General features: G+C 48.7%; 3 protein-coding genes across 4 annotated transcripts in view; 1 reads left to right on the top strand and 2 right to left on the bottom strand.

The window, feature by feature from the left end:
- Positions 1-5,208, bottom strand: part of f5 (coagulation factor V) — a 49,560-nt gene extending 44,352 nt beyond the window's left edge. The window contains exons 1-2 of the mRNA XM_056289422.1: positions 5,049-5,208; positions 2,284-2,363 (exon numbers count right to left, since the gene is read on the bottom strand). Of these exons, the coding sequence (XP_056145397.1) occupies positions 2,284-2,363; positions 5,049-5,206 (238 nt within the window). The 5' untranslated portion in view covers positions 5,207-5,208. The remainder of the gene's footprint in view (positions 1-2,283; positions 2,364-5,048) is intronic.
- Positions 5,209-26,719: 21,511 nt separating this feature from the next.
- slc35a5 (solute carrier family 35 member A5) lies at positions 26,720-49,553 on the top strand. 2 transcript variants are annotated; one of them, XM_056289737.1, is made up of 11 exons: positions 26,720-26,742; positions 28,683-28,862; positions 29,144-29,310; positions 31,455-31,553; positions 31,630-31,766; positions 33,091-33,158; positions 37,891-38,079; positions 41,455-41,655; positions 41,764-41,891; positions 43,885-44,153; positions 48,591-49,553. In XM_056289737.1, the coding sequence occupies exons 3-11, from the start codon at positions 29,184-29,186 to the stop codon at positions 48,657-48,659; spliced, it is 1,287 nt and encodes a 428-aa protein (XP_056145712.1). In that variant the 5' UTR covers positions 26,720-26,742; positions 28,683-28,862; positions 29,144-29,183; the 3' UTR covers positions 48,660-49,553. The 2 variants fall into 2 exon arrangements, with proteins under 2 accessions (XP_056145712.1, XP_056145711.1); XM_056289736.1 differs by having other exon boundaries at positions 41,401-41,655.
- Positions 49,554-57,477: 7,924 nt separating this feature from the next.
- Positions 57,478-72,089, bottom strand: part of ccdc80 (coiled-coil domain containing 80) — a 30,429-nt gene continuing 15,817 nt past the window's right edge. Inside the window, 5 exon segments of the mRNA XM_056289451.1 lie at positions 57,478-58,356; positions 61,064-61,147; positions 67,292-67,395; positions 68,170-68,321; positions 69,955-70,091. Coding sequence (XP_056145426.1) covers positions 58,034-58,356; positions 61,064-61,147; positions 67,292-67,395; positions 68,170-68,321; positions 69,955-70,091 — 800 coding nt within the window. The 3' untranslated portion in view covers positions 57,478-58,033.

Here is a 72,089-nt window from a genome sequence, read left to right as displayed (position 1 = left end):
GTTGTAGAGCAGTTGTAGAGCAGTTGTAGAGCAGTTGTAAAGTTTTTGTAAAGCATTTGTAAAGCAGTTGTAAAGCAGTTATAAAGCATTTGTAGAGCAGTTGTAAAGCAGTTGTAAAGCAGTTATAAAGCATTTGTAGAGCAGTTGTAAAGCAGTTGTAAAGCATTTGTAGAGCAGTTATAAAGCATTTGTAGAGCAGTTGTAAAGCAGTTATAAAGCATTTGTAGAGCAGTTGTAAAGCAGTTGTAAAGCATTTGTAGAGCAGTTATAAAGCATTTGTAGAGCAGTTGTAAAGCAGTTATAAAGCATTTGTAGAGCAGTTGTAAAGCAGTTGTAAAGCAGTTGTAAAGCATTTGTAAAGCAGTTGTAAAGCAGTTATAAAGCATTTGTAGAGCAGTTGTAAAGCAGTTGTAGAGCAGTTGTAAAGTATTTGTAAAGCAGTTGTAAAGTGTTTGTAAAGCAGTTGTAAAGTGTTTGTAAAGCAGTTGTAAAGCAGCTGTAAAGCATTTGTAAAGTATTTATACAGCAGTTGTTAGGCATTTGTAAAGTATTTGTAAAGCAGCTGTTAAGTGTTTGTAAAGTATTTGTAAAAGTTGTAAAGCAGTTGTAAAGCAGTGGTAAAGCATTTGTAAGGCAAGACGTGCACCAATGGTTAGTGTGTTAATAGATGTTTTATAAATACGTATTAATACTGCAATTCATGTACATCTAAATAGTTTGTTAATCATGTACTTTTTAAAGGCTCTTATGGTCCTTCCTCTAGACTTTTGTGAGTCTCAAGGTGCTGCTGGCCTTTCAAACTCACGTGTAAATGCTTTGTAAGGCATAGATAGACCTCACTTTAGATGAGCTCATACAAAATACTTAACCAGCAACTAGTAACTACCTGAACTAATCATGAATTGCAGTATTAATAAGTATTTATAAAACATCTATTAACACACTAACCATTGGTGCATGTATTGCTTTACAAGTGCTTTACAAATACTTTGCAAATACTTACAAATGCTTTACAAATGATGAATTAGGAGTTACTAATAATTAACTAATGCTTCATTTGTGTAGTTATACAGTGTGGTTATACAGTGTGGTTATACAGTGTAGTTATGCAGTGTGGTTATGCAGTGTAGTTATACAGTGTGGTTATACAGTGTAGTTATACCGTGTGGTTATACAGTGTGGTTATACCATGTGGTTATACAGTGTGGTTATGCAGTGTAGTTATAAAGTGTGGTTATACGGTGTGGTTATACCATGTGGTTATACAGTGTGGTTATACAGTGTGGTTATACAGTGTGGTTATACGGTATGGTTATACAGTGTGGTTATGCAGTGTAGTTATACAGTGTGGTTATACAGTGTGGTTATACAGTGTAGTTATACAGTGTGGTTATACAGTGTAGTTATACAGTGTGGTTATACCATGTGGTTATACAGTGTGGTTATGCAGTGTAGTTATAAAGTGTGGTTACACAGTGTAGTTATACAGTGTGGTTGTGCAGTGTAGTTATACAGTGTGGTTATACCATGTGGTTATACAGTGTGGTTATGCAGTGTAGTTATAAAGTGTGGTTATACAGTGTAGTTATAAAGTGTGGTTATACAGTGTGGTTATGCAGTGTAGTTATACAGTGTGGTTATACAGTGTGGTTATACAGTGTAGTTATACAGTGTGGTTATACAGTGTGGTTATGCAGTGTAGTTATACAGTGTGGTTATACAGTGTGGTTATACAGTGTAGTTATACGGTGTGGTTATACAGTGTAATGATACAGTGTAGTTATACAGTGTGGTTATACAGTGTAGTTATACAGTGTAGTTATACGGTGTGGTTATACAGTGTAGTGATACAGTGTAGTTATACAGTGTGGTTATACAGTATAGTTATACAGTGTGGTTATACAGTGTGGTTATACCATGTGGTTATACAGTGTGGTTATGTAGTGTAGTTATACAGTGTGGTTATACAGTGTAGTTATACAGTGTAGTTATACAGTGTGGTTATACAGTGTAGTTATACAGTGTAGTGATACAGTGTAGTTATACAGTGTAGTTATACAGTGTGGTTATACAGTGTGGTTATACAGTGTGGTGATACAGTGTGGTTATACAGTGTGGTAAGCAGTGTAGTTATACAGTGTAGTTATACAGTGTGGTTATACAGTGTGGTTATACAGTGTAGTTATACAGTGTAGTGATACAGTGTTACCAAAGGCAGCACGGGCGTGTCCCTCTTTTCTTGTCTGTCTGGCTGGCTGGAGACATTGAGAGGAGGGTATTTACCTAGCCAGGATGGATGAGGCTTAGGCTGCGTGAAGTTTTTCTCATATTCCCTAAAGACCACTTTCCTGTAGGTGGGACCCCTGCAGACCAACGGTGGAAAACACAGACGGGGGACGAGAACACACAAAACACACAAAACACGGGTATTACCAACATGGTGTGTCTACAGTGTAGATGAGCACGTGTTCAGAGAGTCGACACAGTGTTGAACAACTCGTTGTTGTGTCTTCCTGTGAAGGCTGAAGAACCACAGACCGCCCCAGACAATAACGCCAAAGACTGCACGCAGGGCAACCACGTCACACATCAGAGTACCGCGGAAAACACAGTATCTCCCAACATCGTTGTGGATCGGCCTGTCGTATGTAAAGAGTACAACACGGACTCATGACGTCATCAAATCCTTTTAACCAGTCACCACATACACTCTCACACATAACCCGTCATCACATACACTCTCACACACTCTGGTGTTATCAGGAAGCCTGCGTCCTGCCTTATCTCCTCCTGCACGGCACTGTGTACATACTGGCACCACACACACACACACACACACACACCACGCACACACCACACACACACACACACACACACCACACACACACACAGCGTGCACACACCATGCACACCACGCACACACCACGTACACATCACACACACACCGTGCATACATCATGTAAACATCACTTGTTTGTTTGTAAGTAGTGCACATGGCATTACATTATAATTTTTGTTATTATAATGTAGTACATATGGTATTACATTAATAATTGTATTATTATAATGTAGTACATATGGTATTACATTAATAATTGTATTATTATAATGTAGTACATATGGTATTACATTAATAATTGCATTATTATAATGTAGTACATATGGTATTACATTAATAATTGTATTATTATAAAGTAGTACATATGGTATTACATTAATAATTGTATTATTATAATGTAGTACATATGGTATTACATTAATAATTGTATTATTATAATGTCGTACATATGGTATTACATTAATAATTGTATTATTATAAAGTAGTACATATGGTATTACATTAATAATTGTATTATTATAAAGTAGTACATATGGTATTACATTAATAATTGTATTATAATGTAGTACATATGGCATGACATTAATAATTGTATTATTATTATCTGGTACATATGGCATTACATTAATAATTGTATTATTATAATGTAGTACATATGGCATGACATTAATAATTGTAGTATTATAATGTAGTACATATGGCATTACATTAATAATTGTATTATTATAATGTAGTACATATGGCATTACATTAATAATTGTATTATTATAAAGTAGTACATATGGTATTACATTAATAATTGTATTATTATAAAGTAGTACATATGGTATTACATTAATAATTGTATTATAATGTAGTACATATGGCATGACATTAATAATTGTATTATTATAATGTAGTACATATGGCATTACATTAATAATTGTATTATTATAGTGTAGTACATATGGCATGACATTAATAATTGTGTTATTATAATGTAGTACATATGGCATTACATTAATAATTGTGTTATTATAATGTAGTACATATGGTATTACATTAATAATTGTATTATTATAATGTAGTACATATGGTATTACATTGTTATTTGTATTATTATTATGTAGTACATATGGTATTACATTGTTATTTGTATTATTATTATGTAGTACATATGGTATTACATTGTTATTTGTATTATTATTATGTAGTACATATGGTATAACATTGTTATTTATATTACTATTATCTAGTACATATGGTATTACATTGTTATTTGTATTATTATTATCTATTACATATGGTATTACATTGTTATTTGTATTATTATTATGTAGTACATATGGTATTACATTGTTATTTGTATTATTATTATCTAGTACATATGGTATTACATTGTTATTTGTATTATTATCATACAGTACATATGTATTACATTGTTATTTGTATTATTATTATGTAGTACATATGGTGTTACATTGTTATTTGTATTATTATTATCTAGTACATATGGTATTACATTGTTATTTGTATTATTCTTGTGTAGTACATATGGTATTACATTGTTATTTGTATTATTATTCTTGTGTAGTACATATGGTATTACATTGTTACTTGTATTATTGTTCTTGTGTAGTACATATGGTATTACATTGTTACTTGTATTATTATTCTTGTGTAGTACATATGGTATTACATTGTTACTTGTATTATTATTCTTGTGTAGTACATATGGTATTACATTGCTACTTGTATTATTATTCTTGTGTAGTACATATGGTATTACATTGTTACTTGTATTATTATTCCTGTGTAGTACATATGGTATTACATTGTTACTGTTCTTGTGTAGTACATATGGTATTACATTGTTACTTGTATTATTATTCCTGTGTAGTACATATGGTAGTACCTCAGGGCCTCACTTACTTGTACACGTCCAGTCGATTCCGTTTTAACTGTTTTATCAGCCTTGGGGTTTATTTGTAAGTGCCCTCGTGTGAGGTACTGGACCGGTTCTGTTCTTGCCTGCTGCTACGACGGCATCAGTGCCCCGTTTGGATCAATGGAGGGTGTATAAAGAAGATGAAATAACACGGACGGTGCTGCTTTATCTGAACTGTAGTAAATCCAGCCGCAGGAAGTGGAAGTTCACCCCTATCGCTCACGGAGAAAGACGGCACAACAAGTATCGACGCGTCGTGTTAAATCAGAAACGCTCTCTTACTCTGATCCGTTTCCGGAGTAGTGCCAGTCGATCTGGACAGCGGCTATGTAGTAGTGCCTCTCCTGGGGGGTCTCCTGGTTGGCTTTGCCATGAAGAGCCAGGAGCAGCAGCAGGGCGAGCAGGAGACACGGAGGTCCAGCGCAGGAGCAGAGCCTCATGTCTTCTCAGGTGCTCCAGGTGAGAACGGTCTGGTCTGGTCTGGTCTGGTCTGATCAGGTCTGCAGCCCAAACCACTGTGATGCGACAGCAGACTTGCTCTGCGCTATATCTACTGACACACACACGCACACGCACACGCACACGCACACACGCACGCACAGAGAGAGAGAGAGAGGAATGTTTAAACATTATGTCCCAGGGCAATGAACTGTGCGCGAGCAGTCCCTGCTGTTTTAATTGAAAGCTCGTGTGCTGCTCCGCCGTGACTCACCCGCTGCTGTCCTCACGTTCCCGTCACGTCTGTCCGACCACAGTGGTGATGCCCGCACATGTCCCGTTTCTGCAGATTCACGTCCACATGCAACTACTAGGACACCTGGATTCACGGTGTTTACTGGCATATGTTCTTGATAGTCCTTAATACGCAGGTCTAAACTTTACAGTGGTGGATCTAGAGAGTTTTTCCTGGGGTGGCAAAGGGGTGGCAAGACTGTGTGCCAGAGGTGGCAGCTGCCATCCCTCGCCACCCTGTAGATCCGCGCCTGTGAGGGGGAGGGGGGATTCTAAATCGGCGACTTCTGTTTGAGATGGCAACAGGGGTGGCAAGACTGTGTCCCAGAGGTGGCACCCTGGGACACCCTGTAGATCCGCCCCTGGTCTAAACTATTCAGTGACAGGTCGTCACAACAGAAGATTTTAAACCGTCAAGACAACCGTAACCGAGCACACTTCCGCCCGCTGCGGGGTTCCATCCGGCTTGTGCTGCACCACGAGGCCACATCGGCCAACCGCTCCACTAAAGGGGGCCGGCCCCCCTGGCGATCGGCCAGTGAGTGCTTTTTTTTGTAGGTTAGGGCAATCGCCCTCTCCCGGAAGCCCCCCCGCGCGCGCGCGCGCGCGCGCGCGCGCTTCGTTATTCCCGCGCTCCGAAAAGACTTCTCAGGATCTGCACGTTTCCGGATCCCACCGCTGCCACCAGTGTAGCCGAGCACACTTCCGCCCGCTGCGGGATTCGATCCGAGTTGTACTGCAGCACGAGGCGACGTCGCTAATCGCTCGACTACAGGGGGCCGACCCCCTGGCGATCGGCCAGAGTCTTTTTTGTAGGTTCTCGAATGGGAAATGAAAATGACCAGTTTTACTCATAAGGACCTTTTGTTTTTTTGAGACCGGAGCAATTAGCTAGTGTTATGATAGTGATTATAATGGTTTCATGAACGTGTCTCTTGACAGAGGCCTTTGTAGAGATCGGGGTGATCTCCGCGGAGTCAGTACAGTGGAATGGATGAACCCCAGACAAACAGCTTCATACGTCAGCTGTGGTTTTATTGGGGACAGATGTTGTTGTGATACAGGGCAGGGTTTCAGCACCAAAAAGGGGATTATTACAAAACTTGGTGACGACGGTTCACACGAGCGTCTACCCATTACCACAATAAAACCGGAACTCCCTCACAACAGAATTATTACGTCACAAAATGGACGCCTAGGCAGCGATCATTACATACCCCCCCCCCATCAAGGGCCGTCCTCGGACCTCACTAGACAGGAGAGGGACTCAAATGCCCCGGCTAAATTTAGTGTTTTGATAAAAATGAAGGACTTCCCCAGCACAAAGCTCAAAACCAGTATCCCCATGTCCAACACTCTGCAGGCGTTTTCCTCTTTGTTATACCAAAGAGAAATTCTTATAACCAAATCTTCAAAGAAAACAGAGCACAGTGAAAATGCTGAAATTGCTCACACGTTAAACTACTTAGTCGACTAAGCGCCAGGCTAAACAAAAAACAAAAACAAAACAACAACGAACCACTAGTGGTTAGATGAAACCACTTGTGTGAAAACAGGTCCTAAATAAGAATGAAACAAAGGACTGAACCCCAAAAAACAAAAAAAGAAAAGGCCCTCAACTCACAAATCAAACTTCTGAGCAAAATGAGGATGAGACCAGTGGTTAGAGGCCCAATTAGAGGTCACTCTAGGTATGTGTCTTGGCCTAAAAGAGTATCTGGGGCGTCCGGGTAGCATAGTAGTCTATTCCGTTGTGTACCAACACGGGATCGCTAGGTCGAATCCCCGTGTTACCTCCGGCTTGGTCGGGCGTCCCTACAAGACACAGCTGGCAGTGTCTGTGGGTGGGAAGCCGGATCTGGGTATTTGTCCTGGTCGCTGCACTAGCACCTCCTCTGATCAGTCGGGGCGCTCCCCGGATTGGCAGAGAGGGGGTAATTGGCCAGATACAATTGGGGAGAAAAGGGGAAAAATTGGAAAGAAAAAAAAAGAGTGAGCGTGAGTCAGTGAGGTCAGCGGCCTACGTTCCTCCACATCTGTCTCCACTGGTGAGACACCAAGGCTCGCCGACTGTTCCAGCACTGCCAGGAGCTCATCACTTTCCCAATCCGGAGGGCTAATGGCTTCCCCTTTGCCAGAGAGGATGTCAAACCCATATTCCTCCTCCTCATAATTTCTCCAGCCATCCGACTCACCACGGTCAGTCTCTGCTGCTGTCAGAGAAGGATTTTGTGAAGATTGTGCATCACCTCCCCAAGTGAAGAAGGGTAGGAAGTTGGACACATGATGAACCCCAGCGTTGGAATTGTCTGAGACCCTAGACAACTAATTCAAGTCCGACATCACTTGATCAACCCCGTAGGGACCCTTGTACAAGAGGGCCAATTTGGCAGTGAAATCGGCGGATGCATCAGAGTGTGGATGAGTTCTCAGCCGAACCAAGTCTCCAATCTCGAATGTCACCTGTCTCCTTTTCTTTTCGTGGTGACATTTCTGTGTTTCATGACTGGCTGTCAAAGACTGGCGCACATGATCATATGCATCCTGCAGAGCAGCAGACAGCTCAGACTAGTAGACTTCCACAGTCTCTGGAGCAGCTTCCAGCTCAGGTTGCATCCACAGGTCCAGTGGTGTGTTGAGATTCTGCCGTACAGGAGGAAGGCAGGTGAATCCCCCATGTTCTGATGAGGAGCCGTTCTCAGTGCAAAGGAGATAAGTGAAAGGTGACGGTCCCACTCCCTGTGTTTAGATCCAACATAAGTTCTGGCTGTGGTCTTTGTTGTCCGATTCACTCTCTCAGTTTGGTTGGATTGCTGGTGGCAGACTGTAGTCAGCCTGTGGGCAGTCCTCAATGCCGCCATGAATGACCCGAACATGTCGCTGATGAACTGCACACTCCTATCGGACAGCAGGTGTTTTGGTGCGCCATGTCTGGTGAAGACCTCAGAAAGGAACTTATCGACAGCCACATGAGCAGACGCTTCCCGCACTGGGTAGATCTCAACCCACTTAGTGAAATAGTCTATAAAGACTGGAATTTATTCATCGCCCCGTGAAGACCTTGGCAGGGGCCCCACAAAGTCGGTGCCAATGAACTCCCAAGGGAAAGAAGCCACCACTGGTTGTAGGAATCCTCCAGACTTATGGTTTGACAGCTTGCTGAACTGACATGTCGTACAAATCAGCACATATCTCTTAACATCACCTCTCATGCCAGGCCAGTACACCAATTTTTGGAGGCGGCCCTGGGTCTTTGTGATCCCAAGATGACCTGTCATAGGGTGGTCATGAAAGTATTCCTGCAGAGTGCCGTGGAGTGAGGTGGGCACATACAGACAGAGATCCTTATAGGGATGTAGGCGACATGAGGATCTCTTGTCTCTGAAGTAGAAAGGGCCAACCTGAAGGCAGAATGCAGGCGAATCAACACTTTCCAGCATACTATGTAGTGAACTGATAGTCGTGTCAGTGGCCTGTAGTGTACACAACTGCTCCTTATGAGTCAGCACCAACAGGGGTTGGTTCCTGAGGTTCAGCGATCCTACTGTAGCATAGCTGGGGAGTAAGTCAACCACCTCAGCGGGTGAGACTGAGTTGTGGGGCAGTGCATCAGGGACAGAGTTTGCTGCTCCGGGTTTGTGGACAACTTCGAAATCAAAGTCTTGCAGTTGAAGGCATCACCGGGCTAGCCAATCTGATGGGGTCGGCCCTGACATCAGCCATCACAAAGTGTTATGGTCTGTCACTGCTCTCACATTGGTCCCCTCAATGTAGGGCTGGAAATGTTCCAGGGCACAAATCACACCAAGGCACTCCTTTTCTGATGTGGAATATGGCCTTTCCGGCTTGGATAGGGTGTGGCTCGCATATGCCAGTGCTCTCTCATGGCCACTTTCATCAGTCTGGATCAAAGCTTCCCCCAAACCAACATTGCATTGCAAACGGTTTCTCAAAGTTGGAGAGAACCGGAGAACCAAGCCCAGGTACTGGAGGGAGGGTTTGCAGAGATGATGCTTTGAAAACTTCAAAGACAACCAGGCATCCGCCAGGTGAGTGAAGACTTTGTTGAGGCCCTCCAGGTGTTGTGAGAAGGTAGGCAGACCACACAACATTTGTAGGTCAGACCAGCAAGGACTGCATTCATCAGTCTCGGAAATGTCGCAGGGGTGTTCGAGAGACTGAATGGCATCACCTAAAATTGATATAAGCCCATGTGACAGACGAAGGCAGTTTTAGGGCAAAACTGAGGGGTCATGGCTGCTTGCCAGTATCCTCATGCGAGGTCCAGAGTTGAGATGTATTTCCCCCAAGCTAGAAAGTCCAGCGACTCATCCACTTTAGGGAGAGGGTATGAATCTTTGACAGTGGCCTTGTTCACTTTTCTATAGTCCACGAAAAAGTGTGGTTCGGTGTTTTCATGACTGCCTGTCTACGATGACAACAGGAGATGCCCACGGCCCATTAGCAGGCTCAATAACACTGTCAGCCAGCATCTTGGAGACCTGCTCTCCAATTATTTGCCTTTTCTCCGGGGAAGTGCGGTAGGGTGGTAAGCACACTGGTTTAGCTGGGCCCGTATCCATGGTGTGTTCGACCAGAGAGGTGTGGCCCAGTCTACCATCAAACTGGTGAGAGAACTCTTCAAGACATTGTGAGAGCTGTTTTCTGATTCTCAGATAGGGCAGCATCCACCATTTTATCGCAAATGACCACCATTAGTTCATCATGGCTCAGGAATGCAATATAACCATGTAAGTCTCTCACCTCCTCATCAGTTAGCTCTGGAGCTGACATACTGTTTTCACCTTGCCATACTCTCCCCATGGCTGGGTGCATATGTACATCGGCTGGTATCATGAAGTCAGCCAGTCGATGGCTGGACAGCTGTCCCAGCAGTTCAATCTGAAGCCAGACCAGGCCTGACGGTGAGCAGCATTTTGAGACAGCTAGCTCTACAGGGTTAAAGTACCAAGGTCTCACCCTGTCTTCCAATATTCCACACTCCACCAGTGTTGAGGGGTGCACTGCTGAATATTGGCTCCCGAATCCATTACGGCTACCAGAGGGATGTCTTCAACCAGAACCTGTGTTTTGATAGGCTGACCCAGACTTGCAGGTTTGTGCTGCACAAGTTTGACTGAGGGGCTACTGTCAGAAAGGTTTCTGCCTGGGCGTCCAGGTAGTGTAGCGGTCTATTCCATTGCCTAGCAACAAGGGATCACCGGGGCGAATCCCCGTCTTACCTCTGGCTTGGTCGGGTGTCCCTATAGACGGGTGGGAAGTCGGATGTGGGTATTTGTCCTGGTCGCTGCACTAGCGCCTCCTTTGGTCGGGGCAATTGGCCAGATACAATTGGGGAGAAAAAGGGGGAAAATTGAAAAAAAAGAAAGCAAGAAAGGTTTCTGCCGCTGTTAAGGTTACACCTCTTTGTATTGCTGTGAGAGTATTTTTGGTACCTGCGTGGCCAGGCCCCTGGGTCCAATTGGGTTGTCATCCTGTCATCAACCACATCATAGGCAGGAGTCCTCTCAGGCTCAGGAACAGTGAGGGCCGTTTGATTTGGCTCTGTCTTTAACCCACCCTTCTCTTGTCTACAATTCACGCAATTACGAGTGGTCACCCCCAAGATCAGGCATTTAAAACAGTACAGCCTTTGGTGTGACGAGACTTGGGGGTTGGGTTCGGGCTTTACCGAAGACATTGGGCCTAAAGCTGATTGCAACTCATTCGTTTTGAGTAGCAGGTCAGAAAGTGACTATAGAGGAGACCCATAGAGGGCAAGTCTGTATTGGTTTGATACATGCTGTCATATAATCTCAATCTGTTCAGACACAGGTGGTGGGTGTTTCAAACATTTGAACTCCCTCACCAGGTCTGGCACAAAAGTTGGAAGGGGTTCGTCAAGCCTCTGAACACTGCCTAGAATACCTCTCCTTATAATTTCCTGGTTATCCAAAGAAAGGAAGGCCTTGCTGAAAAGATCAGAGAACTGAGTCCAGGACGACAGGTGGTTGCATAGCTATGAACGACTTCTTGGTTCCTTTACCAAAAATCTTGACATCTCCACAAATAGCTGGGCATCAGACAGGCCACAAGCTTCCTTATAAAGGGCCACTGCTTGAAGCCAATCTTCTGGTTGTATGCCGTCATTGCCATCAAATCTATCTGGGAGCAGCTGAGACTGGTGCACAGATGAGTTCAAAGCCCCTGAAGTAAACTCTGTTTACACACATTTTTAGTGGGTTTGAAATACCTTTCCTTTCCAATGGGTCCAGTATGACGGTCGTGTCTTCTTGCTGTGCGTCGGTCAGATTTACGTTGTGTTTGTAGACATGTCGACATTCAACCCCCATGACTCTTCTCAGAGTTGCCGCCTGGACCTTCTTGTCCTTGTCCACCAGCCCTGTCGCTAAAGCATAATCTTCATACGTATTCTGCTGGGAAGATTTCCCAATTCGCTCTCAGGTTGCTAACGAGCTTCATGGGAGCTGGCGGGGGGTATGGTCGCGGCCATGGCTATTTACTGCTGTTACTGCGGTACGGCTAGCTAGCATTAGCAAAACAGAAAACTTGCAAAACTCGCTTCACGGCTCAATGTCCCTTCAGCCACCAAATCGCCGAATCAAAGGTCCACTTCTGACACCATGTTTGAGCTAGTAGTGTGTAAAAACGAGGCATACTCTAAGTTAACAGTTAAGGGACTTTAGTGTCGAACTGTAAATATCAGCAATACAGAGATGAATTGACGCACGCAGGAGACTGCGTGCCTTACGTAACATTGTCTACAGCTAACACCCACTGGGTGGTGCTATAATACCACCCGTAACACACTTCTCATCGACATTCCCCGTTAGTTTCAAACTCTCCGGTGGTTTCAAATCCGTATCGCCTTGCTCAGTTTACTCCTGGTATCATGTTATGTTCGGCTTTAGAAGGATGATGCTTGTTTTATTCCACTCTTAACTCATTTATTAAACAACTTATTCAGTTACACCCATGTGCATTCTTAGTGTGTCTTCTTCATCTAATCCTATCCAGTTCTCTCAGGTAAGTAATAACAGCTAGTGCCACCTAGTGGGCAGAACGTGTAACAACCTCCAATCATCACACAATTGAAATATAAAATTTAAAATGTTCTATTTATGAATATTGCGCTTACCTTTCTTGTTTCCATAAAACGCGCTACTGAGGTGGCAGCCGTATGAAGATATTCACAGGCACGTTCGCAAAGTCGCACCCCCCCACACACACACGTGAGGTTATTTTAAAGCCGCAGTTGTCCTCTTTAAGGGACAAGAGGACTTAATAGAGTGGCATGTATAGTACGAGAGATACGAGCAAAAACGCTATGTCCACTACAGTGGACAAAAATGAATTGCTGGGTCCCAGGAGGAGTTGTGTGTATTTATGGATTTTATACGTTAGCCCTTGGCTAAGGGGTCGGACCCGTTAGTCGAGCGGTTAGTGATGTCGCTTGCGGTGCGGGAGCCCCAGGTTCGCGTCCCGGCTGTGGCGATTCGCGGGGACTCGAATCTCGAAGGAAGAGGGCAATGTAATGATCACGGATGAATAGGCTCGGTAGCCCTTGGCTAACGGGTCGGACCGGGAGCCCCAGGATCGCGTCCTGGCTGTGGCGATTCGCGGGAACGCGAATCCCGAAGGAAGGGGGCAATGTAACGATCACGGAAGCGCGTGCACCCAGAGGTGTGACGGAGCTGATATGCTGAAGCGCGGGGACCCTGAGCTCTCGATGAGATGAAACAAAGTCTAACAACTGATGCGGTGAAGACTTACTTTGACCCACACAGACTACCTGAACTGGTAGTTGACGCAAGTCCAGTAGGTCTTGGGGCTGTGTTAGCACAAAGGAATGGCCCAAATGAACCAGCTAGAGTGATAAGCTATGCAAGTAGAGTGCTGTCCCGCATTGAAAAAAAATGCTCACAAACAGAACGGGAAGCACTTGCGATTGTGTGGGGCTGTGAACATTTTCCCATATGCTTTTACGGAGGACCCTTTACACTTATCAGTGGTCACAAACCGTTGGAATGGATTTTCAACAACCCCAAATCCAAGCCACCTGCTCGTATAGAACGCTGGGGTCTACGTCTACAGCCTTACAACAACACAGTTCGCTACAAGTCTGGTAAGGACAACTCGGCAGACTATATGTCACGCCACTCTGCACGAGTATCACATATCTCTCATGACATTTCAGACGATGAAAGACAAGTGGAAGAATATGTCAACTTTGTTACAGCAAATGCTGTCCCTAAGGCAATAACACAGCGAAATTCAAGAGGTGACCAAAACTGACCCCACTCTGTGCGTAATCATTCGACTCATCAAAGAAGGCTAATGGGAGTCACTGTCCGAAAAACAACATGTTGCTGACGGAGTGGATTTTGCTGCTCTAATGTCATTCAAGAAAATCAAAGATGAACTAACTGTGACCGCTACAGGTGACACTGATTTACGAGGCACGAAGATCGTTGACCCTCATTCGTTACAAATCAGGGCCTTGTCACTGGCACACGAAGGCCATCGGGGTGGCCAAAACTAAGGAGTTGATCAGAGAGAGAGTCTGGTTCTCTGGCATTGACAGACAAGTAGAAACCATGATAGCTGGCTGCATCCCATGCCAGGCTGTTGTGCCTAATCACACGCAGGAACCTCTCCGCATGTCTGAGCTAGCATCGTCACCATGGGAAAAAGTTGGTGTGGACTTGTGTGGTCCATTCCCTTCTGGTGATTACCTTTGTGGTGTATTGGATCGAGCACTCGGTGCTCGATTGTGTTGGACTGTCACCACTACTGAGTTCTGTAATACACTGGTCGAGCCTAGTAGTGTGTGATGTCTCCGTCAGTAAAGATCAGACTTGTGCCGCATCCTCGTCTCCGTGTACTTATATATACTAGTGATTAAGTTAGTAACCCACGAATAGTAACACTACAATAGTGTACATAAGAGAAGTCACAACATGGTGTCAGAAGACGGAGTTACGGTATAATTCGAGGGCGGTACTTCAACGAGTTCGCTGGTAGCTGGGGCAGCTAGCTAACACGTGCTAGCCTGCGCACAAATATGGAGCAGTTCAAGCCGCCACCACCGCTGATCCTTACCGGGAATGTCGCAGAAAACTGGAGAAGATGGGAGCAGCGTTCCCAGCTGTACATGACCGCTTCAGGTGCGTTGGATAAGGAAGAGACGGTTAAAATAGCCATGCTGCTTCACACCATCGGCGAGGAGGCGCTGGAAGTGTATAACACACTCACCGTCATCCCAGAAGGAGACGACGAATCGATGGAGGACGTTCTGAAAGCCTCCAAGGACTACTGCAGCCCTCGGAAGAACGTCGTGTTCGAACGCCATCAATTCTGGTCGCACACGATGTCAGCAGGAATACCGGTGGACAGATTCATCACAGAGCTGCGCCAGAAGAGCAAAGACTGTGAGTTTGGCAGACATGAAGATGACATGATAAGGGATAAATTAGTGTTCAGCATAAATGATGCCCGTTTGAAAGAAAGACTGTTACGTGATAATGAGCTTACTTTGCGCAGGGCCGTAGAGATATGTAGATCAGCCGAGCTCGCTAAGTCACAAATACAAGCGATGCAGACGTCACATGTTGTGCAAGACGCCTCAGGGGAGGCATTGAAGAAAGCAACAGGGCAAACGCGCACGGGCAGCTGGAACAAGAACAAAACGAGCAGCAAGAGGCATGTAGTAACAACTCTCTGCCACAAGTGTGGAAATAAACATGAGCCCCGTCAATGCCCAGCTTATGGTGCAGTGTGCCACAAATGTGGTAAGAACAATCATTTTTCCAAGGTGTGTAAATCAAGCACTGAAAAAAGCGGCAATTACAAGACAAAGACAGTGCATAATCTAGAAAGTGAAATTGATTCCTTATATATAGGCATGATTGGAAAATACAAAAACAAAGCAGCCCACCAAGCTAAAGGCACTGTATGGCGTGAAACAGCCACGGTCAGAGGCGTAGCAATTAACTTCAAGTTGGACACAGGCGCCTATGCAAATGTACTTCCTATGCGCGTATGCCGGCAGCTACCAGGTCCCGTTCAGTTACGGCCCACAAAGACTGTGCTGATTGCTTTTGGTGGTGCACGACTACCCTCAGATGGTGTTGCATCTCTAGATTGCCGCACATCTAAGCATACGGCTATATTGGACTTCCATGTGTCTAGCCGAGCTGGCAAGCCAATCCTGGGTGGAGATGCGTGTGAAGAGCTGCAGCTGGTGAGAAGAGTCGAGGCGCTTGCAGTGGAGTCCCCACAACCAGCAAAACCTCCGGCCACCAAAGAGGAGCTGCTACAGAGGTATGCGGAGGTCTTCACAGGATTAGGCGAATTTCCTGGAGTTCATCACATACACATTGACCCCAGCGTCACGCCTGTGATTCACGCGTGCAGGAACGTACCACTCTCCATCATGGACTCACTAAGAGAGACACTCACAGACTTGCAGAACAGGAAAGTCATAACTCCTGTCAATGAACCTACAGAATGGGTGAACAGTCTTGTTGCCACAAAGAAAAACAATGGTGCCCTAAGGGTATTTTTGGATCCTTGCAACCTGAATGAGGCAGTCAAGCGTCAACACTACTCCATTCCTACACCGGAAGACGTGCGCAGCAGGCTAACAGGAAAATCCATCTTCTTCATCCTAGATGAAAAGGGTGGATACTGGCAGATCAAGCTAGATGAGCCGTCGTCTAAGCTATGCACCTTCAACACGCCGTGGGGCCGGTTCCGCTTCCTCAGACTCCCATTCGGGATCAAATCGGCCAGCGAAGTGTTTCAACAAAAGAACTGTGAGACCTTCGGCGATATCCCAGCTGTGTACATTATAGCAGACGACATGATCATCGCAGCGTCATCAGAGCGGGAACACGATGAAATCCTGCAGAAAGTAATGGAGAGAGCCAAGACCGCACATGTGAAATTTAACAGGGACAAGATCCAGTTTAAAGTTGATACTGTAAAGTACATCGGACACGTCATCACGGCAGCAGGACAGAGAGCTGACGACACAAAGATCAAAGCGATTGTCGACATGCCAACCCCGGAAGACAAACAAAGTCTCCAACGTCTGCTGGGAATGACAAAATTCCTCGCGCAATGCATACCAAACGAAGCCTCACTCACGGCACCCCTCAGACAGCTGCTCAAGAAGGATGTAGCGTGGCAATGGTGCCCGCACCACAGCTCAGCGCTAAAGGCACTAAAGACCACCCTCACACAAGCCCCTGTGCTGAGATACTACGATCACAAGCAGCCTCTCACTCTACAAGCAGACTCCTCAAAGGATGGACTGGGAGCCTGTCTGATGCAGGACGACCGCCCAGTGTGCTATGCCTCACGAGCGCTCACCGACACAGAAAAGAGGTACGCACAGATAGAGAAAGAGTTGCTCGCTATAGTGTTTGCTGCTAAGAGATTCCACCAGTATGTCTACGGCAGACCAGTAACTGTCCAGTCCGATCATAAGCCTCTGGAGGTCATCATGCGCAAGCCGCTGAGCAAAGCACCTGCGCGGCTACAAGGTATGCTTTTACAACTGCAGAGGTATGATCTGAGTGTAACATACACACCAGGCAAGCACATGTACATTGCAGACACACTCTCACGCGCTACAGCTAGCAGAGAAGGTGACCATATTGATGAAAACCCTTGTGATGGGAGAGTTGTGTATGCCTTGGATGCCACAGATGCCTTGAGCGAGGAAACACTCAGCCGATTAAAGAAAGCAACGGCAGCAGATAGCGTGCTGCAAGCTGTGTGTGAGAAACACAAGAAAGGCTGGCCCATGAAAAAGAAAAGTTTGGACAGAAAACTACACGCCTGCCGGGCAGTAAAGGACATTATAAGCATGGAAGATGACATTGTCTTGGTCGGAGACAAAATCATCATACCCCAGAGCTTCAGGAGCACGATTTTGGAGAAGCTGCATCTTGCACACCAAGGAGTGCAGCGCACAAAAGCCAGAGCAAGAAAGTCTCTCTAGTGGCCTGGCATGGCACGAGATATAGAGGCAATGGTGGAAAAGTGTGTGCAATGCCAGCAGCTACAGCCCAAACAGCAGGCTGAGCCACTTATGCCGCATCAGGTCCCAGAACTGCCATGGATGAAAGTCGGAGCCGACATCTTCGAGCTACACGGTCAGTCATACCTGTTGTTAGTTGATTACCTAACCAAATATCCTGAAGTGCTCAACATATCTGACAAAACAGCATACACAGTAATCCAGAAGATGAAGTCTGTGTTTGCCAGACACGGGATTCCTAGGGAGATAGTGAGTGACCATGTCCCATTTGCCAGCTATGAGAGGAAGTCATTTGCAGCTTCATGGGAGTTCAAGCTCACACACTCCAGCCCAGGTTTTCCCTCTTCAAATGGCATGGCTGAGAGAGCCATAAAGACAGTGAAACATGCGCTGAAGAAGGCAATGCAGACCGGCACTGACCCACATCTGGTGCTGCTGTCACTGAGGAACACACCGGTGACAGGACTGGACGTATCACCTGCACAAATGTTGATGGGGAGAGTTCTACGAAGCACACTTCCGTGCTCCAGTGCTGTGCTGACACAATCAGTCCCACAGCACATTCACAGCAAGATCCGGAACCTGCAGTTCCGCCAAAAACAACGTTACGACCAGCGTGCAAAGCCCCTGCCAGTGTTGACCCCAGGAGACACCGTACACATGCCGTTGTCATCCGACAGCGAGATGAACCACGGCCCTACACTGTGCAGACACCGGCTGGGAGGATGCAGAGAAGGAACAGGCGACATCTGAGGAAGATACATCCGAGCCTATTCAGAGACACGGACAGTGAGGAACATTTTGACCCAGAGGTACAACTCTCACCCTCACAAGCGCCTGTGCCAGTCGACTCACCACCACATGACCTGCCACCACACGACCCTCCTCCGGTGACTACAGGCAGTACACCCACATGCTACACAAAGTGCGGCAGAGCAGTTAGGCGCCCTGCCAGATACAATGACTAACCTCAGGGTTCTTTTGTGTGATCATTCAAGTGTTTATTAAGAAAAAAAAAAAGAAGGTGAAACAAAGAGTACAAGGTGTGTTTAACCTGAAATGTTGCAAGATTGCTGAATGTTCAAAATGTTTACATGCTAACCACCAGAATGTGAAAAGGAAATGGTTTATGTTGTTTAATGAGAGTCATCTGTCATTTAAAAAAACATGCTGTATTAATCATTGAAGTATGCAAGTAGAAAAGACTTGTTCAGTGTTGATGCCATAGTGTTAATGGTTCGGTAAAGGGTCTACTGTTGAAGCAACTGATGAGTAGGCCACATCTCAGTTGGAATGTGGTGTATTGGATCGAGCACTCGGTGCTCGATTGTGTTGGACTGTCACCACTACTGAGTTCTGTAATACACTGGTCGAGCCTAGTAGTGTGTGATGTCTGCGTCAGTAAAGATCAGACTTGTGCCGCATCCTCGTCTCCGTGTACTTATATATATTAGTGATTAAGTTAGTAACCCACGAATAGTAACACTACAATAGTGTACATAGGAGAAGTCACAACAACCTTTTGGTGGTCATCGATGAATACTCCAGGTATCCAGAGGTAGAGATTCTGCAGTCCACATCACCCAGAACCACGATCCCTAAACTTGACAAAATATTCTCTACACTGGGAATTTCACTGGAGGTCAAAACTGACAACGGCCCACCCTTCCAAAGCTCGGAATATGCAGACTTCGCTACATACTGTTGTGCTTACACCGCCCCGAGCTGCCTCCCCGGCACGTTCAAGCCACTCCCCCGGCTCGGACGTGCCGGAAACATCCGAGCGCTCGGCTCGCGCTCTGAGGAGACGAGCGCTGCACTGCACCAGGTGTTTGCCATCATCCATCAGGCACACCTGTGGCAATCAGGCAGCCCTCTACAAGAAGCCTCCCAGAACGTCTCTCAGTGCTTCGACGTACTGAACCCTGCGGTAAAGTTCTGATAAGCCCTCCAGCGGCGTTCCTTGCTTTCTGTTTATTCCCCAGTGTCTTATCTTCGTGTCTCTGTTTCCTCCCAAGACTCTCCCTCCGCGATTTCCGCGTCTCCCTCGTCCCCAGCGACCTTCACGTTTCTCCCCGGACCTCTCCTGCGATCTCCCCCTTGTCCCTCTATCTGGACCCCTCCTTTCGGACTCGACTTCCCGGATCTCGGACCTGGACTTTCTCGGACAACCCCTCTTGGATCACGGACTGGACTTTCTCGCCAGGTGCACGCACATTTCTTCAACACCTCCTGGTCATTTTCATACCGCACCACACATTGGCTAAAAACACTCACACATAGTTATACACGCAAACCACGGGACACCACACATAGTTTATTCACACATCCCACTAACAGAACACCTTTTTTCACCATACATTTCCCTCCCACAATAAAACCCCCCTTTGTAGACGTAGAAGTCCTCTCGTGTCTGTCTGTCTTGGGTTTCGCCACACGGGTCAGGTTCTGGTGCGCGGGCACAACAGAACGTCGAAGCCATTATGGACCCAGGCAAACCCAAGGAGCGGACGGTCCCTGTGACGCCCCAGAGCTCCGTCCCCCTAGAGGCAGTAGTAAGAAGTCACAGTTGCCAACTTGCCTCTCTCTGCTCAGAGCTCACTACTGCCTTCACCCATGTCACCGGAGAGATCAGCGATCTTCAGTCCGGCTCCCAGGCCGCGAGGAGCGCGTTAGATGCCCTCACCGCGCAGATCGCTGCACTCTCCACAGCGGTCTCCAGGATGAGCGACAACCCTGCCCTGGCCTCGGTCTCTGCCCCCAGCTCGGCCTCCGGTTTCCCCGTTCCTGGTCCCGACGTTCCCCCTCCGAGTCAACCCCCACTGGACCCCCGGTGCGAGCCTAACCTCCCCTGCCCCAAGGCCTTCGGTGGGGAGTTCGAGCTGCGCAGGGGTTTCCTTGGTCAGTGTGAGCTCCTGTTCAAACACCAGCCAGCCAGGTATAGGACAAGAGACCAAGGCAGCCCTTGTCATGTCCCTCCTCACCGGCAAAGCCCTCGGCTGGGCCATACCGGCGGTAGGCCATACCGAGCAGCTCGCCTCGGACTATGGTGCCTTCCGCCGCGAGTTCAATCTGGTGTTCGACCACCCAGCTGACGGGCAGGACGCTGCCGGCCGCCTCCATTCCATCCCACAGGGGGCCAGGTCGGTGGCAGATTATTCCCTGGAGGTGAGGATACTCGCGGCAGACAGTGGGTGGGATGACACTGCGCTCAAGAGCGCGTACAGGAGGGGGCTGAGCGAGCCCATCAAAGATCTTATCGTTCGGGACCGCCCTGCCTCCTTCAACGAGCTCGTCGCCCTCCAGATGGACGAACTGCTGCGGGTGCGGCGCCAGGAACGCGCCCTGCGCGCTGGCCCCTCCCATAGACCAACCCCCTGTCCGTCCTACCGGTGCCTTCCCTGGGTCAGCGTCCCGTGGGCTCTCTCCACCCTCACACTCCCCCTCGCAACCCTGGGTGGCTTCTGGATCCAGGCCGGAGGAGGAGCCCATGCAGTTGGGTCGGTCACGGCTCCCGCTGGAGGTTAGGGAGCAGAGGATGCATGGCCACCTCTGCCTCTACTGCGGGAGGTCGGGCCACTACATCAAGGCCTGCCCGACTCGCCCAAAAGACCCGGCTCACTAGTGAGCCTGACGACCCTTCCTCAGCCCCAGCCCAAGAAGGAGCACAACCACCTTTTTCCGGTCACTCACCTGGGGTAACCGCTCACTGTCTGTTGGTGCACTCCTGGATTCGGGGGCGGACGAGTGTTTGATGGACACCTCGCTGGCCCGGCAGGCCGGCATTCCACTCGTCCCCCTAGACACAGCCCTAGATGGACGTTCACTTGGTAAAATCGCACGCAGCACTGCTTCCCTCACTCTTTCGGGTAATCACGTGGAAGCTATCCGTTTCTTGGTTTTGCGCGCCCCTGGTGTTAGGAAGACCGTGGTTGGAACGGCACGATCCCTACATCTCTTGGTCTACTGGGCGGATTTTGGGTTGGAGCGTTGCGTGTCATGCCAACTGCCTTCGCTCCGCCCACTCCCCGTCCAGCGGCCTCAGACCCGTGCCTCCTCCCACGGATCTCACTGGTGTTCCTCCCATTTATCACGATTTAGCCCCTGTATTTAGTAAAGACAGTGCACTTTCCCTCCCCCCTCACCGTCCCTATGATTGTGCCATAGATCTCTTTCCCGGGGCCGCCCTTCCCACCGGTCGGTTGTATAACCTCTCCGTCCCAGAGAAGGAGGCTATGCGCAATTATATCAGAGTCCCTGGCCTCAGGAATCATAAGGCCCTCGTCTCCCCCGGTGGCAGCGGGCTTCTTTTTTGTGGCAAAGAAGGAGGGCAGCCTGAGGCCTTGCATAGATTATCGAATGTTAAATAACATCACGGTGAAAAATAAATACCCACTCCCCCTTATGAGTTCCACGTTCGAGCCACTCACTCACGCCACGGTGTTCACGAAGCTGGACCTGCGCAGCGCGTACCACCTGGTGCGCATCCGGGAAGGGGATGAATGGAAGACGGCCTTCAACACCCACCTAGGGCATTTCGAGTACCTCGTTATGCCCTTCGGCCTCACCAACGCCCCGGCCGTCTTCCAGGCGTTGGTCAACGACGTGCTCCAGGACATGCTGAACACGTTCGCGGTGGTGTACCTGGATGACATACTCGTGTTCTCCAGGACTGAGGAGGAACACCACCAGCATGTCGGCCTGGTCCTCCAACGGCTGCTGGAGAACAGGCTCTTCGTGAAAGCCGAGAAGTGCGTGTTCTACTCCGCCTCCGTGGAGTTCCTTGGCCACATCGTGGAGAAGGGGCTCGTCCGCACTGACCCCAGGAAGACCCGAGCGGTGGAGGAGTGGGCGCGGTCCACCAACAGGACGCAACTCCAGCGCTTCCTGGGGTTTGCAAACTTCTACCGGCGCTTCATCAGGGGGTTCAGCCGTGTGGCCGCCCCCCTCACTGCACTCACCTCCAACCTCCGCCCCTTCTCCTGGACCTCGGAGGCGGAAGCCGCCTTCTTGGCCCTGAAGAGGCTGTTCACAACGGCTCCGGTGCTCGCCCACCCGGACCCGTGCAGACAGTTCATCGTGGAGGTGGACGCATCGGACATGGGCATCGGAGCCGTCCTCTCCCAGCGGTCGGAGGAGGACCAGAAGATCCACCCGTGCGCCTTCTCCCGGCGTTTCAGTCCTGCGGAGAAGAATTATGACATCGGCAACAGGGAGTTGCTGGCCGTCCACGCCGCCCTAGAGGAGTGGAGACACTGGCTGGAGGGAGCAGGGCAGCCGTTCATCGTATGGTCCGATCACAAAAACCTGACCTACGTACGGACGGCTAAGAGGCTCAACCCCAGGCAGGCGCGCTGGGCTCTCTTCTTCAGCCGGTTCGACTTCACCCTCACCTACCGCCCGGGCACCAAGAACGTCAGGGCAGACGCCCCAGACACCATCCTTCCCCCGGCCCGGGTGGTGGGTGCCGTCACCTGGGCCATCGAATCAGTGGTGAGAAGGGCCCAGCGCGCCCATCCCGACCCAGGCAATGGACCCCGGAACCGGCTATTTGTGCCTCCCTTTGTCCGGCCCCAGGTGCTGGAGTGGGGCCACTCCAGCCATCTTGCCTGCCACCCCGGTGTCTACCGAACGGCGGCCTTCATCCGCAGGGGTTTCTGGTGGCCCACCATGGAGGCAGACACCAGAGAGTTCGTGGCAGCCTGCGCCCGCAGCAAGGCTCTCCATCGCCCTCCAGCAGGTCTCCTGCGCCCCCTTCCTGTCCCCGGCCGACCTTGGTCCCACATTGCCTTGGACTTCGTAACTGGCCTCCCCGTGTCCCAAGGCAATGACGCCATTCTGACCATTGTCGACCGGTTTTCCAAGGCCCTCCATTTTGTTGCCCTCACCAAACTCCCCTCTGCAGCCGAGACGGCGGACCTTCTCGTCTCCCACGTCGTCCGACCTCATGGGATTCCCCTGGACATTGTCTCTGACCGTGGTCCCCAGTTCACTTCGAAGGTATGGCAGGCCTTCTGTAAGGGGATTGGGGCCACGGTCAGCCTCTCCTCCGGGTATCACCCCCAGACCAATGGGCAGGCAGAGCGGGCCAATCAAGCCCTGGAGGCGGCTTTGCGTTGCGTTACCACCAGCAACCCCGCCTCCTGGAGCAAGTACCTGCCCTGGGTGGAGTACTCGCTCAACTCCATGGAGAGTTCGGCTACCGGTTTGTCCCCCTTCGAGTGTTCCCTGGGCTATTACCCCCTCTGTTCCCCCATCAGGAGTTGGAGGTGGCGGTCCCGTCCACGAGGGCCCATCTCCGCCGATGTCGGCGCGTTTGGAAGACCGCTTGGGCCGCTGTGTTGCGAGCTACAGAGCGGGCCCGGCGCAGCGCCAACCGGCGGAGAGTGCCGGCCCCAGCTTATCGGTATGGCTCCTGGCCCGGGACCTGCCCCTCCCTACCCTCAACCGGAAGCTGGCTCCCCGCTACGTCGGTCCCTACACCATCGACCGCATCGTCAACCCTTCGGCGGTGCGTCTCCATCTCCCTACCTCACTCAAGATCCATCCCGTCTTCCATGTCTCGCGCCTCAAACCGGTACCCCCCAGGGTCCTCGACGGTGGTGACATGGTCTGGGATGTCGACCGGCTGCTCGCCGGGGGCGTGGGTACCAATACCTGGTGGACTGGGTTGGCTATGGGCCCGAGGACCGCAGCTGGGTTCCCCGGTCCTACCTGGCCGACCCTGCACTCCTGGAGGAGTTCTATCGGGCCCAACCCAACGCCATCGGACGGTCGCCCGGTGTCTCCCGTAGGAGGGGGGGTCCTGTTGTGGTTACACCGCCCCGAGCTGCCTCCCCGGCACGTTCAAGCCACTCCCCCAGCTCGGACGTGCCGGAAACATCCGAGCGCTCGGCTCGCGCTCTGAGACGAGCGCTGCACTGCACCAGGTGTTTGCCATCATCCATCAGGCACACCTGTGGCAATCAGGCAGCCTTCTACAAGAAGCCCCCCAGAACGTCTCTCAGTGCTTCGACGTACTGAACCCTGCGGTACAGTTCTGACAAGCCCTCCAGCGTTCCTTGCTTTCTGTTTATTCCCCAGTGTCTTATCTTCGTGTCTCTGTTTCCTCCCAAGACTCTCTCTCCGCGATTTCCGCGTCTCCCTCGTCCCCAGCGACCTTCACGTTTCTCCCCGGACCTCTCCTGCGATCTCCCCCCTTGTCCCTCTATCTGGACCCCTCCTTTCGGACTCGACTTCCCGGATCTCGGACTGGACTTTCTCGGACAACCCCTCTTGGATCACGGACTGGACTTTCTCGCCAGGTGCACGCACATTTCTTCAACACCTCCTGGTCATTTACATACCGCACCACACATTGGCTAAAAACACTCACACATAGTTATACACGCAAACCACGGGACACCACACATAGTTTATTCACACATCCCACTAACAGAACGCCTTTTTTCACCATACATTTCCCTCCCACAATAAAACCTCCCTTTGTGGCTTTTGAAGTCATCTCGTGTCTGTCTTGGGTTTCGCCACACGGGTCTGGTTCTGGTGCGCGGGCACAACACATACTTGGGTTTCAGGCATAGCAAGATAACTCCGATGAGGCCTCAGGCCAATGCTGAGGCTGAACGCTTTATGCGTACCCTTGAAAAGACCATATGTGCTGCCCACGTTGATGGTCGCCCATGGAAACAGACTCTGTACGCGTTCTGCTACTGTGCCACGTCTCACTGCTCAACTGGTATGGCGCCTGCAGATGTGCTGTTCGGTAGGCCCCTCGGAATCAAGCTGCCTGAATCTCCTCTTCCCTTCCAGTCTCAGGCTGATGCAAAGCTGCGACAAGCAGATGCAGTGGCAAAGAACAGGATGAAACACAATGCTGACAGGATGCACCATGCTGCTCCTTTGGCTGTGAGAGTAGGCGACAGGGTCCTGTGTCATCAAAAGAAGGAAGGGAAGCTATGCCATGCTTACAATCCCCGCCCATACAGGGTCATCGCCATCAAAGGCTCCATCCATGGTGACAGCCAAACACAATGACCATGTCATCGCCAGAAACTCATCCCACCTCAAGATCCTCCCGGTGGCTGAAAACCTCCACTCTCAGCAATGTGGTGTGAAAGGCATGGACTGGACCGAAATCCACCCTAAACAAATCCCAGAGCCCTTAGCCCCTAACCCCCCTGGGCCACAATCCCCTGTTCAGAGATACCCAGTCAGGGTAAACAGAAGACCCCCGTCATACCTCACTGACTTCACAGTGAACTGACTAAAAGGTACAATGCAAGAGGAAGTTTGAGTTGGGCTGGTTAATAGTTATTGTTAAAAAAGAAGACGAGATGTAAGGAAAGGAGGGTTGTAAAGTGCATGCTTTGTAACATGTTTGGTAATGTTTCCGGTGTTGGTTTTTGATGTTTATTCTGGTCACAAGGGGGCGCTCTAGGGGGCGCCGTAGGTTCAGCGCTAAGCCCGGAAGTAGGAGAGTAACGCGTAAGGGAGGCGTGTTCGTATGCCATGGCTTCCGGATACACGTCTCACCGAAGAGTCCGAAACGCAGCTTCATGGTGTTTGAGATATAATTTTAAAACTTTCCACCGGGGAGGGCTGCCGTCGCCAGCCGCTCCTTTTCGCCTGGCAGTGGGGAGTTTCGCCAGGGGGACGTTTCATGCGTGTTGTATGTTCAATTAAAAAAACAAAACAAAAAAACTTGGCGAGCGGTAAGAAAACTGCTGTGACGGCAATATAAGGCTTAGTTTAAAACACGGGTCGTCATAGTTTTTCCTAGGATGGCGAAGGCATCACTACTAGTACACTACTACTAGTACAAGTAGTAGTACTAGTATTAGTAGTAGTACTACCACCACCTCGTCACTCTGCCTCTAATTGGCTTAGCCTGATATTAAACTAACCCTAACGAATCTCACTCCTCTTGCCTAAACCGAACCAACGAGGGCGAGGAGAACGGGCCAGTCAGCCATCCAAGGAAACAACATCCCCCTCCCCCTCCCCTCCCCCCCGCAGTGTCGGCGCGGCTCGATGACGACACAGGATATGCGAGACGCCTGGCTGGCAGGCAGGCTGGCAGTGCGCCGGAGCGCAGGACGGCGTACGTGTTGCGGAGCCGGCGGTGCGGAGGCGTCCGACGCAACGACGTGACGGACAACAGAACAGTAAGACGTAAGATGGGTTTAATGAGTCCGCCTTGTAGTTCCGGACCGAACCCGGCGCTGAACGTCGGCCTTGTAGCTCCGGACCGAACCCGGCGCTGAACGTCGGCTCGCCTGCGCTTTGACGGACGGGCGTGACGGCGCGGCGCGGCGCGGCTCGGTTCTGCTCTTTCCTGGGCTTAAGCTCGGGGTGTGAACTGGACCGAGCCCGGCCGCCGCTGGGTATCAGTGGAAGTCCTGTTCCGTACAGCAGGAGCGTTGGAGACGTGTTGGTGTTGGGCTGTCTGGGTCTTCCGGTGGCTCGGACTTGATGCGCTGCCCCGCTGTGTGCACCTGCCGTATGGTGGGTCCGGCCCCTGGCTAGCTGGCTAGCTAGCAGCCCGTCCACAGCACACGCCCTGCAGTACGACGTGCGCTTTACATGAAGGCAAGGTGCACACACTAACCCCCCCCCCCCCCGAACCAGCTCTAACCGAACCCAGCGCCAAGCTCTGTACACCGACTCAGCGTGGTACGGTTCCTACGGATGGATTTCAATCGAGCTGGTGGTCCATCAGGGACCGTTACGGGCCACTAGGCTGTGTGACCTCTGGCCAGCTCTTGAAAATGCTTTATTAAAGCTGCCGAGTTGTTCTCAAGTTTGAAACTGCTGCTGCAAGGACTTGTGCTCTGACACAGGTTCGATAGCATGGTCACAAGGACTTGTGCCCTGACACAGGTTCGATAGCATGGTCACATGGACTTGTGCCCGGACACAGGTTCGATATCATGGTCACATGGACTTGTGCCCTGACACAGGTTCGATATCATGCTCACAAGGACGTGTGCCCTGACACAGGTTCGATATCACGGTCACAAGGACTTGTGCCCTGACACAGGTTCGATAGCATGGTCACATGGACTTGTGCCCGGACACAGGTTCGATATCATGGTCACATGGACTTGTGCCCTGACACAGGTTCGATATCATGGTCACAAGGACGTGTGCCCTGACACAGGTTCGATATCACGGTCACATGGACTTGTGCCCTGACACAGGTTCGATATCACGGTCACATGGACTTGTGCCCTGACACAGGTTCGATAGCATGGTCACATGGACTTGTGCCCGGACACAGGTTCGATATCATGGTTACATGGACTTGTGCCCTGACACAGGTTCGATATCATGGTTACATGGACTTGTGCCCTGACACAGGTTTGATATCATGGTTACATGGACTTGTGCCCTGACACAGGTTCGATAGCATGATTACATGGACTTGTGCCCTGACACAGGTTCGATATCATGGTCACATGGACTTGTGCCCTGACACAGGTTCGATATCATGGTCACACGGACTTGTGCCCTGACACAGGTTCGATATCATGGTTACATGGACTTGTGCCCTGACACAGGTTCGATAGCATGGTCACATGGACTTGTGCCCGGACACAGGTTCGATAGCATGGTTACATGGACTTGTGCCCTGACACAGGTTCGACACTGTGGTCAGCCGTGGTGCAGTTCTAGCAAAGCTGCAGGTAGCCTGTCATGATGCCTCCGCAGCCTTGCTCATCTGCCGAGGTGCCCAAGTGCAAGTCGTGTGTTGGTGACGAGCAAAGCTCCCACTTTTCATGCTGTGTTGAGGAATTCCGTGTACACATGTACGTGTGTGTCGGTTTTAATCACTGTGGACTTGTGAACTGCTGTTTCTAGCTATGTTTTCGTGTTGTTGTGCTGTGTTGTGTATATATATATAGTGTTAAATATGGACCTACGGACCCACCTATGTGTCTGAATAAAGTAAGTTGTGAAATTGATGATCTATTAGTTAGATGAATTGTGAGGCAGCGTGATTTGTCTGCAGGGTGGTTTACCCAGGGTGGGGTTGAAGGTTCAGCTCAACAGATCCATCTGAGGAGAAGCATGTCAGACACGTTGCTGAAGTATCCCTCTTGTCTCCTCAGAGAAAGAAGTCCATCTGGAAACACAGCTCCTGTGTGAGGTTTTAGTTTGACTCGTTCCGTTACTGTTCCTTGTGTGGGACAACGCCAGTGAACCAGAAGGACAGGAAGGAGACTGGGAGAGGACAGGACCACGGATACTGAATGACCCACCAGCCCACGGCTCTGGATGTGCACCAGCAGGTAAACCTGGCACTTTTGTGTTGCGGTGCTTCAATATGAGGGAGAAGAAGAAATAGAGACGTGATTGGTTATTGATAACCGGCTGCTTTTTATAGTGAAGGTTTAGTGAATGATGCATTTATGTGGAAAGACAGTTTTTATCCTTTATGCTATCTGAATATTTAAATCTGGTTTAAAAGAACAAGCTGTTTAGAGGTGACATGCAGCCCCCCCCCCCTCACTGTCCTCAGCACGGCAGTGGGAAAACAGAGGAGTGTGTGTTTCCCTGTGTGTATCGGCAGGTTTCGACGTGAGAGGACCGGGTGAGCGTCAGTGCCGACCATGGTCTGCTGCCGTCCAAACCCCCGGCCCTGTCTGCGGTCGTCGGTCTACACGCTGGCCCTCGGTCTGGGCTTTGTGGTGCTGGGGACCAGCCGCATACTGCTGCTGAAATTCTCTGCAAATGCAGGTGAAAGACCGACAAAGTGTCTTCAGAGTCACAATCTTGTGTACACTTTGTGTCTGAATTAAACCTCCAAATTAAAGCAACTTGATTTAATTTTAAACCCCAAATCTGTTTAACGCGAAGAAACAAGCTGTCATTCATCACAAACTGGGTGACTATCCACAGTGCAGAAAGACTGCATTTAATCAGTGGACACCCCTCGTTTTAATAGGGTCACATGACCAACACATGTGTTAGGGTCACACATGACTCGGATATGTCTTGGGGTCACACATGACCAGGTCAACTATGACCCTAAGACATGTCTTCGGGTCAAACATGACCCTAAGATTGTCTTAGGGTCACACATGACCAGGTCAACTATGACCCTAAGACATGTCTTCGGGTCAAACATGTCCCTAAGATTGTCTTAGGGTCACACATGACCCTAAGACAATCTTAGTACCCTAGTGGTGTTCAGCTTTCATGGAAATATGAACACAAACGACGTTTCACTGTTTCTAAGGTTGGGGTCCCTGTAGGAAAAGTCATCACATGTTTCTAATGTTGGGGTCCCTGTAGGAAGAGTCATCACATGTTTCTAATGTTGGGGTGCCTGTAGGAAAAGTCATCACATGTTTCTAATGTTGGGGTCCCTGTAGGAAGAGTCATCACATGTTTCTAATGTTGGGGTCCCTGTAGGAAGAGTCATCACATGTTTCTAATGTTGGGGTGCCTGTAGGAAAAGTCATCACATGTTTCTAATGTCGGGGTCCCTGTAGGAAGAGTCATCACATGTTTCTAATGTTGGGGTCCCTGTAGGAAGATTCATCACATGTTTCTAATGTTGGGGTCCCTGTAGGAAGAGTCATCACATGTTTCTAATGTTGGGGTCCCTGTAGGAAGAGTCATCACATGTTTCTAATGTTGGGGTCCCTGTAGGAAGAGTCATCACATGTTTCTAATGTTGGGGTCCCTGTAGGAAAAGTCATCACATGTTTCTAATGTTGGGGTCCCTGTAGGAAGAGTCATCACATGTTTCTAATGTTGGGGTCCCTGTAGGAAAAGTCATCACATGTTTCTAATGTTGGGGTCCCTGTAGGAAAAGTCATCACATGTTTCTAATGTAGGGGTGCCTGTAGGAAGAGTCATCACATGCTTCTAATGTTGGGGTCCCTGTAGGAAGAGTCATCACATGTTTCTAATGTTGGGGTCCCTGTAGGAAGAGTCATCACATGTTTCTAATGTTGGGGTGCCTGTAGGAAAAGTCATCACATGTTTCTAATGTTGGGGTCCCTGTAGGAAGAGTCATCACATGTTTCTAATGTTGGGGTCCCTGTAGGAAGAGTCATCACATGTTTCTAATGTTGGGGTCCCTGTAGGAAGAGTCATCACATGTTTCTAATGTTGGGGTCCCTGTAGGAAGAGTCATCACATGTTTCTAATGTCGGGGTCCCTGTAGGAAGAGTCATCACATGTTTCTAATGTTGGGGTCCCTGTAGGAAAAGTCATCACATGTTTCTAATGTAGGGGTGCCTGTAGGAAGAGTCATCACATGCTTCTAATGTTGGGGTCCCTGTAGGAAGAGTCATCACATGTTTCTAATGTTGGGGTCCCTGTAGGAAAAGTCATCACATGTTTCTAATGTAGGGGTGCCTGTAGGAAGAGTCATCACATGCTTCTAATGTTGGGGTCCCTGTAGGAAGAGTCATCACATGTTTCTAATGTTGGGGTCCCTGTAGGAAGAGTCATCACATGTTTCTAATGTTGGGGTCCCTGTAGGAAGAGTCATCACATGTTTCTAATGTCGGGGTCCCTGTAGGAAGAGTCATCACATGTTTCTAATGTTGGGCTCCCTGTAGGAAGAGTCATCACATGTTTCTAAGGTTGGGGTCCCTGTAGGAAGAGTCATCACATGTTTCTAAGGTTGGGGTCCCTGTAGGAAGAGTCATCACATTTCAGGTTGAAGAAAGATCATGCAGAGTCTTTTCTCCGCTGTTAAAACACTTGTGGATCGTTTGACCCGGAAGACAACGGAGGGGTTGAGACATGTGGTGGATAAACCCCTCTGGCTTGTCTGTGTGTCTGTTTATAAAGTCCCGACTTCTTTATGAAGTCTTGTAAAGTTTGCTGACCGCAGGTTTTTTCTGTGTCTGCTTTCACTGTAGAGAACAAGTACGACTTCCTCCCCGCTTCTGTCAATCTGCTGGCCGAGGCCCTCAAACTGCTCTTCTGTCTGCTCATGTCGCTCAGGGTCGTAGTGCGAGGTGAGCGCCGCTGAAGAAAGACGTATGTGTGTGTGTGTGTGTGTGTGTTACTCATTCCGAGTCATTGGTTTTTCAGAGGGTCGCTCACGTAAGGAACTGGGCTGCTCCTCCTCCGCTCCTCCGTCTCTTGGGTTCCTGAAGTGGTCCGTCCCAGCTTTCCTCTACTTCCTGGATAACCTCATCATCTTCTATGTCATCAGCTACATGCAGCCTGTGAGCCTCTCCCACCCACACAGCTGCCGCCTCAGTACCCGCCACGAGTCTAGACTGAAACCCCTTCGCCTAACGCAGGCTTTTAACGCCATAGTAAAGCTGCAGTTCTGCAGCTTGCCATTGTCACGAAAACTTGGGTTGGCATAGTACAGGAGGACCTGTTGTCTTAAATACACCAGAAGTATAACGTATCCAAAAGGGTGTTGGTCTGTGACTCTTCAGGACTTCAGCTCTAAGCTCCCATGAGATCCATTCAAGTTTCAGCTTGAAGTGTCTTTTCTAAATGAAGTGTTTGTTGTCTGTACGATGCCTTCAGCCCTCAGTCATGTCTTCTGTCCTTGTCTCAGGGCTTCAGAAGGTCCTCCAGTACAAGGACATATACATACATGCATATATATATCTATATATATATAGATATATATATAGGGGGGAAAAACCTTAATATATATCAGTACAAGCTTGTTTTGTGCGTCACGCACTCATCAGCTGCCAAAGCACAAAGCAACAAAGATCACATTGGTTTATTTTAATCACATTGATTTAATCACACTGGCAGCTGATGAGTGCGTGATGCACAAAACAAGCTTGTACTGCTGTGTATTAAAAGTTTTTCCTGCACCTAAATATTCTGCTCCTCATTTGTTGAGTACTTTTAGCTACACCATTGACAGTTTCTGAAAAAAAAACTATATAAATCTGATTTTATTTATATATATATATATATCTGATTATATAACCTTAGCACAAAAAGTAAGGACATGTGTGTTTGGTGGATTATCTCTTTGGTGTAACGATGCTTCTTGGCAGTAAATCTCCTATCAGGCAGCTGATGGTCAGCACCTGGGGTAGCAGAAGCTCAACACAAGAGTCAACAGCAGCAGCAAGATAAGCTGTTTGGCATTGGCAGAGAAGATCTGGCAAACTTTTCATGGGCGCAACCCACATACTCAGCTCTGCTGCTCATCCCACAAACGCATGTTCCTTACACATGTGGCGCCATTTAAAAGGGGAGTAAACAGGCTTTCCAACGGTATCAGATTTACTGCCAAGAAGCATTGTTACAACAAAGACATCCTCTACCAAACACACATTTCCTTACTTTTGGTGCTAAGGATATATATATGTATATAAAACGGATAACTTGTTTGATCTCGTATTGGCTTTGACAGTTGGCGTCATGCGAAAGTCGCCCTGCTGGTGTCTTCACCACCTAATCCTTTCACCAGAGGCTGGAAAACACAGTGTGTTAGTGAACCTTTGGCACACCGGCCTTGAGAAGACCCCTCACTCACGTGACCCCCTCACCCCCTCCTCTCCTCCGCAGGCCATGGCCGTGCTGTTCTCCAACTTCGTCATCCTGACCACGGCTCTGCTCTTCAGGCTGGTTTTAAAGTAAGTGACTCAGCAGCTCCTTTGTGGTCTGGTCTGGTCTGGTCTGTACAAACTGTACAGCTCTGTATAGTTTGTACTGTTTGTACCTGTGCAGGGCTCTAGCAAAGTGATTTTCTTACTTCCGGGTGTCAGAACGTATGGAAGTTACCAGAAACAAAGGGATTAGTAGTACAGAGAGAAACGGTAGGGTTGTGTGATATATCGTCACTGTGACGTGCACGTGCGAAGTAGTTGCACCACAGGACGTGCAGTGTGAAGTAAGGCAAATGAACTCGGACACCTCGTGCTACAACTTGTTTTTTCCCTCAGTATTTTCCTACTGAATTTCAACATAGCTTTCACATACACGTACATGTGCATACTTCTGACAAGGACGGTGACCCAAGTAGACGCCGTGAAAGATCGAAAATAAGATGAGTTCAATAACCACAGCTTGGCAGGAAGGAATAAAAAGAACTAATTAAAATATACATATACTAAATGATGAATAAAAAGCTTCTCAGTAACTTAGATTAATGTTTGACAAAACTTCTCACGTCTCGGCGATTTGTCAGCACATCGCTGACTCCGTGTTTAAGAACGGATATGAAGGGGCTCCCAAGGCCCTCAGATATCCTGTACGTATCCCTCACATATGGTATCTTTTTACAAACCCCAATTCCAATGAAGTTGGGACGTTGTGTAAAACGTAAATAAAAACAGAATACAACGACTTGCAAATCCGTTTCGACCGATATTCAACTGAATACACTACAAAGACAAGATGTTTAATGTTCAAACTGATAAACTTTATTGTTTTTTTGCAAATATTCACTCATGTTGAATGTGATGCCTGCAGCACGTTCCAAAGAAGCTGGGACAGGGGCGTGTTCACCACTGTGTTACATCACCTTTCCTTTTAACAACACTCAATAAGCGTTTGGGAACTGAGGACACTACTTGTTGAAGCTTTGTAGGTGGAATTCTTTCCCATTCTTGCTTGATGTACGACTATAGTTGCTCAACAGTCCGGGGTCTCCGTTGTCGTATTTTGCGCTTCATAATGCACCACACATGTTCAATGGGAGACAGGTCTGGACTGCAGGCAGGCCAGTCCAGTACCCGCACTCTTTTACTACGAAGCCCCGCTGGTGTAACACCTGCAGAATGTGGCTTGGCATTGTCCTGCTGAAATAAGCAGGGACGTCCCTGAAAAAGACGTCGCTTGGATGGCAGCATATGTTGCTCCAAAACCTGTATGGACCTTTCAGCATTAATGGTGCCTTCACAGATGTGCAAGTTACCCATGATGCCATGGGCACTAACACCACCCCCATACCATCACAGATGCTGGCTTTTGGACTTTGCTCTGATAACAGTCTGGATGGTCCTTGTCCTCTTTAGAACATTAAATATCTTGTCCTTGCAGTGTATTCAATTGAACGTAGGTGGAAAAGGATTTGCAATTCATTGTATTCTGTTTTTATTCACGTTTTACACAACGTCCCACCTTCATTGGAATTGGGGTTTGTATAACCACTTCTTTCAGCCATCTGCCTATAGTTGGCGCTCTAATGTTCTTCCACTGTAGAGCAGCAAGACATTTTTCTTGTAAGATACACATGTCTGAATATATATATTCCTGTCTTTTCAGTCAGACACCTCGGGGATGTAAATGTAATGTAAACGTGGTCGCTGGTCGTGGTATGTTGATATCCAGGATTATTTTCTGTCGTACAACTGATGCCGCGCGGTCAGGGTAGGCAGGGGAGGCAGTGCCTACCCTGTGATGATTTACTCAAAATAACCACACAACAGATTCATAACAACATATCAACATCTCAGTCTAGTTACAAGTATGCTGTGTTATAAGGTATTTTAATGGTATTTTATGTCCTGGTCCTTTTTAAGTCCTTAAACCTCTAAGAGTGAAACGCCACGTAGTGCACAAGCTCGCCTGCTTTTCCAGTGGGAAGGGTAGGCGCCGCTTTTTTCATGATGGCCTTTAACGTGGTGAATTTCGGAGTTTGCACGTGCGTGTTGCGTAGCTTACGGTGAAATCGATGGACGAGGGAAGGCCCCGCTTATGGCGGGAGTGCGAGCCAATTGGAGCCATCAAGGTCATGTGACGTCCCATCCCATCACAGTACGGAGAGATTGGTGAATGGACTTCGTCTTCAAGTGAAGGTAAGCTGTTGATTTTGCCCTTTTATGCTCGTAGTGGTGTTAAATTAAAGTAACGTGTAAACGTGCTTTTCATGTAGTGTGGCTGTGTTCCACAAGTTAACATATAAATATGATTTTTAATTTGATTTTAACCTCTGAATTTTGACTTTTTTACAGAACGCTGCCCTGCATCAGACAACCGTCGCTGAAACGCCTCCCCTATCAGCTGCACACACTCCTTACTTCACATCCTTATTATTAATGCAATTTTGGAGATATGTTTTAATTCAAGCTTCATTGTTCATTTTTACAAATCTATACAAATGTAGAGTTCGCAAAGGTATGCAACTGTTTGTGTAGCTGAACTGAAGTGCTTAGTAATGGATTTTACAAATCTATACAACATTTGCATTGATATTTATTGTTCATTTTTAGGTCTCTAGTTTGCATTGATATTTATTGTTCACTTTTACAAACCTATACAAAATGTAGAGTCCACGAAGGCATGCCACTGTTCTTACATTCATGTGCTTTTGCAGTTGTGTAACTGAACTGTGTTTTTAAGTGTTTAGCTGCAGTGGATGCTTGCATGCATGCTTTGCAGCCAGTATCATTTATTATGCTTTTGTCACTCTGTGTTTTCTAAGATACTGGCTAAATGTGAAACTGAGTACTGTGAATGACATGAGTACATGGGTCATATATGGCTTCCCAAGTCACACTCGTTTTTTTGTTTTTTTTTATTATTAGTTGTAGTTTTACCGTGTTTTTTTTTTCTTTCCATGCCACATTTTCTTTTCTTTGACAATTCATCTCCCACTAATACATCAGAAACAGTCCTGGAAGTTGTCAACCATTTTGAAGTTTACAGATTTGTGCAAGTCATCTCAGTTTGTCTTCCATTTCTACAAATCAGTGCAATTACTCATAAATCATATTTACTGTTCACTTTCACTATACCATGTTTGTGATTATGTTGATTCACTTTTTAAAATGTGTACAAGTTGTCATATGATGTTGTTGAACTGGACGGGGCTCTAACTGCACAGGGGAAGCAGTAATGATGGGATACATGCTATTATATGTTCACCTTCTCATCATTTGTCTCCTAATATGCTGATGACACTGTATCTTATAAGTTTGCTTCTACATGGTTTTGGGTAACAGCATGCCCTAAGTGACTAACTGCTATTTTCACATGTATTGCCCAAAAATGAGTGTTTTTAATTGATCTATAGGTGACCTCAATACATATGCTCAAACCGTTCTGTCACCTCAGCACCCATTATTCTGTCTAATAGTATACAGTGATCAAAGGTGTCAAAGGCTGTACTGAGGTAGCAAGTAAAATATCGTGTACCACTCTGGTTAGAGCAGTTTCAGTGGAGTGACAGGCCCTGAAAGCCGTTTGAAAGGGTTCATTTAGATGTTTTTCTTCTATATGGGTCGAACATTGTTGATACATAACTCTAGTACTTTTAGAAAAGAATGGAAGGTTAGAGACTGGTCGATAGTTATTAAGAGACCCTGGATCGAGGTGCGGTTTTTTTAAGTAGAGGTTTGACCACGGCTGTCTTAAAACTGCTGGGAACAAAGCCAGTAAGTAGTAAGTGATAAATTAACAATGTCCAGCATTGTAGGTCCCAGGAAAGGCCAGAGGTCTTTAGAAAGTTTTTCTGGTAAAGGGTCAGGTAGGCAAGTAGTTGGTTTAGAAGCTGCCACGAACTTAATCAAAGTATCAAGATAGTCTCAAAACCTGTAATAGCAGGGACTATCAGTGACTCATTGTATAGGTATGAATTTGGTAAGACAGCATCTGCAGGAGTAGCTGGAGTTGAACTAATTTTGTTTCTGATCTCATCAATCTTGATCTTGATCTTATTGCAGAAAAAGTCTAGAAACTCATGAAGTGAATGGTGAACAGCTTATAGGCGGCTGCTTTTTAGTAAATGTAGCTACAGCTCCGAAGAGAAATCTGCGATGTGTTTATTGATATTGATTAAGCGAGAGATGCACTGTTTTCACAGCAGATGAAGCACACTTGTATTTCAGTAAACATGCCAAGATAGGTAAAAGACTTCCCAATTTGATTTTCGCCGTTTACATTCGAGTCTTCTGCAGGCCTGCTTAAGAGTGCATGTGTCATCGTTACACTAGGGTGTAGGCCTCTTTAGTCACCTAGCTCTGGTAGTGAGAGCTGCAGCTGAATCAAGGAGACTGGAGAGGGCCACATTTAAGTCACTAGGACAAGGTCTGGAATGAGTCTGGAATTTTAAGATTGCAAATGGAAAAGAATCCTGTTTGTATGATTTGTGTCTGCATCTATCTGGTATGGATAATACAATTGATGACATCTGTCAAACTGTTGTATCCGATCCTCTTTTTTTGGCAGACAGAATTGCATAGTGAAAGCAAGGCTTATAGAGAACCAATTTAAACGCCGATGGTGTTATTATTCTCTAGCCAATACACTGTGCAATAAACATTTACTTCATAATGATAAAGCAAAAAAGTTGTCTACTTATGCTTTAGTAAAGCTTAACTTGACTTTGTCTACCTCGTCTGTGTTTCTGCTCCTTTCCTGCAGGAGGCGTCTGTCCTGGGTCCAGTGGGCGGCGCTTGTCATCCTCTTCCTGTCCATCATCTCTCTGACAACAGGTTCAGGAGACAGCAAGCAGTCTGTTGCCCTGCCGGGACTCCACAGCCACCCGTTTCTCATCCCAACCAACTCCTGCCAGCTCTACACACAGCTGATGGAGCAGATGAACAATAGCAGGTACAGCACTCAGAATGACTGAATTAATAAATGGATGATGAACTGGATAACTGAACGACTCAAAGGGTCTGTGTGCAATGTTTCTGCTTCCTGAAGCATAATATGACTAGTAAATACCAGAATATGATGAGTAGATATCATGACAGTTGTATGGGTCATATCCATGTACTGTATGTTGAAGCAAGGTTATTTTCTATTTATGTAATTTTTATGAATTTTATTGTGGACCCCAAGAAGACGAGATGGTTGCTACTACATTAGCCAATGGGGATCTTTAACATAAACAATATGATATGACTTGTATATGTAACTAGTATATAAATGATAATTAAAGAAAATCTTCGTGTCAATCTCAGGTCCTCCACCAGAGGCCTAGGAGTTAGAGGGTTGTGCGGAGTATTTTACCTGTTCCTAGGATTGCACTCTTCTGGACAGAAACCTCAGATGTTGCTTCTGGAACCTGCTGGAGCCACTCTCCAGGTTTGGTGGTCACAGTCCCTCGTGCTCCTATTACCACAGGGACCACTTTGGACTTCACCTGCCACATCCATTCCAGTTCTTCCTTCAGCCCCTTGCTACTTCTATTTCCACTGAGCTACCAGTTGCTTCTTTGTCAGTGTGGATGTTGGTCTCCCCATCCATATGTTCCCACATATGTTGCTTGTAACCCCTCTCTTTGGGTCTGCAGTTGTAATAGCACTCCATCAATTTCATGTTCTCAGTCCATGTCAATGAATGTCTTGTTCCAGTTGCCCATTCGGCATCAGTTTGCCCTGGTTCTCCCAACACCTGACGCAGACCTTGTTAATCTGGGTGGCGTCTGAGCCCATATGGCTGTAGCTACATTTCTGTCGCTCATGTTCTAAGGTAGGCTTGTATAGCATTAGGAGTCTAAGCCTGAGGACTCTTACTACTAGAGCAGTGTTACTCTTTATGCGGCTCGTGAGCCGCATGCAGCTCGTGAGACTTTGTTTTGTGCCTCATATAGAGCCACTGATAACAATAAGAACATAGCTATAACTTACTCCTTATAGGTTCCGTTTGTGTCCTGTTTTAGCACATTGAAATGAATTATCCAGCAGATAGCAGCATACTGAAGATACGTCAAAGAACGCAGGCTACGTAACAGCGTGGGATCATGGGTAGTCATATAGCCAATGTGTGTAGCTTTGTATTTGTGAAATGTTTTTCAAGCTCTGTGGCTCTTTGAGGAATGGTCTTACTCATAAGTGGCTCTCCTAAGAAAATTAGTGAGTACCGCTGTACTAGAGGCTCGCGCTGGCTGGGATTCAAACCCCGGTCTCCTGCTCTAAAGACAGTGTTGTGACAGTTTGATGGGCTAGTCGCAGTGACAAGTTCTTTTGCAGAGAATGGACATCCTGCATCCATCTGAACGACTCTCCAGAAATTTCACCATTGGTACTCTGGTAAACAGCCAAGGCCGTTTTGAGTAGTAGAAAGAACAGGAATGTCAAAATAAGCTCAATTGGCCACAGTATTTACCACCATATTTAATGCTCCTCTAAGCCAACGTACAGTCCCACATTGTTTCAAACTCTCCACCATCATTCCTGCGCCAAAGTCCTCAAAGATCACCTCCCTCAATGACTTAAGATCAGTTGCCCTAACATCTGTGGCCATGAAACCATTTGAGGACATCATTCTTTCTGTTATACTTGAAATTTCTGCACCTCCCCAATGATGGACTCGTATCAATTTTCCTATCAAGCCAAACAGTCTGTTGAGGATGCAGTTAACATAGCACTCCACCATGCCCTGCAACACCTGGACTCACCAAACACCTACACATGCATCCTGTTCACATACTTTAGTTCCACCTTTAACTCTATCAACTCGCTCAAACTCTTTACCATACTCTTTGACATGAACATTGACCCAGCCATATGCCACTGGATTCGGAGCTTCCCGTGGAACAGACCAGAGAGTGAAGGTGATAACCTAACCTCATATCTTCTTACCCTCAGTACAGGAGCTCCTCAGTTCTCTCCTCATGGCTGTTTTCACTTTACATACCCACTCAACATCCATGGACAGTTTTATGAAAATAATAAAATACGCAGATGACACAACCATTGTAGGCCTTGTCTCTAACAATGATGAAACCCAGTACCGCACTGAAGTGGTCCAAGGTGTCACTTGGTGCGCAAACAATCACCTTCTGCTTAATACAGCCAAAACCCAGGAACTCATTATTGACTTCTGATGCATGCCGAATCCCACAAAAGAGCTACTGTAGCTCAAATTGCTGAAAAAGTTAATGCTGGTTATGATAGACGGGTGTCAGAACACACAGGAGCTACGTAGCCGCAGACTGGTCAGAGTGCCCATGCTGACCCCTGTTCACCGCCAAAAGCACCTACAATGGGCACGTGAGCCTCAGAACCGGACCATGGAGCAATGGAAGAAGGTGGCCTGAGCTGATAAAGCACTTTTTCTTTTACATCATGTGGACGGCTGGGTGAGTGTGTGTCGTTTGCCGGGGGAAGAGATGGCAGCAGGATGCACTATGGGAAGTAGGCATGCCGGCAGATGCAGTGTGATGTTCTGGGCAATGTTCTGCTGGGAAACGTTGGGTCCTGGCATTCATGTGGATGTTACTTTTACACATACCGCCTACCTAAACATCGTTGCAGTCCAAGAACACCCCTTCATGGTAACGGTATTCCCTGATGGCAGGGGCCTCTTTCAGCAGGATAATGCCCCCTGCCACACTGCACACATTGTTCTGGAATGGTTTGAGGAACATGACAAAGAGTTCAAGGTGTTGCCTTGGCCTCCAAAGTCTGATCGAGCATCTGTGGGATGTGCTTGAAAAACAACCCCGATCCATAGAGGCCCCGCTTCGCAACTTACAGGACTTAAAGGAACTGCTACTAACATCTTTGTGCCAGATACCAGAGGACACCTTCACAGGTCAGAGCTGTTTGGCAGCATGAGCAGGGCATACACAGTATTAGGCAGGTAATTTTAATGTTTTGGCTAATCGGTATAATATATACGTAAATATATATATGCACTATATACGATACTATATAACATAGTAAATATATAACTAGTAAATGTCATAACGCTAGTAGATATTATGATTAGTAAGTATCAATATGACTAGAAAGTGTCAGTAGGTGTTACAGAGTGGTATGGATTAAAACAAAGTAGATGAGTCACTGCCCCCACCCCCGTATAAACTATACAGCCATCACAGCAAACTGATTTCTACTCAAGCAGTTTGAAAATTTCCGCAGTCTTGCTGTTTGTTGTCTTGTGCTTGTACTTACTGTTATTCACATTGCTGGATGATAGAGATCTGGATTTAAAGACCACCATCCTGTCATGTCCTGTACTGCTTCACCTCAGCTACGGCGACTCCTGGATGTTGGCTATGCCCGGACAGGCCTGGAGAGACAAGCTGGTGGGGAGGCTTCGCACTCTGGGCTTCGGCCACATCCTTCTGGTCCTGCAGTGCTTCATCTCGTCCATGGCCAACATCTACAACGAGAAGATCTTCAAGGAAGGAGACCAGCTCACTGAGAGCATCTTCATCCAAAACAGCAAACTGTGAGAGACTGCTCCAAAATGGCGGCAGAAAATTCTTGCCGTCCAAACATCTTTCAGAGCAGACATGAGACGGAGTGAGAGTGTTTTCTAACTTTTGTTTTAATGCAGGTATACATTCGGTCTGGTGTTCAACGCCCTGACCTTGGCGCTGGGCAGGGAAGCACGTGGCATCACCCTGCACTGTGGTCTCTTCCATGGACATAACATCTACTCCATAGGCCTCGTGTTTGTCACTGGTGAGCACAATCACTGAATGATTTCCTCATGCAGACACAGTATACAGCTCACACCGTGCTATCACTTCCGTCTTGTCCAGTTTTTACACGTCACGCCGTGTGATGGGATGAGTGAAAACCTGGTCAGATTTTACAGTTGACATAAATTCTGCGTCTGTCTCGAGGAAACGTCATCTGATAAAGAGACGGTGTGAAGCAGACATGTCACATGTCCTGAAAAACCTGGACATTTGCCAGTTTTCCAGTCGTGAAAAACCTGGACGTGGATGAAATTGACAAAATTTCCTGGAATTATTATCGAGGTCACAGAAACTTGTAAAGTTAGGTTTTAAAATGATGCTTTCACATGCTGACATGCGACATCATTGTGTGACGTTTGGGCGGTATCTTCGATCACGCAGTCTATTTAGAGACCATTGAGACTTCCACTGATAGTTAAATACTGAATAATATGATCTTCTGTCAGCATCGCCTGGCGTCGATATCCAAGATTAAGCCATAGAAAGTGTCTGGGAAAAGTCCTGGAAAATGATTCCATTCCAACTATGGGAACCCTGGTGTGTATTCCTAACAAAACACGGAGCTTTTGGTGTGATGCTTTAGACACTAAACTTCACCTGTTGCATAAAGCTCAGCTAGTAGTGACTAAGGTTAGAATGACCTGGATAGGGCGTGCGGGTGGTGTGGCGATCTGTTGCCTAGCAACACGGGGATCGCCAGATCGAGTCTCTGTGTTACCTCCGGCTTGGTCGGGCGTCCCTACAGACACAATTGGCCGTCTGCGGGTGGGAAGCCGGATGTGGGTATGTGTCCTGGATGCTGCACTAGTGCCTCCTCTGGTCAGTAGGGGCGCCTGTTCAGGGGAGGGGGAGGGGGAACTGGGGGGAATAGCGTGATCCTCCCACGCGCTACGTCCCCCTGGCGAAACTCCTCACTGTCAGGTGAAAAGAAGCGGCTGGTGACTCCACATGTATGGGAGGAGGCACGTGGTAGTCTGCAGCCCTCCCCGGATCGGCAGAGGGGGTGGAGCAGCGACCGGGATGGATCGGAAGAGGAGAAAAAGGGGGGAAACCCCCCCCCCAAAAAAAAAGAAGACTTAGATAGCCTGTCATGCAGTTAAAATGAGACACTGGACAGAAGAAGAAAAAGAAAGGTAGACAGAATGACGGCTAAACCTAGCTGTTCAAGGACGATACCGTTTCACATTCAGAGGATGGTGGAAAACATGTTGAATAGTTTTACACACTTTTAGTTCTTGATTGTTGTAGACTTCTAATGGCTTGCTTCTGTCTCCTAACACCTGCTCTCATCTTAAACCACTCTCCAAAAGCAGAGATTTGCAGTCTTATGTACAGAACTGAACCAAAACACTCTGCTCTTGACCCATAAGCCTGCTGGTTTCCGTAGCAAGGGAGGTGTTAGCTAAAGGTTAGCCAGTGGGCTAATGTGGCTAGCTGTTCTGCTTTACAGTAGGTCAGGCTTAACGTGTATGCAAGTGCCATTCTTACTTAGGCAAGTCTAACTTCAGAATCTAAGACCAGTCTAAGGCTTAGACTGGTCTTAGATTAGGCGCCTGTTCGGGGGGGGGCTTGGGGGGAGTAGCATGATCCTTCCACGTGCTACGTCCCCCTGGTGAGACGCCTCACTGTCGGGTGAAAAGAAGCGGCTGGTGACTCCACATGTATGGGAGGAGGCATGTGGTAGTCTGCAGCCCTCCCCGGATCAGCAGAGGGGGTGGAGCAGAGACCGGGACGGATCGGAAGAGTGGGATGATTGGCCAAGTACAATTGGGGAGAAAAGGGGGAAAAAGGCCAAAACAGAAAAAAAGGGATTTTACCCACAATTTAAGGCGTTTTAGTGCGTTAAAGAAACGTGACAGATGGGCGGAGGTGGCACCCACCGTATGAAAATACACCGCACAAGTTGAGCCGTGTCCTCGTCCGATCCGCATCGTTGATAAAAACCAAGCCTTGTTTCTCTGTCTTGGTTCCAGCTGCTCTGGGTCTGTCTGTTGCCTTCATACTCAAGTTCCGGGACAACATGTTTCACGTCCTGACGGGTCAGATCACCACGGTGTTGGTCACCGCCCTGTCCCTTCTCCTCTTCAACTTCCGCCCATCCCTGGACTTCTTCCTGCAGGCGCCCGTGGTGCTCCTGGCCATCTTCGTGTACAACGCCAGTCGACCCAAAGACCCGGAGTACAGCCTGCAGCGGGAGAAGCTCCGCGTCATCAACGGGGAGGTGTTTGAGAGGTCCAGAGGGGTACGTAACTCAGCGGGGACTGTTGAGACACGCCACACCATCAACCTGATTTCAAACGGTAACACTGACAGAGGGATCCTGTGGGCACGGCCGCGGGTTTTCCCCACTGACACATACAGCTTTCATCCGTCAGACTGACAGCCACGTCATGAGCTTCATCCGTCTCATTACAACCCGCTCATGTAGGATGTTACCATAAATTATGGTGGTGGCGCAGTGGTTAGCGCGCTCGCCTCACAGCAAGAAGGTCCTGGGTTCGAGCCCCGGGGTAGTCCAACCTCGGGGGTCGTCCCGGGTCGTCCCCTGTGTGGAGTTTGCATGTTCTCCCCGTGTCTGTGTGGGTTTCCTCCGGAGGCTCCGGTTTCCTCCCACAGTCCAAAGACATGTACACTACCGTTCAAAAGTTTGGGATCACCCAAACAATTTCGTGTTTTCCATGAAAAGTCACACTTATTCACCACCATATGTTGTGAAATGAATAGAAAATAGAGTCAAGACATTGACAAGGTTAGAAATAATGATTTGTATTTGAAATAAGATTTTTTTTACATCAAACTTTGCTTTCGTCAAAGAATCCTCCATTTGCAGCAATTACAGCATTGCAGACCTTTGGCATTCTAGCTGTTAATTTGTTGAGGTAATCTGGAGAAATTGCACCCCACGCTTCCAGAAGCAGCTCCCACAAGTTGGATTGGTTGGATGGGCACTTCTTTGAGCAGATTGAGTTTCTGGAGCATCACATTTGTGGGGTCAATTAAACGCTCAAAATGGCCAGAAAAAGAGAACTTTCATCTGAAACTCGACAGTCTATTCTTGTTCTTAGAAATGAAGGCTATTCCATGCGAGAAATTGCTAAGAAATTGAAGATTTCCTACACCGGTGTGTACTACTCCCTTCAGAGGACAGCACAAACAGGCTCTAACAGGTACTATTCAATGAAGATGCCAGTTGGGGACCTGTGAGGCGTCTGTTTCTCAAACTAGAGACTCTAATGTACTTATCTTCTTGCTCAGTTGTGCAACGCGGCCTCCCACTTCTTTTTCTACTCTGGTTAGAGCCTGTTTGTGCTGTCCTCTGAAGGGAGTAGTACACACCGGTGTAGGAAATCTTCAATTTCTTAGCAATTTCTCGCATGGAATAGCCTTCATTTCTAAGAACAAGAATAGACTGTCGAGTTTCAGATGAAAGTTCTCTTTTTCTGGCCATTTTGAGCGTTTAATTGACCCCATAAATGTGATGCTCCAGAAACTCAATCTGCTCAAAGAAGTGCCCATCCAACCAATCCAACTTGTGGGAGCTGCTTCTGGAAGCGTGGGGTGCAATTTCTCCAGATTACCTCAACAAATTAACAGCTAGAATGCCAAAGGTCTGCAATGCTGTAATTGCTGCAAATGGAGGATTCTTTGACGAAAGCAAAGTTTGATGTAAAAAAAATCTTATTTCAAATACAAATCATTATTTCTAACCTTGTCAATGTCTTGACTCTATTTTCTATTCATTTCACAACATATGGTGGTGAATAAGTGTGACTTTTCATGGAAAACACAAAATTGTTTGGGTGATCCCAAACTTTTGAACGGTAGTGTAGGTCAGGTGGATCGGCCGTACTACATTGTCCCTAGGTAGGAATGTGTGTGTGTGTGTGTGTGTGTGTGGGCCCTATGACGGCCTGGCGGCCTGTCCAGGGTGTGTCCCCGCCTGCCGCCCAGTCTGCTTGGATAGGCTCCAACATCCCCGCAGCCCTGAAGGCAGGATAAGCGGTTCGGATGATGGATGGATGGATGGATGGATGGATGGATGGATGGATAATTTCAGCATTCTGGATTTTCCATATAAGCGCTACACAGCTGACACTTGATCTCATCCTCTGCACAGACTGAAAGAAGCGCTCTCATTCCTCAGTGGATCCATGTTCCAGACATTTTTAAATATGCTCTCACTGCTGCTGGTGTAGGGATGAATCACCGTCTTCAGACGGAAGTCTGTCATGGACAAGTCACATACATTCCTCATGACGGGTTCCCTCGCTCCTGCACCAGCAGCTTTACATTCCCATCTGATGACTTTTGATCAGGCAGTCGTCTCGCGTTAAAGGTTCTGGGAATGTTGCTCGGTCTGCAGGTGGCAAACTGCCAGAGCAACTTTGATGGCATCTCAGGTGCGGCTCGTGTTCACACATGAACCCGACACGTAGCACCGAGGGAAGGTTGGCGAGTCACACAGCGTTTCTGAATGAGGTTTTACTGACTCCTCACACACAACCTTCCTGTCTCTCTCTCTCTCACTCTCTGTCTGTCTCTCACACACACACACAACCTTCCTGTCTCTCTCTCTCTCACTCTCTCTGTCTGTCTCTCACACACACACACACTCACACACAAACACACACACACACACACACACTGAACTGTGCGTAAGAGCTGGCCCTCATGTCTGTGTAATGTGAGGTGTGTTCACTGTAGACAGTGGTGACTGGTGTAATGTGATGTGTGGTCACTGTAGACAGTGGTGACTGGTGTAATGTGATGTATGGTCACTGTAGACAGTGGTGACTGGTGTTCAGACGCACTGCTTGCCGCTCCTCTTCACCTCTCCAGGTCAGTGTAGGGTGGCTGTGGGATGAACTGGACTCTAATAATAATAATAATAATAATAATAATGATAATTTTATTTATATATATTTATATTTATATTTATATAGCACTTTTCTAAAACTGTTACAAAGTGCGTCCACAAAAACCGATAAAACCAGATATGGCAAAGATAAGAGTAAGACCAAATAAGAGTAAAAATAAAAACAAATGTCAAACTTCTGTAAAAGCTTTCATGAAAACAAAATTTTTAAGATGAGATTTAAAAGAAGCTAGAGACTTGGTTTGCCTTAGTTCAACAGGAAGAGAGGTCCATAGTGTGGAGGCTCTAACAGCAAAAGCCCAATCACCCTTTGTGACAACCCGAGACCTGGGATTAACCAGCAGGGCTCCATCTGCAGACCTTAATGGTTGAGAGGGTGCATACCAGGTCAATACATCACACATGTATATAGGAGCAAGACCGTTTAAAGCCTTAAACGTGAGCAGTAAAATTTTAAAATAAATTCAAAATCTAACAGGGAGCCAGTGTAGGGAGGTAAGCACAGGAGTGATACGGTCATGCCTCTTTGTCCTGGTAATGAGCCGAGCAGTGGTGTTTTGTACCAACTCCAGACGGTGGGGGGAGCCCTGGCTGATACCAGAATAAAGTGCATTACAGTAGTCGAGCCGAGAATACATAAAAGCATTTACAACTTTTTGCAGATTGGTAATTCACAAAAATGACCTAGTTTTGGAGTTTAGCTTGAACTGGAGAAAACATGACTTGAGCAGAAGAAAGCATGACTTGAGCTGGAGAAAACATGACTTGAGCTGGAGAAAGCATGACTTGAGCTGGAGAACGCATGACTTGAGCTGGAGAAAACATGACTTGAGCTGGAGAAAACATGACTTGAGCTGGAGAAAACATGACTTGAGCTGGGGAAAACATGACTTGAGCTGGGGAAAACATGACTTGAGCTGGAGAAAACGTGACTTGTGCTGGAGAAAACGTGACTTGAGCTGGAGAAAACATGACTTGAGCAGGGGAAAGCATGATTTGAGCTGGAGAAAACATGACTTGAGCTGGAGAAAGCATGACTTGAGCTGGAGAAAGCATGACTTGAGCTGGAGAAAACATGACTTGAGCTGGAGAAAACATGACTTGAGCTGGAGAAAGCATGACTTGAGATGGAGAAAGCATGACTTGAGATGGAGAAAGCATGACTTGAGATGGAGAAAGCATGACTTGAGCTGGAGAAAACATGACTTGAGATGGAGAAAGCATGACTTGAGCTGGAGAAAACATGACTTGAGCTGGAGAAAGCATGACTTGAGATGGAGAAAGCATGACTTGAGATGGAGAAAGCATGACTTGAGATGGAGAAAGCATGACTTGAGCTGGAGAAAACATGACTTGAGCTGGAGAAAGCATGACTTGAGCTGGAGAAAGCGTGACTTGAGCTGGAGAAGACATGACTTGAGATGGAGAAAGCATGACTTGAGCTGGAGAAAACGTGACTTGAGCTAGAGAAAACATGACTTGAGCTGGGGAAAGCATGACTTGAGCTGGAGAAAGCACGCCTGGACAACATGTTTGAGTTGGTTATCTACAGGGAACACTGTCCCTGATCCAACAGGGCGTGTGGTTTTTGAAGGGGTTGTGGGATGGTTGTATATGAAGTGCTCTGCAGTATTAAGACTCCCACCGATTAACAGCTGCTGTTGTGAAAAGTTCATTCTCTCCCCTCTGTTTTCAAACCAGTCAGTCTCTACAGACACAGTCTGTTCATGCATACATTAAAGTTTTGGGAAAGCGCTGTATAAAATGCAACGTGACTGATTGATTGGTTGATGTGTGTTGTAGGATGGCGAGGAGCTGGAGAGGTTAACCAAACCCAACACAGACAGCGAATCAGAAGAGGAGTCTTTTTAGAGCTGAGCGACTTCATGATGAGGAAGCAACTTGTGATGGGAGTTTTAATTCCTCTTCTGGTCCAGGTATATGTCTGCTGTGAAATGGACTTTTATCCCCCTGGACATCTCGGTGTGACTCGGACTGTTTCTCACTCCATGACATTCCTCGGGATGGATCACAGTAATGAAGTGCAGCTTTTGGGGTTGTTGTGGCTCTGAGCTGAGCTCTATGCAACTGTTATGTCATGATGACACAAACTAAGATTGTACATGATTCTGAAATATGCCTGTCTGTTTGAGGAGGCTGTAGTGAATGTGTCGCAGTGACCGTGAATGTGTCGCAGTGACGGATCAGTGTGCGATGAAGTAACTGTCGTTCTGTGTAGAAAGGTGAAAGCACAAGGGTCTTTTTATTAATAGGATTTATTTATTGAGGTTTGATACCGCACACAGAAAAATTATTTTCTGTGGCTACGTGATTGCAGGGAGGCAGTCCGAAGGATTTGTTATTACCACCTTCAGAACGTCGCCGGTTCCATGATTGTATGATTTGTCTGATGTCGGTGTTGACCAGATGGACGTCCTCAGTTAAAGCACAACTCACAATGCAGCAGTCTGATGTCCTGGACGACTGTCAAATCTTTGCCATTTACGTCCCCCTCTGTCCTCTACTGTTATTTCAGGTCAGCACCTGTGAGTGCAGAAATGAATTTCTGGACTAAACGCTACAGAATGCATTCTGGTAGCATTCATTGCATGAATGGTAGGACAATGATCCGTGAATTTTATGTCAGGTAACATTCCACTGTGTTACCTAGAAGAAGGAACGTTGTCTGTGCAACACACCCTAAAATTGGTGGTTTATTTGAATTCCAACAAGGTTAAATAATACATATTTCCAGATATATACACATACACACACACATATATATATATGTATATATATATGTATCAACACGGATACAGGAAAAAATATTTTAATGCATAGCAGGAGCAGCTGATGAGTGCGAGACGCACGAAACAGGCCTGTACTGCTATGCATTAAAATCTTTTTTCCTGTATCCGTGTTGATATTCCGCTTGTCATTAGTCGAGCACTCAACACCATTGACGGTTTTGGAAAAACAACGCTATATATATATATATATATAGCTCATAAACAATTTACTTGACTCACTGGATTTATATATATATATATATATATATATATAAGCTTTGTTTAAAGAAAGACTCAGTGGTAGGAAAAGTGCTCAACAAATAAGGAGCAAAATAACCCAGTGAGTTTTTCCGGAAACCATCAATGGTTGGTGATAAAAGGCTGATTGCATCCCCAGGCCGCCAGGCCATCTGCCCTCTGATGGCCTGGCCGTCTGTCCAGGGTGTCTCCCTGCCTGCCGCCCAGTGACTGCTGGGATAGACTGCAGCATCCCCGCAACCCTGAGAGCAGGATAAGCGGTTCAGATAATGGATGGATGGATGCATCCCTAGTCCAGTTATCCACTACCTGATGCAGGGCATCAGTGACGGTCCCCTTGCACTTCTGGGCAGGAGTAGCTCCAGGTGGTGGGGTCAGGGAGTTACGGTGGTTTTGGCTCTGACTCGCACCACTGTCGGAGCTGGCCCCACTGATTGCAGCTGAGGAAAATGCAGAGGCTGGGCACAGAAGGGGAAGATTTGAGCTGTTGTAGATTGGTCCTGGCGGTGTCCTCAGAGGCCTCTTGCTGGCGGTGGGTGAATTATTATTTGCGGGGTGGATGCTGAAACACGGACAGTCTGTGCTGAGTCTACAGCTCCTGAGTGTACAGGACTTGGCTGGCCACTACTACAAGCAGATTTGTGACCTTTGCTTTTGGGTCTGTGTCGGCCTCCAGCCATGTCTACAGCAGGGGCCAGCACATCGGAAGGAGGGTGTTTGCCGAGCCGGGTGAGCAGGGAATCTATCTCCTCCTGTATCTCTGTCATGTGTTTCTCTCTAAGGCAGCTAACTTCTCTCTGGAAATTCTCATGCTCGGGACCCGAGTCATCATCGCTGCTACATAATAGGGACAGGAGTTGCGAGGGTCAGACGTTGAGGGTGTGTGTGTGTGTGTGGGGAATTTTTTTCCGGAAACCATCAATGGTGTTGTTGATAAAAGTGCTCAACAAATGAGGAGTGGAATATTATATTCCGCTCCTCCGCTCCTCATTTGATGAGCACTTTTTTTGAACACCACCGCTGATGGTTTCTGGAAAAAAAAAAAACTGTTTCTGCTCCTTATCCTTTTTGAGCACTTTTGAAGCCACCATGGATCCAGTGAATTTTGGATATTCAACAAAGAATGTCTTCATATATATATATATATATATATATATATATATATATGTATATGTATAAAATACTGCTCCTCCTTTGTTGAGCACTTTTATCAACACCATTGACAGTTTCTGGGGGAAAAAACATGTGTATATATATATATATATATGTATATATATGTATATATATGTGTGTGTGTGTTTATACATGTAATAATAATCATTTAAATAATTGTTTAATAAATTATTGTATAACAAATTATTTTTCCATTTCTACAACTCACCAGTTACTGAGTGCAGTAAAATGTGTTTATTTACAGCAGTTTACGGCAGTTGGCAACGCTTTATGCTGACACCCTCTTTGTGGCATGCACCCGGGAAGTTTGTTTTCTTCGCCTGCTAGACCGGCAGCGGGAACTTGCTAATGCGCTGAACAAACCTAAGGTCCCTGAAAGAAGAACGTTGGACGCTGTGGTCAAGACGGGTTGTTTTAAATCAGACGGCGGCGGAGGTGCACGGACCCCCTTTCACTCCAACACCGAACTCTTTGGACGTAGGTAGTTTACACGGACCCCCTTTTACTCCAACACCGAACACTTTGGACCCCCTTCACTCCAACACCGAACACTTTGGACGTAGGTAGTTTACACGGACCCCCTTTTACTCCAACACCGAACACTTTGGACCCCCTTCACTCCAACACCGAACACTTTGGACGTAGGTAGTTTACACGGACCCCTTTCACTCCAACACCGAACACTTTGGACCCCCTTCACTCCAACACCGAACACTTTGGACGTAGGTAGTTTACACGGACCCCCTTTTACTCCAACACCGAACACTTTGGACGTAGGTAGTTTACACGGACCCCTTTCACTCCAACACCGAACACTTTGGACCCCTTTCACTCCAACACCGAACACTTTGGACGTAGGTAGTTTACACGGACCCCCTTTTACTCCAACACCGAACACTTTGGACGTAGGTAGTTTACACGGACCCCCTTTTACTCCAACACCGAACACTTTGGACCCCCTTCACTCCAACACCGAACACTTTGGACGTAGGTAGTTTACACGGACCCCCTTCACTCCAACACCGAACACTTTGGACGTAGGTAGTTTACACGGACCCCTTTCACTCCAACACCGAACACTTTGGACGTAGGTAGTTTACACGGACCCCCTTTTACTCCAACACCGAACACTTTGGACCCCCTTCACTCCAACACCGAACACTTTGGACGTAGGTAGTTTACACGGACCCCTTTCACTCCAACACCGAACACTTTGGACCCCTTTCACTCCAACACCGAACACTTTGGACCCCTTTCACTCCAACACCGAACACTTTGGACGTAGGTAGTTTACACGGACCCCTTTCACTCCAACACCGAACACTTTGGACCCCTTTCACTCCAACACCGAACACTTTGGGCGTAGGTAGTTTACACGGACCCCCTTTCACTCCAACACCGAACACTTTGGACGTAGGTAGTTTACACAGACCCCCTTCACTCCAACACCGAACACTTTGGGCGTAGGTAGTTTACACAGACCCCCTTCACTCCAACACCAAACTCTTTGGACGTAGGTAGTTTACATGGACCCCTTTGGACGTAGGTAGTTTACACGGACCCCTTTCACTCCAACACCGAACACTTTGGACGTAGGTAGTTTATACGGACCCCTTTCACTCCAACACCGAACTCTTTGGGCATAGGTAGTTTACACGGACCCCTTTCACTCCAACACCGAACTCTTTGGGCGTAGGTAGTTTACACGGACCCCTTTCACTCCAACACCGAACTCTTTGGATGTAGGTAGTTTACACGGACCCCTTTCACTCCAACACCGAACACTTTGGACGTAGGTAGTTTACACGGACCCCTTTCACTCCAACACCGAACACTTTGGGCGTAGGTAGTTTACACGGACCCCCTTTCACTCTTACTTAGGAATCAAACCCGGAAGGGGTAGAACCTTATTATTTCGTTTATTATTATTTGTTGTCGTCTGCCACGCTCCAGAGCTGACGTGCTGTCATCAGAACCGGGCCTGGCTTTAGATGACGCTTCAGGGGAAAGCGCTGTTTTCTCTCCTTGCTTCCGGTCCTTCGTGCCTCCCTGATGGGGAGGGACCATGGATGTAGTATGGGGGGGGGGACTTATGCCCCTTTTCCACTACATGGCACCGGCTCAACTCCACTCGCTTCTGCGTCGTTTTCCATTACCATTACCCCCTCGGTGTAGTGGGTCGTCACAGCAACGCCTTGTTCTTAATTTCAAAATGTACTTTTAAGATAACTCCGCTTCGGTATGTTTATGCCTATTTAGATCCCCATTAGCTGTTACCAAGGCAGCAGCTGCTCTTCCTGGGGTCCACATGAAAAACATCCATGTATACACATGCTGTCACATGCATGCATAGATAAATAATCACAATTGCATCACTAAATTCAATTCATCCCCCACCCCATCCCACCCACCTCAATTAAGCCCGCATTATTATACATAGCAGCTCTTTTCATTGCATTTGTTCTGGGTTGAGGAATTGTAACATGACCCCTGCTGACTGGTCTTGTTCCATGTTCATGGCTGTCCTGGGACAAAGTTATTCTTGAGGACAGGCAGTAGGGTTGTTTTGACACAACTATATTCCTGAATAACGTTAGAAGACTGCGTGTTAATCTGTCTTCTCCTTTCAGCCAGGCAGGATCACGGTGCATTTGGTCTACACCTTTTCTCATTGAACACCTGAGTGCAAGACGTGCTGCTATATTCTGCACTATCTGAAGCTTGTTTAGCTCCTGTCTCGCTGCACTTGACCAGATTGCTGGGCAGTAGTCAAGGTGTGACAAAACCAAGGTTTGTATAACCTGTAAGATGGTAGTTGGCGTAAGGAAAGAGGAGTATCTTCTTATCATAGATATTCCTCTCCCCATTTTTCCAGTTATTTTGTCCATGTGGTTCTGCCACGATAGTTGTTCATCAAGAATTACTCCTAGAAGTTTAGCCTCAGTAACTTGTTCAACACAGCTGCCCTTGATAGACATGCTTAATTGGTTCTGACTTCTTAATGCATGGTTTGAGCCAAAAACAATACATTTCGTCTTTGATACATTCAAAACTAGATTGTTTTTGGTTACCCAGTCCAAAATTAATTTCATATCACTTTCCAATTGAACATTTAACTCATCCACGCTGTTTGATGACTTATACACTGTGGAATCATCGGCAAATATAGCTAAGCTAGCATTACTCAAAACAAGTGGTATGTCATTGGTAAAAATAGAGTAGAGCAACGGGCCCAAACAACGCCCCTGCGGAACACCACACTGTACTGTCCTTACAGTAGAAAAACTACTGTTAAAGTGAACAGTCTGTGTTCTGTTTGATAAGTAGCTCCTCATCCAATTAAGGGTCAAATTATAAAGCCATAAGCAGCAAGTTTAATTAAAAGCATGTCGTGGTCTATTAAATCAAACGCAGCACTAAAATCAAGTAGCACAGCACCCACAATCCTTTTCCTGTCTATCTCCCTCAGCCACTGATCAGTCATCTGCATCACCCACAATCCTTTTCCTGTCTTATCTCCCTCAGCCACTGATCAGTCATCTGCATCAAAGCAGTACTTGTGGGGTGATCTTTTTTGTAGGCATTCTGAAATGCTGGTATTTAAAAATGCTGGCTGGGATAGGCTCCGGCATCCCCACGACCCTAAGCAGGATAAGTGGCCTGGATAATGGATGGACGGATGGGTGATATCCCATGCGTGCATTGATGATGCACTGACACAAAATGACGCAGTGACGCGTTTCTCTGACCAGTCAGAGGTCTGCGTTGATTTTGGTACCTGCTCCAGTTTTTTGGAACCTCAACACATGTGGTACCAGGAAAGTGGTAGCAGTTGCCAAAATGCCGGTACTTTCCAGTAATGGCAAACGGAAAAAGGGCGAGTCGAGTTGAGCCGGTACCATGTAGTGGAAAAGGGGCATTAGACGCAAGGAAAAGACGCAAGTGAAGGGAAACGTGCACGCAGTTAAGCTTCGAGATGTGACCTATAAATGAGCAATAGGTCCGAAAACATGGCCGCCATCGATCAAAAAACTTGGCGAAGGGCGAAGCGCATCACCTTTAGGGGGCGCTATAAATGCGAAAAGTTTTATCTATCTTTCAATCTATCTATGCCTATATATATAAAATCCAGTGAGTGAAGGACTGTTTCATGCTGTAAGCAATCATCAGCTGTCAATCAATGGACAGCTGATATATATATATATGCACACACATAGGATCTAGGGTCCTTTCTCAGTCGATGCATGCGTTTTGGTAATGATGGATTAAAGTGGGCGTGGCTTACTACAACAAATCAACGTTTCTACATATTTCACATTCCAAACTTTAAAAAGTAAATCACCCGTCCGCCCTACAGAGTCGGGTCAAGTACATTTTATTTGTGTAGCCCAATATCACAAATTCCGAATACCGCTTCGAATGTTCTCAGTCGTCATCAGACCAAAGATATGACACAGTATGGGCCCACTCTCCCTCCTCATTGGCTCAGTGGACCGTTATCATCGATTCGTTCGTTTGATCACGGCCAAGGCTCTGATAACGGCACGTGCGTCCACGTCACTGTTTCTAACGTTAACACATCTTTTATTCTCAGTTGAAAATGCAATATTTTAAGATGGTTTCTGCATTGAAATGCCCTGCCTGGAGTTGTACAGCGCTGTATGGCCCTGCCCGGAGCTGTATGGCCCTGCCCGGAGCTGTATGGCCATGCCCGGAGTTGTACGGCCCTGCCCGGAGCTGTATGGCCCTGCCCGGAGCTTTATGGCCCTGCCTGGAGCTGTATGGCCCTGCCCTGAGCTGTATGGCCATGCCCGGAGCTGTATGGCCCTGCCCGGAGCTGTATGGCCATGCCCGGAGTTGTACGGCCCTGCCCGGAGCTGTATGGCCCTGCCCGGAGCTGTACGGCCCTGCCCGGAGCTGTACGGCCCTGCCCGGAGCTTTATGGCCCTGCCCGGAGTTGTACGGCCCTGCCCGGAGCTGTATGGCCCTGCCCGGAGCTTTATGGCCCTGCCTGGAGCTGTATGGCCCTGCCCGGAGCTGTATGGCCCTGCCCGGAGCTGTATGGCCCTGCCCGGAGCTTTATGGCCCTGCCTGGAGCTGTACGGCCCTGCCCGGAGCTGTACAGCCCTGCCCGGAGTTGTACAGCCCTGCCCGGAGCTGTACAGCCCTGCCCGGAGTTGTACGGCCCTGCCCGGAGCTTTATGGCCCTGCCTGGAGCTGTACGGCCCTGCCCGGAGCTGTATGGCCCTGCCCGGAGTTGTACAGCCCTGCCCGGAGTTGTACGACCCTGCCTGGACCTCTATGGCCCTGCCCGGAGTTGTACGGCCCTGCCCGGAGTTGTACGGCCCTGCCCAGACCTCTATGGCCCTGCCCGGAGTTGTATGGCCCTGCCCAGACCTCTATGGCCCTGCCCGGAGTTGTATGGCCCTGCCCGGAGTTGTACAGCGCTGTACGGCCCTGCCCGGAGCTGTACGCCACGCCCAGAGCTGCACCGAGAGGAAACACCAAGGCGGTCTGGCGGCGGCCTCGCCTCCATCGACTGTGCAGTGTTTTTGTCTGAGTCTGCGTCGCCATGTGGAGTGCGGGGGAGGTGTGTCGAAGGGGTCTGGCTGGGAGAGCTGGCGTTGGATCGGCTGGGGGATCCTGGTCTGCTTCGTCCGATGCGCCCAGGGACCACGGCCCCTGCCTGGAGCTGTGCCGGGGAGGAAACACCGAGGCGGGTCTGACAGGACGTGGAAGCGGGGCAGGCTAAGCTAACTGCTAGCCCATGCAGACCGGCAGTTCCGACAGTCCTCCTGGCTGGTGCTCGATCTGCGTTGCACCGAGTGGACTGTGTTGTGTGTGTGTTTGTTTGTTGTTTTGTTGCTTTCTTCTTTGTCGTTTTGGGGAAATGTTGGACTTGTGTTTGTTGTGTTGCGCTGCTGTGGGCTGGGAGAAACGAAACTTAATTTCTTTGTGTATGCAAGTACATGTAAGAAACGACAATAAATTGTTCCTGGTTCCCGAAGGAGCGAGAGAAGATCTGAAGACAGGATCAGACCAGAACAGGGAGAAGACAAAGATAAAGAGGAAGAGTCCTTGGAGGAGAGGGAGCTCTTACCATCACCTCCATCTGGACACTATCACCTCTTGTATTAACACCATAAGCACGGTTACCCGCAGTACTGCCCCTCAGCCCTCGTTATCCCGTCAGCACTTGTGAAGCACAACTCTGCCTACACGGCACTTGGTGTTCCTGCTCTGCAGGTTCATGAAGTGATTCTGTTAAAACACTCGTTTAGCCACAAAATGCGCAGTGAAATGAAAACTAGTGTTGAGTTTTTATCCTGCATCTTGGGTTGACTTCAATTTCGGGTGTGTTCTCGTAACTAGCCAGCAGGGGGCGGTGTGGCCTAAGAGAAGGCGCTTGTGGGCGAGTTATTTCTGGCTGGTGTTGTGCAGACAGTAAACATGCGAGTACATGATTGGCAGTAAACAAACATTTATTTGTAAAAGCGCAACAGAGCATAAATAAGAACACGGTCCCGCAACAGGACCTTGACAAGAGAGGATAATGTGCTACCTTCCACACAGCCGGTCATGGTCAACTGTACCTCGGGTGCACCAGGGTCCAACAAATGCCTTTATGACTTATCTTAGCGCAGTATCTACACAACAGGCCCAGGCCCGTGCTGCTGGGGTGAAGCTGTAACGTAAGGCTGAAAGGGTGGTGAGAGATGGATAATGTGGCAGGCTGGGAACTGTTGGGAGATATGAGGGGTACACGTGAGTATGGAGGAGATCCCTGAATATCCAGGCTCCTCTTTAGAGATCTCCACAGACCACTTCCAACAGAAGGTCCCGGTCCCTTACAGAACCAGCTAGTAAAGAGCTGGGAAGGTGAAAGCAACGGGACTTTGGCTTCCACTAAGTGCTATATAATGTAAAGGACCTCAACACAACTGAGCCGGCCTGCTGAGGATGGGTAGGAGAGAGCAGAAGGTCAAGAGTCAAATGGAAGAGTTGAGCTGGGTGACCCGCCGCCTGTTAGTATCCGTAACCTTGGTGATATCCGTCCTGGTATCCGTGGTCGTACCCGTGCTGATGGTAGCCGTATCCTCCGTACTCGTCCTCCGGACAGCGCATGCCCAGAGACTGCTGAATGGCCATCTCCTGTCTGCGAAGCTGCATGGAGTCCACCAGGTCGTAGATGATGGCCATGGACCACATGGGCGACGGATACCAGGACTTGACGTTGCCATCCTTCCCCACCAGCAGCATGGAGAAATATTCAGGGCTGATCTGGAAGTAGTTCCTGATGTCCTTCACCAGCATGGCCGACAGCCCCTCACGCTCCACCGTGGCACTTCCTGCACCAGAAGAGGCGAGGGTCAGAAATGTGTCGGGGAACAAGGATCAAGTATCAGACATGTGTTACTGGGTATCATCTGCGCTACTCTTTCCATTTCTGCCAGAAACAAACCTCTGACTCGATCACCCTCGTTTCCACTGACACACTTCAAGCTGCGTGCAGGAATCTTTTTACAGTGAACTATTACCTTTTCATTACTACTAGTGTGGGAAACCTCCCCCCCCCCCAAGCCCCGATGAAAGTTAAAAACAATAACCCACGACTCTGTTGCACAGATTTGACAATTTGATGATTTCTGAGCCGTTCCCGTGCTTTCCCGTGAACGCTGCACAGGAAGTGACGTATTTTACGTATAGGCTAGTGTAAACTACTAATAAGACACGTTAGTCCCCCTAGCTAACGGGTCTGAGCCTTTAGCCGAGCGGTTAGTGATGTGGCCTTGTGGTGCAGTACACACCGTATCGAATCCCGCACTGGGCAAGAACATAACCGGTTACATTGGTGGCAGCGGCGGGATCCGGAAGTGTGCAGATCCTCAGAAGTCTCTTCGGAGCGCGGGAATAACAAGCGTGAGGGCGCGCTTCCGGGGAGGATGACGACTGTAAACTACTAATAAGACACGTTAGTCCCCCTAGCTAACGGGTCTGACCCTTTAGCCGAGCGGTTAGTGATGTGGCCTTGTGGTGCAGTACACCCCGTATCGAATCCCGCACCGGGCAACAAAGTAACCGGTGGCAGCGGCGGGATCCGGAAGTGTGCAGATCCTCAGGAGTCTCTTCGGAGCGCGGGAATAACAAAGCGCGAGGGCGCGCTTCCGGGGAGGGTGACGACTGTAAACTACTAATAAGACACGTTAGTCCCCCTAGCTAACGGGTCTGACCCTTTAGCCGAGCGGTTAGTGATGTCGCCTTGTGGTGCAGTACACCCGTATCGAATCCCGCACCGGGCAACAAAGTAACCGGTGGCAGCGGCGGGATCCGGAAGTGTGCAGATCCTCAGGAGTCTCTTCGGAGCGCGGGAATAACAAAGCGCGAGGGCGCGCTTCCGGGGAGGGTGACGACTGTAAACTACTAATAAGACACGTTAGTCCCCCTAGCTAACGGGTCTGACCCTTTAGCCGAGCGGTTAGTGATGTCGCCTTGTGGTGCAGTACACCCGTATCGAATCCCGCACCGGGCAACAAAGTAACCGGTGGCAGCGGCGGGATCCGGAAGTGTGCAGATCCTCAGGAGTCTCTTCGGAGCGCGGGAATAACAAAGCGCGAGGGCGCGCTTCCGGGGAGGGTGACGACTGTAAACTACTAATAAGACACGTTAGTCCCCCTAGCTAACGGGTCTGACCCTTTAGCCGAGCGGTTAGTGATGTCGCCTTGTGGTGCAGTACACCCGTATCGAATCCCGCACCGGGCAACAAAGTAACCGGTGGCAGCGGCGGGATCCGGAAGTGTGCAGATCCTCAGGAGTCTCTTCGGAGCGCGGGAAGAACAAAGCGCGAGGGCGCGCTTCCGGGGAGGGTGACGACTGTAAACTACTAATAAGACACGTTAGTCCCCCTAGCTAACGGGTCTGACCCTTTAGCCGAGCGGTTAGTGATGTCGCCTTGTGGTGCAGTACACCCGTATCGAATCCCGCACCGGGCAAGAAAATAAGCGGTTACACTGGCATTTATCTAATACGTAAGTTATATTTCCGTTAAAAAAGAAGTTATATTTACATAACGCTAGAACGACCAAGGCGGTCTTGGATCTTCAAAGTGTAATAACGTGCTGGGGAAAAGCTGCAGACCTGCCGCTGCCTGCTGAAGGCTCCTAAAATGCAAACATTTCGCGAGCTTTAAATCGGTTGCACAAGGAAGTTACGATACGATCCACCTTAAACCACCGTGGCCGGTCTCGTAGTTTGCACGTGATTCGTGTCGGTATTTATGACGTCATTTCCTGCGAGAAGTTCACTGCTCTGTCCTAGAACCACACACGAGCGCCCTCCAGTGCGGACAAATAGTCTAAACCCGATGTGTGATTATGGCCGCCATGTCTGGTTACAGACGCACCATGACGACCACCAGCATTTACAGGCGTTGGACGGCGGCCATTTTAAATTGTTTAAAATAGGATTAAAGTTGTTAACACGTTAATTTTGGTGTCAGATAGTTTCTTAACAGACACACTGACGTATGTGACGCATTAATATCTCCACTGGGTATTTATCTTGGCAGAGTATAGAGTTAAAACACCGGCGGTCATTTTGACGGCCCCCGGTCGTTTTAGGTAGGGATTGATTTTTTGGCTTTGCTGCTTTTATGAGATGGAAGCCGTAACGCGCGTGCGCACTGAGGCGGTTTTGTTCCTGGCTCGGGGGGGGGGGGGCGTCTCGGTTTCCCTGGTGCCTCATGGCGTCGAACCCGGGCTTCTCGTATTAACCGTTTCTCTGTAAGCCGGTCTCAAGGTTGAAATGCATGCTGGGTATTTGCCGAGTCCGCGAGGGAGCGTAGGGCTGACCCCCGCGTGTCGCAAAGCTACGTCATTACCCACGTGTCAGCCCCATCACGCGCAGCCACTTGAGGCGGTGTCTAGTAGCGGTAGAGGACGCCGACGACTGAAGGAGCCACGGAGGAGCCGGTGGGGGTGGTGGGGGGGGCGACTCTTATCCAAACCACCTTCAGCCGCACCTGCAACACGCAAAACAAAAAGCCACGTGACCTCTTACCGTTGATGGGGTACAGCTCCAACACGCCGCCCATGTCAGGTGACTCCGTGCCGACCAGCTTCAGAATGGAGATGTGTCTCAGACCTGCACCGCCATGGACATAAACCAGAAACATGAAGAACAAGAACCCAGACGGCCTCCCCAGACGGCCTCCCCAGACGGCTTCCCCAGACGGCCTACCCAGACGGCCTACCCAGACGGCCTACCCAGCCACCCACCGAGCACCACCCCCGGGTCCGACATGCCGGGTGGCTGCAGCCTGCTTCTGCACCAACCGTTTCATTCATTATTACACAATTACCCTGTCAGGGTGGCGGGGGTGCTGGAGCCTATCCCAGCAGCCCCTGGGCGGCAGGTGGGGAGACCCCCCGGACAGGCCGCCAGGGGGTCTCCCAGCAGCCCCTGGGCGGCAGGCGGGGAGACCCCCTGGACAGGCCGCCAGGGCCGAGCAGCACATCACCACTGTGACCATACAGAGATGTGACCCCAGAGGAGGGGCCGGCTGAGGGGCGCCACAACAGCAACCCCCGCTGGCCGAGCATCGGGTGTGTGGTTCCATGCAGAGAGGGGCGGGGTTAGTTAGGTGGGGAGCATGCACCAGCAGGGGTGGATGCCCAAAAGGCCCCCGTCGACATCGAGGCTGCGTATCCTTGGGTTGTTGCTGAGGTGATACCCAGCCTCCACCTTTTAGTAAAGTAATGGCGCCAGTTGATTAGGGCGTGGTGTCACAGGTGGGTTGTGAGAATTGTTAACGTTGTGCTACAGTACTTCAAATATGTGTTGTGCTGCAGTACTTCAAAAATATGTGTTGTGCTGCAGTACTTCAAATATGTGTTGTGCTGCAGTACTTCACATATGTGTTGTGCTACAGTACTTCACATATGTGTTGTGCTACAGTACTTCACATATGTGTTGTGCTAGAGTACTTCAAATATGTGTTGTGCTGCAGTACTTCACATATGTGTTGTGCTACAGTACTTCACATATGTGTTGTGCTACAGTACTTCACATATGTGTTGTGCTAGAGTACTTCACATATGTGTTGTGCTACAGTACTTCACATATGTGTTGTGCTACAGTACTTCAAATATGTGTTGTGCTACAGTACTTCACATATGTGTTGTGCTACAGTACTTCACATATGTGTTGTGCTAGAGTACTTCAAATATGTGTTGTGCTACAGTACTTCACATATGTGTTGTGCTACAGTACTTCAAATACTTCAGCTCACTCTTCTTTTTAATAGTGGCTGTTTAGGCTAATATATGTATATATGTATATGTATATATGTGTGTATATATATATGTATATGTATATATATATAAACTTTAAACTACTGCACTACATTTGGCCTGGCGAGACGTGGGCTTTCTGTCCCTCAGCCGCCTTTCCAGCGGTCTCCGCCAGGCGGCGCATGGAGACGTGAACGCGGGCACGTGCGGCTGGCCCTTAAGAGAAAGCGGTTTATTCAAGTGTGCAGTTGGTGTACTTACTTCAAACCTCAAATCAGGGAGTACTTTTTGAGCACTTATCAGAGATATACCAAACATTATACTTAGAGGTATACTACTAGTACATGCACTTAACGTAAGTTAACTTAATAAAATCAACTGCGAGTACACGTTCTTCGCCTAAACAGCCGCCAGGAAAACAAAACGGACAAGAGTCCAGCAGAAGCCGTGGCCCTGTGCCGTTACCGTGGACACCAGGAGTGGTCTGGCTGATGCACGACCACGCAGCTGCTAATTAGAAGTGGGCTACAGTGAGCCGGGTCCGTTCTGAGCTAGCTGAGCGCCAACACGTGGCCGCCATGTTGAAATTCCTGCTGAATTCCTGCTGCTCCTATCAAGGCCGCAGCTCATCTGAGTGGATTTGCATGCGGCTGCGTCCTGCTGGAAGCGTCGGATGGTAGTTTGTAGGTAAACGGAGGAGAACTCGGTGGTCTGGGGAGTCCGGCCAAAAGTCTGTTTCCTCTGAAGGCAGAGCGAGGCCACAACACCGCATGAGAACAGGGGCTTCACTAGGTGAGAGCCAAGTCCTGAATACCAGGATCAAACCTCGCCGGCCCGGAGCCCAGTCAGCAGGACCGCTCTTTGTCTGGACTGGGGGAGGCGGGGGCGGCCCCGAGCGCAGACCCGGCCAAGACCAACACAGGAGGGGAACGCTGCAGTCTGGTCTGGACCTGCTGATAAGCAAGCAATCACCTTTCCTCCAGAAACACCAGGGGGGTTTCCAACAACACCTAAGTGGTGTGTTTTTTTTCCTACTGAGTACCATGGAAGAAAACCAGTATGGAGGGGGACCAGGTACGGGTCCAGGAGCACATTTACAATCTAAAGGATGACGGTCTTGTTTTTCACCCAAACTGTAAACTGAATTTTACGTCCACCAGCAGATCTCAGCGTTGCTGGTGACGGGGGGGGGGGGATGCTGAACCTTACGTAATATTTCTGTTTCTGGTGGTTATGTAAGCTGGCGAGGAGCTGGCGGGAGGAGGAACAGCCCAGGAGAAAGGGTGTTTGATAGAAGTACACTTAGTTTACCTCCAGTATAAACAGGACGGGTGACACCAGGAGAAAAGACTGGACACGATGTCTCAGCATCAACTCTGAGGTATTCACAGTTTACAGCAGTGGCGGCTGGCCAGTGCGGGGCGCTGGGGCGCCGCCCCCTTCAGACGTCCAGAGATGAAGATCTACTTAACCATGTTAAATATAATGTAGGTGTATAACGTAAATATGATGACATAAACGTGTTGTCAGTCTGTGAGCGCCTGTCAGCAGCATTAAATACTGGTTCACATGGTGTTTGGTTGGTTCCTGTCTGAATACATATACTTCCTGTCTGAATACATATACTTCCTGTCTGAATACATATACTTCCTGTCTGAATACATATACTTCCTGACTTAATACATATACTTCCTGTCTGAATACATATACTTCCTGTATGAATACATATACTTCCTGTCTGAATACATATACTTCCTGTCTGAATACATATACTTCCTGGGTGAGGGGCGCCGCCCAAACCATACCTTATGTTAGCCTCAGACTTGTGGCGAGCAGGTGACCTGAGGCTGCTGTCTGATTGGTTACTTCAGATTTTCCAGGGGGCGCAGTTCTGTACGCCCCAGACACTCCCACTTTTATTGGCAGTGAACTGGTATTGCTTTAATGTTTTTTGATCTAATGTGATTGGACGATTCTCGTGGCTGTCAATCATGTTCACACCCACCACCACGCCTCATCTCGACTGTCAATCATCCACCGTCTAGAACCCTGATCAAATCTATAGGCCACATTGTCCTTCTTGATAACTCTGGGACTGTGTGGACATTAAAGCAGCTGTCAGGTGTGCTGCGCCCCCCCCCCTCAATTTTTGTAGCAGCAGCCGCCACTGGTTTACACAGACCTTCCCCAGGGGGAAAGCTGGATATTTCTACACTTCAGATCAATGTCCGTTTTGGAGATAGATGGTGAGAAAACTGGAAAGGCTGACAAATGAGCAGGCTGAAAACGACCCCATTGTCAATAAGGAGGTTGTTATCCCCAGACAGATGCACCCTGTGCCAGCACACACACATACATACACACACGTGGGTTCTGCAACATCTGGGCAGCTGCAGGGCGCGGTGTCAGCTGAGGAGGGCGCATTACCTGCTACCAAGCGGCCTGACTGGCGTGTTGGCAGCAGGTGGAGGACTCGCCGTCATACTTGGACGCACTGGAAGTCCGCGAGATAGAAAGCCTGCCGCTCGTGCTTCGCTCACGTGGAATCCGGGCGGGCGGGCGGTAATTGGCTGTTGGCAAAGCGGGACGGCAGAAACCACAAACTGCGCGATGGAAGGGCGGGACAGTAAAAGAAATAACAATAAAAAACCCACAGGCGTTGCTATGGTGATGGGTTGTTTGCAGAAAAAATGCACAAATGTGTTTTGTGTTTGTTTTACGATGTAATAGCGTTTCTGTCCTGTCATAGACCTACACGTGACTCCGCCACCTTTTGTTTTGAGATGTGCTACGTAACACCCGCTTGTAAATCGACCCTGTGCATAACTGTAGTCCACTGACTTCCGGTTCCTACTGCAGCGGTCATACCAGCTTCCTGTTTGTTGGCGTGTGCGTCAGCAAACGGGGGGGGGGGTTCAGCGGGCCCCCCTTTGCTGGCAGGTGCAGGCGGAAGGTTGCGGACAGCCGTGTGCATGTGGCTGACAGGTATCCGGGGTCAATCCTGGACAGGTATCTGGGGTCAATCCTCGACAGCTATCCGGGGTCAATCCTGGACAGCTATCCAGGGTCAACCCTGGACAGGTATCCAGGGTCTATCCTGGACAGCTATCCGGGGTCAATCCTGGACAGCTATCCGGGGTCAATCCTGGACAGGTATCCAAGGTCAATCCTGGACAGCTATCCGGGGTCAGTCCTGGACAGGTATCCAGGGTCAATCCTGCACAGGTATCCGGGGTCAGTCCTGGACAGCTATCCAGGGTCTATCCTGGACAGCTATCCGGGGTCAATCCTGGACAGCTATCCGGGGTCAATCCTCGACAGCTATCCGGGGTCAATCCTGGACAGGTATCCAAGGTCAATCCTGGACAGCTATCCGGGGTCAGTCCTGGACAGGTATCCAGGGTCAATCCTGCACAGGTATCCGGGGTCAGTCCTGGACAGCTATCCAGGCTCAATCCTGGACAGGTATCCAAGGTCAACCCTGGACAGCTATCCAGGGTCAAACCTGGACAGGTATCCGGGGTCAACCCTGGACAGGTATCCGGGGTCTATCCTGGACAGCTATCCAGAGTCAAGCCTGGATAGGTATCCAGGGTCAATCCTAGACAGCTCTCCGGGGTCAATCCTAGACAGCTATCCGGGATCAATCCTGGACAGGTATCCAGGGTCAATAATGGACGGGTATCCGGGGTCAATCCTGGACAGCTATCCGGGGTCAGTCCTGGACAGCTATCCGGGGTCAAGCCTGGACAGGTATCCAGGGTCAATAATGGACGGGTATCCGGGGTCAATCCTGGACAGCTATCCAGGGTCAATCCTGGCCAGCTATCCAGGGTCAATCCTGGACAGCTATCCAGGGTCAACCCTTGCCAGCTATCCAGGGTCAATCCTGGCCAGCTATCCAGGGTCAATCCTGGACAGCTATCCAGGGTCAACCCTGGCCAGCTATCCAGGGTCAATCCTGGACAGCTATCCGGGGTCAAGCCTGGACAGGTATCCAGGGTCAATAATGGACGGGTATCCGGGGTCAATCCTGGACAGCTATCCAGGGTCAACCCTGGCCAGCTATCCAGGGTCAATCCTGGACAGCTATCCAGGGTCAACCCTGGCCAGCTATCCAGGGTCAATCCTGGACAGCTATCCGGGCTCATTCCTGGACAGGTATCCGGGGTCAATCCTGGACAGGTATCCAAGGTCAATCCTGGACAGCTATCCAGGGTCAATCCTGGACAGGTATCCGGGGTCAATCCTGCAGGCCTCGCCAAAAACACCTGCACGCGGCAACAAACAGGAAACTTACCGCCCCGCTTTCATCCACAACCATTTTTTGTGTTTTTTTTTTTTTTTGGCCTTTTTCTCCCCAGTTGTACCCGGCCAATTACCCCACTCTCCCGAGCCGTCCCGGTCTCTGCTCCACCCACTCTCCCGAGCCGTCCCGGTCTCTGCTCCACCCCCTCTGCTGATCCGGGGAGGCAGCAGACTACCACATGCCTCCTCCCATACATGTGGAGTCACCAGCCGCTTCTCTTCACCTGACAGTGAGGAGTTTCACCAGGGGGACGTAGCACGTGGGAGGATCACGCTATTCCCCCCAGTTCCCCCTCCTCCCGAACAGGCGCCCCGACCAACCAGAGGAGGCGCTAGTGCAGCGACCAGGACACATACCCACATCCGGCTTCCCACCCGCACACACGGCCAATTGTGTCTGTAGGGACGCCCGACCAAGCCGGAGGTAACAGGGGGATTCGAACCTGCGATCCCCGTGTTGGTAGGCAACGGAATAGACCGCTACGCCCCCCGGACGCCCCCCCCTCCATCCACAGTAATGACTTCCGTTTTGCCGTTTCCTGTTTACCGGATCCCACGTGAAGGCAGCATGAACGGTTTGCCTGGCTACATCGGCAGTCACGTGTCATAAGGTGGCTGTTGCATTGCGGGGTGCGGGGGGGGGGGGGGGGCTACTTTCTGATTGGACGGCTGGTTCGTGACGTCTCACCCAGATTGCAGGCCTGGCTGCTGAGGGCGTACAGCTGCTGCTGGTAGGCCCACTCCTCGTCGTTGGGGGCGGAGATGAGGAAGAGACGACGTCTCCAGCGGAACCTGAAACCAAACAGGACGTTAGAAGGCTGGTGGCGAGACCTCCGTACGGAGCTTTTATGACCGGGGACCAGATATATTCCCGTCTTGCTGCTGCCAGACGGAGACAACCCAGAATTATGGTCTAGAAACGTCCAGATCGCTGCTCTGTCATCACGCTGGAATCCAGATCTCCACGGAAACGAGGTCTGTTTTAGACATCCCAGAACAGAGGGCCACTGCCGTGATTCAGTCAAGAAGAACCGTGGAGATTTGGTCTGCTTTATACGTCCGTAACCCCCCCCCCCCCACACACACACACACACAACACACACACACACACACACAACACTGACATGAATAGAAACAGACCCACACACACACAACACACCACACACACGTGCAGACAGACACGTTGACTCAGACCTGTGCTGCCACTAAGTAGATCTGGACACACAACAAGTTGTGTCCCAGCTCATTAACGTACACGGGGGCGGGGGGCGGGAGGGGGAGGGGGGCGGATGTATGACTGAACATGTTACGAAACCACCGCCCACCAACCGGCCAGCCAATCAGGGCCAGTCTGACCCGACCCCGCGTCCACCCCACGGAGCAGGACCTGCCTTTCTCCGTCTGTCTGTGATGACTATCAGCTTCCTGCAGGATATTACAGACAAATCCCACTAAGTCAGTTGACCCGTGCCCCCACCCCCACCCCCACCCCACCCCCCGGGCGGTCGACCGAGACATCGGGGTGGGCGTCGCACCGCCCTCCCTGTTTATCTAAACTCGGTGTACCTTGAGAGGAAGTTCTCCAGCGACCTGGGCTTGTCCTCCTTCTTGCAGACCACCCCGTCCCTCTTCTGCTGCTCCATCTCCCGGATGCGGGAGGAGAAGGTGTCGATGTAGTCGAACACCGCCTTCATCGCGATGGGAACCTCGTAGGATTGCTGGGAGGAGAGCACAGACGCACGTGAAGGGGCGACACGAGACACACGGCGGGGTTAGAGAACGTACCACAGAACTAGATCCGAGGGAACAGACAGACAGGAAACAAGCCGGGTTTTAATGAAGCCGGGACATCACGTGTGCTCAGGAGGTGGCTTTGCCGTCTGCGGAGCATGTTTGGAAATAACCTTTGGGGAGCAACAACAGCTCCTTGCACATTCCACAGCGCCTGAGTGCGTGTCGTTTATTGTTGTGCCGACTGTAAAGCCCGTCAGGACTCTGCCCCGTGGTGGTGGACTGCCCGAATACAGCTGACTCGACGCTTTCCCCAAAGGTTCTGACACCGTTTAAACCCGCCGCAGCATGAAAAGATTCTTTATGAAAATGTATCACACACACACACACACACACACACACACACACACACTCTACTGCCAAGCGCAGGCTGTACCTCCTTTACATCCCTCCACGGCTCACACACTTCTCCCCTATTTTCCTTAACTACGTACAGCCGCTTGCAGTTTTAATAGACTTCCCTGTCTCTGCCTCTGTCAGCAAACCGGCGAACACTGGTGTCTTTGTGGACTCTGTCTGAACAGCCTGCTGCCTTACCCTGGCGAACACACACACACACACACACACAAACAACTGTTGGGCAAATGCCATGCGGTGTGAATTAAGGCAGTGTTTGCTGGGGCAGGATGTTGACGGTACAGCGACAGGTCAGAGAGCAGCAGACTGACGGAGGACAGAAGGGGAAGAGGGGGTGCAGACCTGGCTTAAAGGACAGATGGGAAACCAAACAGAAGATTAAAGTGTGACTCAAAGGGAGGATGCGAAGAAACGTGCCAGTACCACACACACGCACACACACACACACACACACACACACACACACACACACACACACACACACACACACACACACACACACACAGGGCAGATCAGCCCATTGGCGAAGTGAAATGTAAGAAAAGTTTTATCTGTACAACTGGTTTTCAGCAGGTGGGTCAAGAACCAAAAGGGGCCTCGGAGAGCTCCCTGAGGGACGCCGATAGCAAATGACTGAAAGCTTCAATCGCAGAACACTGGAGACTTAAGTAATTATGCAGGTAGGTAAATAATACAAATGAAATGCGCTACAGAGCGCCACAGGAGGTCATTCCTTCCTGTGGCCATCACACTTTACAACTCCTCCCGCAGAGGGCCAGACACACAGAGGGAATGCTCATTGGGCTGGCTCTTCCACTCGTTTCACCCTGTTGGATTTCGTTTGTGCTGTTTGTTTTGTGCTGCGGCAGTGCGGTATGGTGCACATATGTTTATATATTTTGCTCTTATTTCTATTTCTTATTTTATCTTTTATTTCTATCTTTCTTGTTTCTATTTGTTTCCCTTTTCTTGTTATCATGTATCTTGTTCATTTTTATTTGTACTAGAGCACGAGTGTCTGTAATAGGACCCAATTTCCCCTCGGGGATGACTAAGCATTCTGATTCTGATTCTGAATACAAAACAGCTGAGAACCACTGAGCCTAAGGCCTTCCTTCACTCAGCGCACATAGTATTCACATTGTATTTGTCGTTGAATGCTATTGCTTCCCTGTAGAAGTCCATCATGCACACGACACCCACCTTGACCCTCATGTCGGTGTCGGTGAGGACCATGGAGAAGTCTTCCCCCGTCATGCTGAACTCCCTTCTCAACTCACTGATCAGTTCCTGGTTGACCAGATCCTCTTGACGAAGACCCTTCATCGGTTTGTCATTCTCTGGAGGGATGAGAAGAGTTATGTTTGCTTTTATATGTTAAAATCAACTTGTATTTATTTGACCCCATGGGCAAATGAAAAAGAAATTATTGTGAAAAGTGATGATTAGGGTTGAGTACTAAAACCCGTTGCCAATACAACACCACTTCCGATATATCTACCAGACTGAATCCCGGTGCAGATTTCAGTGGCACATATTCCTGGGCTGTTGATTGAAATATCTACCCTGTGGTGCTCCGAAACCCATGTTACAGGCAACAGAAGCATCACCGCACATGCCATCACTAGCAGCAGCTAGCTTACCGTTAGCTAGTAGCTACATTAAACATGGTTAAAATGTAGAGCTAGATCGTCTAAAGTGTGTCTGTATTTCACTAAAAGGGGTTCCAACACCGGGACATGCAACAAATCTTTAAAAACGTGTAAAGGGGGGAACGCGTCAAATTTAATGAAGCATCGGGCGATGCGCGGGATACCCTTGAAGGCAAAGGGATGCACTGTGTTTGACTGCTGGCGTCACCCTGTTGCAAGCACGTCAGCCGGCAGGGTGGGCGTCCCTGGCCCGGGCGATGGGGAGACAATTATTGATCCCAACTCTGACAGTGTGGAGACCGCTGATGATGACAGCAACCTTTCCTCGGGTTAGTAATGCAACGTTGATCGCATAAATAAAGTACTAACAAATGATCTGTAAAATATTCAACGTTATTTATGTTTATATTTTTTCTCCTCAGCTACAACAGCGACCCCATTCACCTCAGCAAAGAAGGCCAATTTGACAAAAGAGAGAAGGTGGAGGAATTCCACAGGGCTCTGACCTGATGTGTATAAAATCTGTGCCGTTAAGACAACTGGTCAAAAGTAGTCAAAAAGCCCAATAAATATCCCCAAATCTAATACAGAGATGACCACTGCCGCTAATCCTCGCTACCGACCCCCATCCAGGGGGGATCTTTCCAGTACTCTTATCCCTGCATGGTGCTCCGTTGAGAACCCCTGCTTCCAAGGCAAACTTGGATGTGCTGTTGCGGATGCTGCCCGGGACAGGCTGGACGGTGGTATTCTATGCTCCTCCTTGTTTCTCATGTGTGCCATGTTACCGTTTCTATGACGACGTTTTACTGGTTCTATGTGCTACATTGTGTCTACAGCTTCCAATGGAGGACCTTCAGGGCACCCTGTAGCCTGGCGGAGGGGGAAGTGGGACAGCCTCCCCATATCGTCTGCACTTTCACACATGTGTGTACAGACCTCATCGACACCATCTGAGAGGGTCTTCTCCTGTGCAGGGCATGCAGTCAGTCAGCACACATGTCATAACCCCTCCCCCCTTTTCTCCCCAATTGGATCCAGCCAATTACCCCACTCTTCTGAGCCGTCCAGGTCGCTACCCCACTGCCGATCCGGGGAGGGCTGCAGACCACCACATGCCTCCTCCCATACATGTGGAGTCACCAGCCGCTTCTTTTCACCTGACAGTGAGGAGTTTCACCAGGGGGACGTAGCGCGTGGGAGGATCACGCTATTCCCCCCAGCCCCTCCCCCCTGAACAGGCGCCCTGACCGACCAGAGAAGGCGCTAGTGCAGCGACCAGGACACATACCCACATCCGGCTTCCCACCCGCAGACACGGCCAATTGTGACTGTAGGGACGCCCGACCAGGCCGGAGGTACCGCGGAGTAGACCACCACGCCACCCGGACGCCCCATACAACTACAACGTCACTTCTTCTTCAAACTCAACACAACCTGCCTTCTTCTTCCTCATCTGACTGCTGTGACGAAGATGGAAAACACGACGCACCCTGTCATTTTCCCTGGAGAAGTCCTACCAGACACCACCCATCCACACCAACATACGCAGGATGTTGTCGGATGACCTGTCGCCTAGCATACACGGATAGCTGTCGACGAGGACATGTGTGTGCATGCGGACTTCCGGGATGGCGAGTTTACCGGAGCTCTACGGTGGCTCGGAGCAACAGCGGAGACCCACAA

Source organism: Lampris incognitus, chromosome 11 (genome assembly GCF_029633865.1).
Source record: "Lampris incognitus isolate fLamInc1 chromosome 11, fLamInc1.hap2, whole genome shotgun sequence".
In the NCBI taxonomy this organism is placed as follows: Eukaryota; Metazoa; Chordata; class Actinopteri; order Lampriformes; family Lampridae; genus Lampris; species Lampris incognitus.
The sequence above is the reverse complement of the archived record's forward strand: the minus strand, read 5'-3'. Positions and strand labels throughout refer to the sequence as shown.

What these genes read in the sequence shown, in the direction of transcription:
- slc35a5 (XM_056289736.1), top strand. Translation starts at nt 29,184, where the DNA reads ATGGTCTGCTGCCGTCCAAACCCCCGGCCCTGTCTGCGGTCGTCGGTC. An exon ending in GCTCAGGGTCGTAGTGCGAG is followed by an intron (nt 31,554 to 31,629) that starts GTGAGCGCCGCT and finishes TTGGTTTTTCAG; the next exon opens with AGGGTCGCTCACGTAAGGAA. An exon ending in TCATCAGCTACATGCAGCCT is followed by an intron (nt 31,767 to 33,090) that starts GTGAGCCTCTCC and finishes TCTCCTCCGCAG; the next exon opens with GCCATGGCCGTGCTGTTCTC.